The 70,656-nt window shown below is 32.1% G+C and overlaps 6 protein-coding genes and 1 pseudogene across 15 annotated transcripts; 4 read left to right on the top strand and 3 right to left on the bottom strand.

Annotated features, from left to right (window-relative positions):
- Nucleotides 1-6,155: 6,155 nt before the first annotated feature.
- On the top strand, nt 6,156-21,088 carry LOC123227574 (protein ROOT HAIR DEFECTIVE 3-like). Of its 5 annotated transcripts, none has more exons than XM_044652620.1 (14): nt 6,156-6,467; nt 6,701-6,767; nt 6,864-6,966; nt 8,294-8,364; nt 8,783-8,846; nt 8,940-9,005; nt 9,112-9,159; nt 9,237-9,299; nt 9,406-9,462; nt 9,699-9,857; nt 9,945-10,013; nt 10,101-10,192; nt 10,744-10,822; nt 20,703-21,088. In XM_044652620.1, the coding sequence occupies exons 1-14, from the start codon at nt 6,317-6,319 to the stop codon at nt 20,865-20,867; spliced, it is 1,254 nt and encodes a 417-aa protein (XP_044508555.1). In that variant the 5' UTR covers nt 6,156-6,316; the 3' UTR covers nt 20,868-21,088. The 5 variants fall into 5 exon arrangements, with proteins under 5 accessions (XP_044508555.1, XP_044508558.1, XP_044508557.1 ...); XM_044652623.1 differs by lacking the exons at nt 10,101-10,192; nt 10,744-10,822 and adding exons at nt 19,745-19,836; nt 20,439-20,517 and having other exon boundaries at nt 6,158-6,467; nt 20,698-21,088; XM_044652622.1 differs by lacking the exon at nt 20,703-21,088 and adding an exon at nt 11,002-11,426 and having other exon boundaries at nt 6,162-6,467.
- A 2,988-nt stretch (nt 21,089-24,076) lies between these two features.
- LOC123227573 (protein ROOT HAIR DEFECTIVE 3 homolog 2-like) lies at nt 24,077-32,061 on the top strand. The gene is made up of 20 exons (XM_044652619.1): nt 24,077-24,351; nt 24,824-24,890; nt 24,983-25,085; nt 25,941-26,011; nt 26,817-26,880; nt 27,002-27,067; nt 27,172-27,219; nt 27,307-27,369; nt 27,461-27,517; nt 27,762-27,920; nt 28,015-28,083; nt 28,171-28,262; nt 29,405-29,483; nt 30,176-30,341; nt 30,642-30,766; nt 30,892-31,154; nt 31,238-31,331; nt 31,415-31,543; nt 31,619-31,723; nt 31,815-32,061. The coding sequence occupies exons 1-20, from the start codon at nt 24,201-24,203 to the stop codon at nt 31,923-31,925; spliced, it is 2,082 nt and encodes a 693-aa protein (XP_044508554.1). The 5' UTR covers nt 24,077-24,200; the 3' UTR covers nt 31,926-32,061.
- Nucleotides 32,062-33,484: 1,423 nt separating this feature from the next.
- Nucleotides 33,485-37,853, top strand: LOC123226970 (actin-related protein 2/3 complex subunit 2A). The gene is made up of 10 exons (XM_044651561.1): nt 33,485-33,690; nt 33,806-33,872; nt 34,297-34,504; nt 35,113-35,282; nt 35,540-35,617; nt 35,877-36,009; nt 36,093-36,184; nt 37,147-37,203; nt 37,346-37,417; nt 37,509-37,853. The coding sequence occupies exons 1-10, from the start codon at nt 33,629-33,631 to the stop codon at nt 37,551-37,553; spliced, it is 984 nt and encodes a 327-aa protein (XP_044507496.1). The 5' UTR covers nt 33,485-33,628; the 3' UTR covers nt 37,554-37,853.
- Nucleotides 37,854-42,114: 4,261 nt separating this feature from the next.
- On the bottom strand, nt 42,115-45,741 carry LOC123227785. 3 transcript variants are annotated; one of them, XM_044652912.1, is made up of 5 exons: nt 45,187-45,741; nt 44,531-45,082; nt 43,354-43,873; nt 43,162-43,239; nt 42,115-42,603 (listed from the first exon to the last, which is right to left on the bottom strand). In XM_044652912.1, the coding sequence occupies exons 1-5, from the start codon at nt 45,231-45,233 to the stop codon at nt 42,550-42,552; spliced, it is 1,251 nt and encodes a 416-aa protein (XP_044508847.1). In that variant the 5' UTR covers nt 45,234-45,741; the 3' UTR covers nt 42,115-42,549. The 3 variants fall into 3 exon arrangements, with proteins under 3 accessions (XP_044508847.1, XP_044508848.1, XP_044508849.1); XM_044652913.1 differs by having other exon boundaries at nt 45,511-45,739; XM_044652914.1 differs by having other exon boundaries at nt 43,354-43,768; nt 45,187-45,738.
- A 1,229-nt stretch (nt 45,742-46,970) lies between these two features.
- On the bottom strand, nt 46,971-50,989 carry LOC123227784 (transcription initiation factor TFIID subunit 11). 4 transcript variants are annotated; one of them, XM_044652910.1, is made up of 7 exons: nt 50,878-50,925; nt 50,581-50,589; nt 50,394-50,445; nt 49,306-49,612; nt 48,286-48,373; nt 47,502-47,601; nt 46,971-47,253 (listed from the first exon to the last, which is right to left on the bottom strand). In XM_044652910.1, the coding sequence occupies exons 4-7, from the start codon at nt 49,602-49,604 to the stop codon at nt 47,126-47,128; spliced, it is 615 nt and encodes a 204-aa protein (XP_044508845.1). In that variant the 5' UTR covers nt 49,605-49,612; nt 50,394-50,445; nt 50,581-50,589; nt 50,878-50,925; the 3' UTR covers nt 46,971-47,125. The 4 variants fall into 4 exon arrangements, with proteins under 4 accessions (XP_044508845.1, XP_044508844.1, XP_044508842.1 ...); XM_044652909.1 differs by lacking the exon at nt 50,581-50,589 and having other exon boundaries at nt 50,390-50,445; nt 50,878-50,989; XM_044652907.1 differs by lacking the exon at nt 50,581-50,589 and having other exon boundaries at nt 50,878-50,989.
- Nucleotides 50,990-55,893: 4,904 nt separating this feature from the next.
- On the bottom strand, nt 55,894-57,702 carry LOC123227782 (annotated as a pseudogene).
- Nucleotides 57,703-59,713: 2,011 nt separating this feature from the next.
- Nucleotides 59,714-61,619, top strand: LOC123227783 (protein ASYMMETRIC LEAVES 2-like). The gene is made up of 2 exons (XM_044652906.1): nt 59,714-60,152; nt 60,828-61,619. The coding sequence occupies exon 2, from the start codon at nt 60,843-60,845 to the stop codon at nt 61,515-61,517; it is 675 nt and encodes a 224-aa protein (XP_044508841.1). The 5' UTR covers nt 59,714-60,152; nt 60,828-60,842; the 3' UTR covers nt 61,518-61,619.
- The last annotated feature ends 9,037 nt before the right edge of the window (nt 61,620-70,656 follow it).

Here is a 70,656-nt window from a genome sequence, read left to right as displayed (position 1 = left end):
TTTATTAATTTAACAAAATAAGAAGATAAATTTGTACCGAAAACTATAAAATTTAGTTCCATTTCTTTCATGCCAAGCCTAATGAAAATCAGAAGAGTAGTATTACATACGCAATCAAATTTTACTATTCCATACAACTGGGGGGGCGTTTGGTTTCTGTATTTAAAGATTACCTTGGTAATCTATCTTTTATTCTCTTGTTTGGTTTATCAGTAATAAAATATTACAGTAATCTTTTATTACCAATACTGATGTGATAGGTAATATAGGTGGTAATCTGATTATCACTTTCACCTTAGGTATTTAAGGATTGTGAAGGTAATCTTGAGTTTATTATAATTATGTTATTATTTATTAATTTTTTGAGACAAAAATAAATTTATTTTTAATTAATATGACAAATAATATAAACAATATTTAAAAATAAATTATATTCAAGGGCATTTAAGTAAAATAATTTACTAGTAATATTTTATTATTTTTAACCAAACATAATAATTATTTATACCTATCAAATTTTATCAAATATAGTAATTATTTATACCTAGTAATCTTCTAAGTACTCTATCTTCGAGATAATCTTTCTATTTTGGTAATAAAATATTACTCAAACCAAACGTACCAGTGTAACAATATATAATTGAATGATTTTGGAGTGAAAAAAGAAATTATAACATTTGTTCACGTTGTTTCATCATGTTGTATCGATAAGTCAGTATATTCTAATAACAATTAAAAGAGTAATATTATGCATATTTATTTTGAATTTATAAATAGTTATATATTTATTTACTTAATCACATGATTGAATGTTATTTTATCTGTAATTTAAAATAATCTAATCATATGATGACATATATTAAATATGTACTAATTTATATAGTCAAAATATAAAATAATAAATTATATTATTGTGACTATCCTCTTTAGAGAATTCAAGGTTCCGCACGGGCAGTTTTGCCATACCTCCGACGGTTTACTTAAGGTAAAAATGGTGTCGTGTGAGAGATGATTAGCCCACCCAAAGAATTTGATTGGCCCACGTAGGCAAATTAAGATCTTTAATCAAAATTTATTAGAAATATTTGATTTTGTCACAAGTTAATGAGCACCCTTGCTTTTTCACTTGAAAAAAAATATATATATAAATTTATTTCAACTTGGTCAATTGGGTCACAGTAGGGTTCCATTGGATTATGAATATATATATATATAGACAATATTGTTATAAGTACCCAGTGTCAAATATTAAATCGGATATTCAAATGATGTATTATTATATAATTAAATATTTTATAATAATATCATATTAATCGGATATTCAAAACTGGGTAAACAAAGTTTTATTATTTTACAAATGTTTTGTATCAACGTGGACAAATAAATTGGTACATCATCTCAACTTTAAAATTAATCAATCACATGATGATAAATCAATTGGTTTGTTTTTATTAAATACACAATCGACAAATATGAAATTCAGATTAAATCATCATGTGGTTGAAAGTTCTCGTAAGTGTTGATGAAATTTTGAATGGATAGCCAACAATATAAAAAAGTTGGGCATGTAGTTAAGATTAGATAGGTTATTCCTTTCCGCCTTAGAATATTCTTAGGTGCACATCCAAAGTGTGATTATTTTTTATGTTAAGTTCGAGTTGAGCTTGCCCAAATCGAGTAAGTTGTCAAAAAGCTACTACCAAATTAATCTTTTTTAATAACTTTTCATTTTCTAATATATTTTATCTTCTTTTCAATCTTCGATGACTTTATTAACAACTCAAATTGAATTTTTCAGATTCAAATTATGTTTGAGTTAATATTTATTTAAGTTTTACTTAAATCCACTTCTGAGTTTAGTCGTGCGTTTAATTAGTATAGGTCACATCAACATTATAATATGTACAAAAATTACGATCATGTATTGATGGGAATGGGATCAAAAACTTAAATACAGAGCCTTTGGTATGAGGGGTAAAATATATAGAAATAGATATACTTTAACACAATGTTTTTTATAAGCAATGACCCCAAAAATAAAACTTAGAAAAGTCAATGTTAAATAAAACTAAAATATAAGAGGTCCAAAAAGAGATTAAAAAAAATTAGGGGGACAATGAAAATTTTAAAGGTTAAATTGATATTTTATATATACTAAACCAAAAAATATTCTCGAGTTTAAGATTTTTATATTATCAAACTCCAACTTAAGTTCAAACTCGAGCTTCAAAGGATGTCCTGCTCACCAAATTGTGAGCATAAAAAATTAGATTTAAATGAGTTAAAATGATATTGTTTATATTGTTTTAATTAATATGTATAGAAACAATATTGTATTAGTTGATTTTAACTCAATTATAAAATATTGAGTCGAGTCCAATTTTGAGTTTATCTCAATGCTTTAGCTGACTTCGAACTCAACTCTTCTTAAGTTGTGTTGTTCTTGAACTGGTTTAAGGAGATTTCATGGAGCTTGAGCTTAGGCTCAAACTGGTCGAACTCAAGCTCAACTTGCCAAACTCGGGCAGATTCAAACTTGAACTTGACTTAATTCAAACTTATGTATATATTCCATTTTGTTAGGGTTTTAATATATTATTTTAGAGCATTTGCTTGCAGTTTTGATTTTATAATATTTTCTCCTATACCTATACCTGTGGTTTTTTCCCAATTTAAGAGTTTCTCATACAATAATATATTTTTTAAAACACAAATAAATATATATATATATATGAGATATTAATATATAATTAAATAATGATTTTAAATTAATAATTATATATATAAAGAGAGAGAGAGAGAGAGAGAGAGAGGGGTCCTACATGTGCGGCTAGACCAATTTATAATCAATCCATCTTTGACTTCAAAATTGCAACGGCAGATGACCAGGGATGTCAAAAATCCTGGCTTTTCTTGGTCTCGGGCTGATTATTTAGAGAAAAAAAAAAAATTGGCGCAAGCCTAGCCCGAACCCATGGTGTTGATGAGGCCTTGAAGATGCTTCAACCATGGCAGCCCATTAGAATATTCAGCAACAAACATTATGAACCCTTGGATTGAGAGTTGATATAGTGAATTTGAAGTGCAAAAAAAAAAAAAAAAAACCAATCACATAATCTAATTACAAATTATTATTTATATTTGTATATATAAGTTGACAAGATTTATTTGTACGTATAATTTTTATGGCTATAGGACTATTTCCCACCCAAGTTTTATTGTATTCTCAAAGTTACACCTATCGAATTTGAAAAACCTAAAGTTCTATCTATTTGTTTAAAATCTCAATTAGAGTTAAGGGTAAAACCGTTATTTAATTAAAAAAAATTTAAAAACTAAAGTTTTATAATATTTACCTCTTTCAATTTAAAAATTTCACAATTTTTTCTACCCAAAGTTTGAAAAATAAATATTTCCCCCCAGACTTTGCAAACTGTCATCGAAGAAGGTCGTCTCTGGTCACGTTGGCTCTCCCGCCCTACTTTTCTCTCTTTGTCCATCAAATCCTAACCACTAGCGAAACCAATTTTCTTTGATGAAGACGAAATTATCTTAATTGGAGTGTCTTTGTTTCAAGCGAAGACGATTTCATCTGAGACCTCCAATGGTTGTCTTCATTTCGAACAAAGATTAAATCATCTTCACTCGAGACAAATTCATTGGAGGAAAGTTGTTTCGTCAATGGTTGGGATTTGATCGACAAAAAGAGATAAGCCAAGTAGGAGAGCCAATGTGGTCAGAGATGGTGGTCTCCAACTACGGTTTGCAAACCTTACGGGGAAAATATTAATTTTTTAAATTTTGGATGGAGGAGAATTGTGAGATTTTCAAACAAAAAGGGGCAAATGTACTAAAACTTTAGTTTTTTTAAATTTTTTGTTAAATAATAATTTTACCATTTACTCTAACTGAGATTTTAAACAGACTGATGAGATTTTGAGTTTTTCGAACCCCGTAAATATGACTTTAAGAACTGATCAAAACTTAGGTAGAAAATAGTCGTTCGGCCTTTTAGTATTCAATTTAAGATGAATAGTTGTAAAGTCAATATATGTAATGAAGTTTAAATGCGACGTTTCCAAATTTGTATCAGAGAATTTCTATAAACAAATTTGTTATAGTGAAAAAGCTTTTTACCAAATCTAGTAACTAATTCTATCGATAAACACAATTTCTAGCTAGGAAAGTTTGTTTTTGATTATTTGCTTGTACATAGTTCATTTAATTAATGTTTTAATAAATAATTACAATATTGGTTCGAACCCACTCAACTATTCTTAAGCTATGCTAAGCTCAAATTGGTTTAAAGGGAGCTTATTAAACTCGAGCTCGACTTCTTCAAATTTAGTCAAACTCAAACCAACCCAGCTCTAATCCAACCCTAAGTGTATAATCCATTTTGTTGTAGTTCTAATAAATTACTTTAGAGCATTTGTATGCAGCTAGAGATGACTAGGGATGTTAAAAATCCTGGCTTTTTTTTGGTCTCGGCAGATATTAATAATAATAATAATAATAATAACACCTGGGTCTAACTTGGGCAAGCCTGGCCCGAACCCGAGGTGCTGATGAGGCCTTGAAGATGCTTCAAACATGACAATTTATGGAACGAAGAGTTACCAAATCTACTAGCTAACACACTTTCACAATAGGGAGTTTGTTTTTTTGTTCTTTACTTATTTGTACATAGTTTGTTTAATTATTGCTTTAATATATATTTGGGTTTATGAGATAGTTGGATTTGAGTCAAATCAAACTCGAATATAAATTGGTTTAAACTCCTTTTAAATTTTAAATGTTTAGTTTAAATTGATTGGAGCTGTCATTAGAGAGTCATCGACAATATAAATAGTATGTTTACGAGATAAACAGTGTCATTAAAAGAGGATTTGAGACAAACTAAAGAACCAAAATTTTAGTTTGAATTTAATTCGAATCAAACTGAACAATGAACTAAACGGACTTTATTTAAATTCAACCATAATTTTGCTAACATCAAATTAAATCTCAAACATTAAATTACAAGGTGGATTCAAGCCAAATGAAGCTTAAATAAAGACTAACTCAAGTTCAGACAGAACGTAAGCAATAACGTTGAATAAGATGACAAATCTTTAGAAAATGATAGGAAGAGGAAAAAAAAGCTTGATGAAAAATTGTTAATGAATCCTTAAACTTGAGTTAAACTATCAAACTAAAACTTTAACTCAAATTTAATTTGTTCAATTTAAATATAAATTTTTAAACACGAATTAGCTTAACTCGAAATTCACCCCTACTTACTGAAGGTTCGCATGGCTGATGTATATATGTGGGTACAACTAATTCTAGTTGCCCATTTTGGACATTTCCTTTTAACGAATATACTTCCAATCCGAACTATAAGTTTCCATAAAAATAAAGGCCAAATTATGGTTCCACCCAAGGTTTGTTGAACCAATTTCCTACCCTTTAAGTTTCAAAAAGTGAAATTCCCACCCATTATTCAAATCCATTAGTAAATTATATTTAGTTTTTTGGAAATTATTGTTTTACATTATAAATGAAGTTACAAAAATACTATTAATATTTAATATAAATATCAAATAATTAATATATTCTTATTAGTTTAGAAATTTATCAATTAAACTTTTAAAAATATCAAAACTCAAACCAATAATAAAATATTATATTTTGTTCAATTCTTTAAAAGTGTATTTATCATTTCAAAAACTATTGAAATACATATTAAAATTTTAAATTATTCAAAAATATCACAAATTTTATTTAAAACTCTATAAACCTCCTAAAAATCTTATTAATATTCTTAATATTTTTAAAAATAATAATTCATCCCACCAATATATGTCGTTTTAAAACATATATATGTATGGAAAAATCTATATAGAATGAGTTTTTTTTGTCTTTTTCATTTAACAAAATTAAACAATAAAGGAAGATAACAAATTGAAATCTGGTTTTCGAACCTTGATATGCGAGAATGTCATTTTAACAAACTCAGGGTGGGAATGTACTTTGGCCTAAAATAAAACACAGATTCACTTGTCATAACTCATGTCCCACTTTCTGTCTGCAAGACAATTGTGGAGTCTTATCTCCTTCTTCGCGTATTCAATTACATTTAAGTCCCCAAGGTTCTGGCTCAGAATAAAAAATGTTATGGCAACATTCAGGTCTTTTAGTAAATGCACAAATATTTTTCTTCGCGTTCTACTCCATTTCTCCACTCTTGTTGATCCTCGCAAGCTCGCGTTGCTCTTCTCATTCTGCAGTATCCATTTCACTCTCGCGAAAACCTAGAAACATTCTTTCTTCTATGGCCGAAGTCTCGCTTCCTGCCGTTCAACTCGTCGACGGTGACGGCTGCTTCAATGTCGAGGGTCTCGGCCAATTCGTCCGCTCCACCAAGCTCCCCGATTATGGTGTCTCTTACGGCGTTGTCGCCGTCATAGGCCCACAAAGCAGCGGTATGTTTGTAAAGTTCATTACCTTATTAGATTTTTCGTATATCACTTCAAAATTATGCAGACATGAATTAGTTTTTGGTTGCAGTTTTTTATATGTTTGTTTTTAATTCAATTTAAGGCCTTCAGTAATAGTTAAAAGTTCTGTTCCTTTCTGGGTTTTGGAACCGGGTTTCGCGTGCTTTAAGATGGGGAATTAGTGTTCTAGTTTGTTTTTTTATTGTTAATGGTGACAGGGAAAAGTACTCTTTTGAATCATCTCTTCGGTACAAAGTTTAAAGAGATGGATGCATCAGAAGGAAGGTTGGTGTTTTTTTTTTTGTTGCTGAAGTTATGTTATTTTGCAATTTAATGTAAGACGGGGAAATGTGAGTATTTTTTTTCTTATTTTGGGTGCAGGTGTCAGACAACTCAGGGAATTTGGATAGAGAAGTATGCTGGCAGTGTGCCATTCATCATTGTCATGGATTTAGAGGGCACTGATGGGAGTGAAAGAGGCGAGGTATGAGCTTTGTCCCAATATCCTTACTTTGTCAAAATTCGATTTGTAATGGAAATGGGGTTATGTTTTTGCTGTGAAGGAGGCTTGTGTAGCATGCATATCTTAATTTTTCTCAAGCTCTATTTGGTAGTACATATGAATCCGTAAAGGTGTCAATTATGTGTTCAGACATCTATTGACTCACAAATATGTTATAACTGTGTCCTCTCAATTTTAGTTTATTTTGTGTATTAGCTCTGAAACCAAAGGAAACACAATGTTTGTGATTTAAGTGAGTTGCTGTTATGGAAACCTCAGCAATTTTTAGTAACTGAGTTATGTGATATTTTCTTGTTCTAAATTAGGGGCAGAAGTGGGTTAACAATTTATAAGAGTGTGATATATAAGTTTCTATTTTTAATTGAAAATCCAAAGAGAATTCCTTGCTAACTTCAAGCGGCAGTATTTCATTCATCGTTTTCTAAGTTTGAATTCTGGTAATCCTTTATGACCATGTTATCAATGTGATTTTGTGAAGCTTAAAGTTATTCTTAAGGGTTTCTAGAGATGCCTAATGGCAGATTTTGCCCCTTCATTTGGGTGGCAATGTATGAGTTAGTGTTGATAGTTTTTGTAACAGATGTAAAATACTGCTGTCTATATAAACACATCTAGATAATGTTGTGGCCTAAGAATGTTTAATGATTCATTCAGTAGGTAAGACAATTTTTTTAATCAAAAATAGGTTAACGTTTATCGCATCGATGTAGTGTGTGTGTTATCATTTATTTATCTGTTGAAATTGTACTTAATTTTTGGTAAATATGTTTCTCACTCATAAAGTGTCTGTTAGAATCATATTTAGGTGAGAAGTGGCCAATTATGAAATGGGGAAATGGGCAGGGGCAATTATGAAAGGGAGAGAAATAGGAGATGGATTGGGGAAGGACAGGGAGAAAATTGGGTTTTTTTTGGGTGGCCTTAGGCTAATTGAGGGAGAAAGTTGGTCTCTCAAAAGCTAGTGGAAGCGGAAGACAGTCTAGCCTCTCAAATAGGTAGACAAATTAGGGAGAGATTCTAACCTCTCCAAAGCCAGACCAAGGAGGGGAAATTGTTGATTATAAATCCTCCTTTCTGTTTATGTTTTGTGTGTAAAGGAATAGCCACTCTCATCCATTGTAAAGCTGGTTGAATTAAAGCAGATTAATTGTTGATTCTCACCTGTTTCTGTTGTTAATCTTTTCTTCTAAACATCTGTTTGTTTATTATTTGGTTTATTCCTAACAATTTGGTATTAGTTGTTTGAAGAGTTTGCCAGGTTCCTAACAGTCTGCAAATTTTTTTTCAGGATGACACTGTGTTTGAGAAACAAAGTGCCTTGTTTGCTTTGGCAATTGCAGATGTTGTACTGGTAAACATGTGAGTTGTATAATGTTGCATGCAGAGGTGCAAATAAGTTGGCATTGCAGAAACAAACATGTAATTGGTATCATTGTGTTTAATCCTGGAAGGAGTTTTATATCAACTGTGATTTTATTTTTGAAAACCACCGGGTCAGGATAATTTTTGGCAATTTATATCTTAACTTATTTGTTCCAAGGAAACAAAAAGATCAGAAATTTCACTTTTCATATTTTCTGTTGCCTGTACCTAAGTTTATTTCTCTTTACCAAATTTCATTTTACATGTATGCCTACTCAAAATTTGACACCATCTAAATCTATATCTGTATCCTGGAGTTTATTAAATGTGTCCACCGGAAGCACAGAAAACTTGTGGAAACACTAAAAGTTTAGGCATCAGTTTCAAGTGTTAATAAGATGTCTAATGTCATTAGGTGGTGCCATGATATCGGTCGGGAGCATGCTGCCAATAAGCCTCTTCTGAAAATGGTTTTCCAGGTACTCTAGCCAGTTGATGGTCAATGCCTAATTGTCTGTTTATTGTATACATGTCTATTTTACATAAATTTGTGTTTTTCTGTGCTTATGTAGGTCATGATGCATTTGTTTGGCCCACGTAAAACTACCCTTCTGTTTGTTATACGTGATCAAACCAAGGTATGAACTTGCATATATATTTTTACTTTACGCTTCATTCTTTTTTGTGGAAGGCACTTTCTCTTCTCTTTTGAATCAATATCTTGTCCATGTACTCTCCATGCAGACCCCGCCTGAAAAACTAGATACCATTTTAAGACAGGATATTCAGAAGGTATATTATATTTATGTTTGTTCATTCTTTTGCTCATTTCATATCTTCAGCATTTTGATATGTGGTGATTTCTACAGACATGGGATGCAGTTTCTAAACCTGAGGCCTATAAAGACACTCCTCTTAGTGAGTTTTTTAATGTAAGTAAATGTTCTTCAGTTCTCGCTGTGTAGCTGGTTAATTTTTCTGCAATTACTTTATAGTATACTTAACATACGATTCTTTTAATTTCTTTCGTGCATGTAGGTGAAGGTTACTACTTTATCTAGCTATGAAGAGAAGGAGGAGCAGTTTAAAGAGCAGGTAGGCATTAATAAGACTAAGAAGTTTATCAAAACTCTATTTAAATGGATTACAACCTTTACCAGTTCAACTGATTTGGGGGTTTGTTGTAACATTTTCAGTCTACCAACATTTCAATATATAATCAGTGATTGAAATCTTTGGCATCATAGCATCTCGGCCGATTTAAGTTTTATCACATTTTGTGAAATACACTGTTGGTATCTGAAGGCTTATGATTTTGACATGATATATAGGTTCCTGAACTGAGGGACCAGATTGTCAATTTGATATCTCCAGGAGGAGTAGCTGGAGATAGACAACGTGTTGTTCCTGCCTCAGGATTTTCTTTTAGTGCACAGCAGATATGGAAACTTATAAAAGAAAACAAGGACCTGGATCTTCCTGCTCATAAGGTTTTGTTCTTTTGTTTCTGCATATGTTCTGCTACTTTTCAATTTCATTGATATCTATATATGCACTTTTTTGTTAACCTTTATCAGGTTATGGTCGCAACTGTTCGCTGCGAAGAAATTGCCAATGAGAAGCTTGATCGTTTCTTTGCTGATGAGGTTCTTTTAGCATTTATCTCCCTTGCAGGAATTACCAGTCTGATTAGAATATTCTTTGTTAACCAGTACTTCGTTGATGTGTTGCAGAATTGGTTGTCATTGGAGGCAGCTATTCAAGAGGGTCCCGTGCAGGGATTTAGGGAAGGGCTTAATGCCATTCTTGATACTTATCTTTTCGAGTAAGTCCACATCTCTATCTGATATATTTTCAGCTCTAAATAGTGCTTCATTTGAGCATAGTTGAGCCATATATTGCTAGGCTCAAGTTCGGAACTCAAAATTCAAATAAAAATTACAACTAACTTTGGTAGTATGTGCAACTTTTCTAGTTACAGGGGGTCACATAAAGATTTTATACTATGATATAAAAATTTTGGGGGATGTAAGTGTAAGATTTTAAATTTTTTAAGAGTTTATTGATATTATATTCAAACTGAACTGCTAACTTGCTAGCTTACCAAACCAAGAAATACCGAACTCGAGGTTGGCTCAACAATAACCAAGTCGAGGCCGAATCAACTTGTTTGCAGCCATAGGTCCAATTATATGATGATACTTGTTTTGTGAAAACATATGTAAAGTATCTAAATGCATCTGCAGTATGTCAGCTACATCTAAAAATGATTATCTTGAATAATTGTGGATATTGTACACTGATAGTCTCAGAGTGCTTTCATTGATGCAACTCTTTTTGCACGTTCTTATCTTTATGATGTTTTATTTTTCATAGGTATGACAAGGAAACGATCTACTTTGATGAAGATGTGAGAATTGCAAAACGTCGATATTTGCAATCAAAAGCATTGGATGTAAGTTTAACTCAGTCATTATCAAATATATAATTGCATATTGATGGTGAATAACTTATCTATCTTTCGTAAATTTTCAGTTTTAATGTCTAAAAGACTATTATACTAGATGCTACATTTTTTCTATTAATTGATATCATCGAAAGCATTTTCACATATGATTTGTTTGTTTACCGTAGGAGGCTTACAAACGTGTTCCCAACTGGCCCACACCTGCTGTAGCTCCACCGCCCGCTCCCGCTCCTGCCCCAGCTCGTGCAACCTTCTGGTCAGTGGTACCTGTGGCTGTATCAGCAGCTGTATCAGTGACTGAATTGCTTGTTAATCTCTTCGGTTAAAGTGTGCAGTTATGTGATCTTAATAGCCTGGTTTAATACACGGGTCTTGACAGGACAGGACAGGACAGGACAAATCTTCTCTTCTTGTGCATTCGGTAGTTCGAATATTAAACATATAATAGTTTTATACTTGTACAAACTCACAAACAGACTATTTAAAGATGACTGTGTATGTAAAGTCTGTATATCAACTAGTAAAATTGTAAAATATTATGTGTACATATGTTTTTAGAAAATACCGACAACCAGAAAAAAGATTTTTATTAGAAAGTTTTTAGTTTTTTTTTAAAATATATTTATTAAATAGAGATTTTACTTTTATCACTTACTATAAACCGTAATAGATGCGTGAATGTTTGAATTTAAAAAGTAAAAATTAATAAATAATAAATATTTGGATTTTTTAAAATTAATAAATTAAAAATTAAAAAAAAAAACTAATCTCCAGTGGGAATAGGTCCCTTGGCTTAAGCTAAATAAGTAATGACAAAAAAACGGTTAGATTTAAATCGAGTCTGTTCGAGTTTGAATTTGGTTTGAATAAGTTCGAAATGAGTCAATCTTAGCTGAGCTCGAGTTTTACTTGTCAAATTTTTTAATTAAAAATTTTGATATAAAATGATGTCATTTTGATCAATATATATTAAAACGATATCGTTTTAATAACGAATAATGAATCGAATCGAGTTTGAGTTTAATTTTCACGAGTTTGAACTTAAATTTAACTATATATAAATTAAGTTAAACTCAAATTCAAACAAGTTTGAGTTAGACTCAGTTCAAATCCAACTGTAGGCAAAAATACAAGAGAAATCAGATTGATAATAAAAGATTTACCAAATCAACCTCTCTTTTGTAACTAGTCACTGTTCACGAGGGAGCTGATGGTTTACGCCATAAAAATCCGCGTTGGCGAATAAGGGTAAAAAATAAATAAATAAATAAAAACAATAACTGGATCTGGGACCGTTGATTCTCAGCACACTCGTGAATCCACGTACAAGAACGAAAAGAGGTTTCCATAAAACAAACAGAAATGCACCTGTCACGTCAACTTCCATAAAGTCGGTTCTTCTGCAAGAAAATGTTCATTTTGCCCTCTTACTTCTCCTTTATTTTTTATAGTCCTTCTTTTTCAGCTTGTCGCCTCTAAACCCCCAGAATTTCAGTATAGTAAAAAAGTTTGTTACCTCATCATGTCAATTTATGGAACGAAGTGTTAATGCAAAATTTCCAAAATTGTAATAGTGAATTTCTTGCTACAAATTCATTATAGTGAAAAAGTTTGTTACCAAATCTAGTAGTGAATACACTTTCACAATAGGAAGTTTGTTTTTTTTAATTTTTTACTTATTTGTACATATTTTGCTAAATTATTATTATAATATATATTTGGGTTTAAGATATAGTTTGATTCGAGTTAAATCAAGTTTAAATATAAATTAGTTTAAACTTCGTTCGAATCTTAAATGTTAAAAAATATTATGTCTAATTTTAGAAATTGAAAACTAGAAAAATTGGCATACCCAAGTTTTGATTCGTTTGTCAAATGGTCCTTATTAGCCTTGAGGATTTGACGTGAGTCATTTCCATGACACCATTTGCGTCCACGTACTACCATTTTGGATTGCTTAACCTTGCGAGACATGGTTTTTGTGCATTCTATGTTTACTGTTACAGAGAGGAGAAACAAAATAATAAAATGGCGTGGCTCTTTTGGGATGACAATTTTTGAACATATATATAATAGTCTAATTACCATCCAACTCCTTTATTTGCCTTTTGACAATTTAATGTAATTAGATTAGGTTGACTAGTCATGGGTAGACCTAAAATCACTGCTAAATATTCAATTTAAGTTAGTCAAAGATGTCATTAGAGAGTCATCAAGAAAATAAATAGTATCGTTAACATGATGACCAATGTCATTGAATTTGACTTAAATCAAACTGAACATTAAACCGAGATGATTCGATTTGAATCCAATTATAATTTTGCTAACATCGAATTAAATCTCAAACATTAAATTACAAGGTGGATTCAAGTCAAGCCAAGCTTGAATAAGAGTTAATATGAACTCAGTTCAAATGGTAAACAGTGATGTCGAATAAAAAAACAAATCTTTAAAAAAGGAGAAGAAGAGCTTTATGTTGTCAAGGAGAATAAGAGTTCAAATGAGTTTTGTTTAGACAAGTTCAAACTCAAGATCAAGTCTAAGAGCTTTATGTTGTCAAGTTCGAGATCAAGTTTGAGGAGTGTTTTGTTTGTCAAACTCGTGAGTCTGAAACTCGATTCAAATTGCCTAAAATAATGTTGATTTGATTAATATATATCAAAATGACGTTGTTTTAATTGATTTTGGTTCAATTATAATATCAAGTTGAGGTTAGTTTATTATTATAATTGAATTCAAGTTTAATTCTCCTTAAACAGAATCAAACTCAAATTGGTTTATAAATAGCTCATCGAGCTTGAGTTTAAAGTGAAGAAACCAAACTTTAAAATTTTACTATTGAATATGTTGAACTTTTAAAAGTTTCTATGTAAGTGATTGAAATTTCAAAATTTTCTATTACAATGGATCAAATTTTCAATACTTTCCATTAAAAATATAAAACAAACACAATTGAGATTATTATTTTGTTTCCGAAAATAAAGTGATTAAATTAGTAATTTTAATAGAAAATAATGACATAAAGTAAAAAATAATATTATATGTATCCAGTTTAAGTATACAAATAAGTATACACTCATATTTGTTATCATATGATTGAGTATTATTTTATCTTTAATTTAGAATCACTTAATCAGTTGAGAACATACATCAAGCTTGTACTCATTTATATGTGCAAAGTGGATAAACATAGTTTTATTGTTAACTTAAGTTGTATAGGCAGGTTTTATAGTTGTTGGGGGTCAATTAAACTTTTCATACTAAGATGTAAATTTTACAGGGATAATTATAAGTTTTGGGGGGTGTAAATGTAAGTTTTAAACTTCTGAGAGTTTATTGTAGCATACTCAAGCTAAGTTGCGAGCTCACCAAACCAAGAAACAATGAGCTCAAGCTTAACTCAATAGTAATTGAGTCATGCTTGAATCAACTCATTTGTGATTGTAGGTCTAATTATTTAATGTTGTTTTATGAAACATATATAAACTATCCAAATGCATCTGTAGTTTACAATTTATACCAAAAAATGATTATCCTGAGTAATTGTAGAAATTCTCGGAATATTTTCATTGATATAACTCTTTGCGAATGCTGTGATTTTTATTATATTTTATTTTTCCTAGGTATGATAAAGAGACAATCTATTTCGATGAAGTTGTGAGAACTGAAAAATGTTAATATTTACAATCAAAAGCATTTGAAGTTTAATCTAGTCTTTATTAGATACATTGTTGAATATTAATGGTGAATAAATTAGTTATTTTTCGTAAATTTTTCAACTTCTATGTCTAAAAAACTATTAGACTAAAATGTTACATTTTTTCTATTGATCGATATCATGAAAAGCATCCTCACATGTCTTCTCTTAAGTTTAAAAAATAACAATCCACCCCCCCCCCCCCCCCCCCCCCCCCCCCCCACAACAAACACCCCTATCCCCAGTTTAAAAAATCACCATTTTCTCTTTGGGTTTCAATGACAATTTTTTCTTTGGTCATGATGTTTTCTCTCCATCTCAACTGTCTTTCTGCTATTTTTGTATATGATGAAGACGATTTTGTCTTCGTCTACAATGAAAAAAGCAAGGAAACAACGATGAGAGATTGGAAAGGAAAAAAAATATTGATAATCAAATAAAAGATTGTCATTAGAGAGTTGTCATCTAAACCCTAGGGGAGAGATAGTGAATTTTCAAATCTTGGGTTGGGGGGGGGGGGGGGGGGGGTTGAAAGGGGAGAATTGTGATTTTTTAAATTTAGAGAAGAAATGTGATTAATTTTTTAATATATTTATTAAATAATGATTTTACTTGTATAACTAATTATAACAAATAATAAATAAATAGATATTTAAATTTTTTAAAAATAATAAATAAAAATTTTAAAAAACACTAATATTTGAGTGCGAATAAATCATTAAGCCTAAACTAAATTGCTATTGCAGAAAATAAAAAATAAATTAGATAGATAATAAAAGATTGACCTAATCAAGCCCTTTTCCCTTTCGTCTTTTACTAGTAAGACCAGTTACTTTCACGAGAAAGCTTACGGTTTACGCCAAAAAAATCCACGTTGGAGAATAAGGAAAAATAATAATAATAAATAAAAACAATAACTGGATCAGGGACCGTTGATGAATCCATGTACAATAACGAAAAGAAGTTTCCATAAAAAGAGAATTCCACGTGTCCAGGCATCTCTTCCGCAAGCAAATGTCAGACTTTGCACTCTTTCTTATTCTCCTCTACTTCAGTTTCTAGTCCTTTCTTTTTCAGCTTGATTTCTCCAAACCCTAGAATTTCGCGTCCTTATGGCCCAACTCTCTCCTCTTTCCGTCCAACTCATCTCCGGTAACGGCGACTTCAATGTCGACGGTCTCGAAAACTTCATCCGCGCCACCAACCTTCCCGATCGCGGCCTCTACTACTCTGTCGTAGCCATCATGGGCCCACAAAGCAGTGGTATATATGCTCCTCAAGTTCATTCCCCTTAGTTTTGTTGCGCCATGGTTATTAGGATTCTATGATGCGATTGATACATGTAGAAAAACTATACATATCTTTGTATCCAAAATTGGTACTATACTGTATATTTTTATACTTGTACGGATCGATTTACGTTTTTTGAAGTAGTAATGGCGTGCCAGGGTGTATCTAATAAATCTGAGAGATTCGAAGTGTTTGTGAATTTTTTCAATGTGATCACGTGGTAATTAGTTTTTTTCATTTTAAGGAAACCAGGCGTTTTGCTTTTTTTTTCATTAATAAATTATCACGTGTATCTAATAAATTATGCAGACTTGACTTGGTTTTTTGTTGCAGTTTTTATATATTTGTTTTTTATTTAATTTAAGGCCTTCAGTGAAGGCTCTGTTTCTTTCTGGGTTTCGTGTGCTTTAATATGTGGGATTAGTGCTTTTTTTGTTTTTTTAATTGTAAACGGTGAACAGGGAAAAGTACTCTGTTGAATCATCTTTTTGGTACAGAGTTTAAAGAGATGGATGCATCAGACGGAAGGTTGTTTTTTTTTTTTTTTTAATTTTTTGGGTTGCTGAAGTTATGTTATTTTGCAATTTAAGGTGAGACAGAAAATGTGAGTATCTTTTTGCCTTTTTTGGGTGCAGGAGTCAGACAACTCGGGGAATTTGGATGCAGAAGTGTTCTGGCATGGTGCCTTTCACCATTGTCATGGATTCAGAGGGCACTGATGGGAGTGAAAGAGGGGAGGTATGAGCTTTGTCCCGATATCCTTACTTTGTTGAAATTCGATTTGTAATGGAAATGGGTATGTTTTTGCAGTGAAGGAGGCTTGTGTAGCATGCATATCTTAATTTTTCTCAAGTTCTATTTGGTAGTACATATGAATCTGTAAAGGTGTCAATTATGTGTTCAAACATCTATTGACTCACTAATGTGTCCCCTGAATTCTAGTTTATTTTGTGTATTAGCTGTGAAACCAAAGGGAACATAATTTTTGTGATTTAAGGAAGTTGATGTCATGAAAACCTCAGCAATTTTTAGTAACTGAGTTGTGTGATATTTCCTTGCTCTAAATTAGGGGCGGAAGTGGGTTAACAATTTGAGCAATATTGTATACACACTCATTTATGTCATCATATTAGGTATTATTTTATCATAATTTAAAATCACTTGATCATGTAATGACAAATATAAGTATGTACACATTTGTGTACTTAAAGTGGGTACACGTAGTTTTATTGTAACAATTTATAAGAGTGTGATAGATAAGTTTCTACTTTTAATGGAAGATCCAAAGAGAATTCTTTGCTAACTTCAAGCAGTGATATTTCATTCATCATTTTCTAAGTTTGAATTCTGGGAATCCTTTATGACCATGTTATCAATGTGATTTTTGTGAGGCTTACAGCTATTCTTAAGGGTTTCTAGAGATGCCTATTGGCAGATTTTTCCCCTTCGTTGGGGTGGCAATGTATGAGTTAGTGTTGATAATTTTTTAACAGATGTAAAATACTGCTGTCTATATAAACACATCTAGAAAATGTTATGGCCTAAGAATGTTTAATGATTCATTTGGTATGTAAGACAATTTTTTTAATTAAAAGTAGGTTGATGCTTCTTGCACAGATGTAGTGTGTGTATTATCATTTCTTTATCTGTTGAAATTGTAATTAATTTTTGGTAAATATGTTTCTCACTCATAAAGTGTGTGTGTTAGAACTCATATTTAGGTGAGAAGTAGGCAATTATGAAATGGGGAAATGGGCAGTTACGATGTTTGGGTAGCCTTGGGTTGATTGAGGGAGAGAATTGGTCTCTCAAAAGCAAGTGGAAGGGGAAGAGAGTCTAGCCTCTTGAATAGCTAGACAAATTAGGGAGATTCTGACCTCCCCGAAGCCAGAGCAGGGAGGGGAAATTGTTGATTATGAATTCTCCTCTTTGTTTATGTTTTGTGTGTAAAGGAATAGCCACTCTGATCCATTGTAAAGCTGGTTGAATTAAAGCAGATTAATTGTCGATTCTCACCCATTTCTGCTGTTAATCTTTTCTTCTAAAAATCTGTCTGTTTATTATTTGCATAATTCCTAATGATTTGGTATTAATTGTTTGAAGAGTTTGCCGGGATCCTAACAGTCTGCAAATTTTTTTTTCAGGATGACACTGTGTTTGAGAAACAAAGTGCCTTGTTTGCTTTGGCAATTGCAAATGTTGTACTGATAAACATGTGAGTTTGTTTAATGTTGCATTTAGAGCTGAAAATAAGTTGGCATTGCAGAAACAAACATGTAATTGGTATCACTGTGTTTAATCCTGGAAAGAGTTATATATCAACTGTGATTTGATGTTTGAAAACCACCGTGTCAGTATAATTTTTGGCAATTTATATCTTAACTTATTTGTTCCAAGGAAATAAAAAAGATGAGAAATTTTTCTTTTCATATTTTCTGTTACCAAATTTCATTCTACATGGATGCCTACCTAAAATTTGACACTGTCTAAATTTAGATCTGTATCCTGGAGTTTATTAAATGTGTTGACTGGAAGCACAGAAAACTTGTGGAAACACAAAAACTATAGGCATCAGTTTGAAGTGTTAATAAGATGTTTAATGTAATATATAGGTGGTGTCATGATATCGGTCGGGAGCACGCTGCCAATAAGCCTCTTCTGAAAATGGTTTTCCAGGTACTCTTGCTAGTTGATGGTCAATGCCTGATTGTCTGTTTATGGTGTATATGTCTACTTTACATAATTTTGTGTTTTTCTGTGGTTATCATGTAGGTCATGATGCGTTTGTTTGGCCAGCGTAAAACTACCCTTCTGTTTGTTATACGTGATAAAAGCAAGGTAGGAAATTGCACTTTATAATTTTCCTTTATGTTTCATTCTGTTTTGTTGAAGAGACTTTCTCTTCCCTTTTGAATCAATATCTTGTCCATGAACTCTCCATGCAGACCCCACTTGAAAAACTGGATGCTAAGTTAAGACAGGAGATTCAGAAGGTATATATACTTATGTTTGTTCATTCATTTGTTTATTTCATTTCTTCAGCATTTTGATTGGTGGTGAATTCTACAGATATGGGATGCAGTTCCTAAACCTGAGGCCCATAAAAACACTCCTCTGAGTGAGTTTTTTCATGTAAGTACACGTTCTCCACTTCTTCCTCTGTGACTGATTATTTTTTCTGTAATAACTTTATATCACGATTCTGTTAATTTCTTAATTGCATGTAGTTGGAGGTCACTGCTTTATGTAGCTACGAAGAGAAGGAGGAGCTGTTTGAAAAACAGGTAGCCATTAATAAGATTAAGAAGATTATCAAAACTCTATTTAAATGGATTTCAACTTTTGCCGGTTCAACTGAGTTTGGGGTTTGTTGTGTCATTTTAAGTCTACCAACATTTATGTATATAATCTGTGACTGAAATCTTTGGCATCATGGCATCTTAGCTGAATTAAGTTTTATCACTTTTTGTGAAATACACACTGTTGGTATCTGCAGGCTTATGATTTTTACATGATATATAGGTTGGTGAACTGAGAGAGCACATTGTCAGTTTGATATCTCCAGGAGGACTAGCTGGAGATGGACGAGGTGTTGTTCCTGCCTCAGGATTTTCTTTTAGTGTACAGCAGATATGGAAACGTATAAAAGATAGCAAGGACCTGGATCTTCCTAGTCATAAGGTTTTATTATTTTGTTTCTGTATATGTTCTGCTACTTTTCAATTTCATTGATATTTATATATATACTTTTTTGTTAACCCTTATCAGGTAATGGTTGCGATTGTTCGCTGCGAAGAAATTGCTAATGAGAAGCTCCATCGTTTGTTTGCTGATGAGGTTCTTTTAGCATTTATTTCCCTTGCAGGAATTACCAGTCTGATTAGAATATTCTTTGTTAACCAGTACTAGATGATTTGTTGCAGAATTGGTTGGCATTGGAGGCGGCTATTCAAGAGGGTCCCGTGGAGGGATTTAGAAAAAGGCTTAATGTCATTCTCGATACTTATCTTTTTGAGTAAGTCCACATCTCTATCCAATATATTTTTAGCTCTAAATAAGGCTACAATTGAGCAGAGTCGAGCCATGTATTGCCAAGCTCAAGTTCAATTCGATTGAGTTTATGGAAGGCTCGATCACAAGCTCAAGATAGGAGTGCTTGACTCGAATTCGGATAAAGAATTACAATTTACTTGGGATGTATGTGCAACTTTTATAATTATTGGGGGTCACAAAAATTTTTTATATTAAGATATAAAAGTTCTGGGGGGGTGTAAGTTTAATATTTTAAATTTTTAAGAAGTTCATTAATATTATACTCAAATTGAGTTGCGAACTTACAAGCTCACCGAACTAAGAAACAACAAACTTGGGATTGACTTTACAATAACCTTGTCGAGGTCAATTGACTTGTGTGTAGCCTTAGGTCTAGTTATATGATAGTATTTGTTTTGTGAAAACATGTGTAGATTATTTAAATGCATATGCAGTATTTAATTTACATCTAAAAAAGATTGTCCTGAGTAATTGTGGATATTGTATACTGATAGTCTCGAAGTACTTTCATTGATATAACTCTTTTCAGAAGCTCTGATCTTTATGATGTTTTATTTTCTATAGATATGATAAGGAGACGATTTACTTTGATGAAGATGTGAGAACTGCAAAACGTCGATATTTGCAATCGAAGGCATTTGATGTAAGTTAAGTCTAGTCATCATCAAATACATAATTGCATATCAATGGTGAATAGCTTATCTATTTTTCGTAAATTGTTTGGTTTTAATGTCCAAAAGACTGTTAGATTAAGATGATACATTTTTTTTTTTTATTGATCGATATCATCAAAAGCATTTTCATATTTGACTTGTTTGTTTAGCATAGGAGGCTTACAAACGGGTTCCCAACTGGCCCACACCTGCTGTAGCTCCACCGCCCGCTCCCGCACCTGCTCCTGCCCCTGCTCGTGCAACCTTCCGGTCAGCCATACCTGTGGCTTTATCAGTAGCTGTATCAGTGGCTGGGTTGCTTGTTAATCTCCTCGGTTAAAATATGCAGTTATGTGATCTTAATGAGTTGGTTTGATACCCGGGTCTGGACTCGACAAATTTTCTCTTGTTGTGTATTCGGCAGTTCTTCGAATATTAAACATGGAGTAATATTTTATACCTGTGCAAGCTCACAAACAGACTATTTTAAAGATTTTGTGTGATCTAAAACTTACTCGTGGAATAGTAAATGTATAATAATAAATGCAAAGTGTCATTTTACTTTTCTAGTAAGTAAACCATTCAATCAAGGTAACTCAACGGGGGATAGAGTTGGATTATAGTCACATTAGTTCAGGTTTGTTTGTCAATTTAATTCGAATGAGTTTCAAATAAGTTCAAACTCAAATTTAAAGATTTTATATTGTCATTTTTAAACTTGAACTTAGGAATGTTCAGTCTATTAAACTCGTTAGTATGGAAAAACTTAATTTAAATCGGTTAAAATGATATTATTTTAATTAATATGTATCAAAATGATATCATTTTGATCTATTTTGATTTAATTATAGTTTAGAATCAAGCTCAGTTTGAGATTGACTTAGTATTATAGTTGAATTTGAGTTTGAGTTTTCTTAAGTCAAACTTGAACTGACTCAAATTTGAATTTAATTCAGCATAAATATGCTCTTAAATAGGGTCACATGTTATTATTAGAGCATTATTTTCAAGTTGTCATTTTCTTGCTAATATTTAATTTTCTAAAATTAAGATATAACCTTATTTTACTTATTATTAAAAAATGTAAGTATTTTTCTCTTAAAAATATAATAAATATAAAATTTATATTATCTTGGTAATTTTTATATACTTAATGTGAATGTGATAATTAGATTATTTTTATATTATTTGTCATATCACTTTAGTTACGGGTAATCTCGAATTAAGCTAACTGGACTCAAATTAATGTATGGTTTGATTCGAGTTACAATTTTAGTTTAGTTACTCGACTTGAGTTTGGCTTGAATCTTCTTTTGACAATGTCGTTCATCCCATCAATAATACTATTTATCCCACCAACGAACTATACATTTCGTTGATTATGTTATTTATACTATTCTGGCTAGCACGAATTCAATATAAAGTATTTAAGTTTGACTTTTCTTAAACCGTATCAAACTTAAATTGACTTAAATTTGAACTTAATCCAACGTAAATATACTCCAAAACAGGGTCACATGTTATTATTAGATCATTATTTTCAAGTTGGCATTTTCTTGCTAATATTTAATTTTCTAAAATTAAGATATAACCTTATTTTACTTATTATTAAAAAATGTAAGTATTTTTCTTTTAAAAATATAATAAATATAAAATTATAATAAAATTAATATTATTTTGATAATCTTTATATATTTAATGTGAATGTGATAATTAAATTACTTTTATATTATTTGTCATGTCACTTTGGTTATGGGTAATCTTGAATTGCGCTAACTGGACTCAAATTATTGTATGGTTTGATTCAAGTTACGATTTTAGTTTAGTTACTCAACTTGAGTTTGAATTGAGTATTCTTTTGAAAATATCGTTCATCCCACTAATAATACTATTTATCCCACAAATGAATTATATATTTCATCACAAATGAATTATATATTTCATCGATTATGTTATTTATACTATTCTGGCTAGCACAAATTCAATATAATGGATTTGAGTTGACCTAAGTTTTTCTTTCTATGTTTGGGCTCAACTTAACCTTAACATTGGTAATAGAATATTATCAAAATTTTTTATTTATTATCTAACAAACCAAGTAAAATAATATCTTTTTTTTTTTTCGTTTGATAACTAGTCACTTTTATGAAAACATAGGGTTTTATGCTTTTAAATATGAGTTGAGGGGTAAAAAAGATTTAAAGGAATACGGTTCATAAAAGAATAAAATTGCAACAAAATCAATATTACCAAGTAATTTTTTAATATTAAAAATGAACGTGAAATTTGATTACTCTTATAAATTGATCATGTCACCTTGGTCAGGGGTGGACACGAACTAAGTTAATTTAACTTAAATTGATGTTCAATTTGATTTAAATTGAATTTAAATTAATGTTTCAGTTCAATAACTTGATTCAATTTTAACTTGAATTCTCTTATAATAAGATTATTTATTCTACCAATGATACCATTTATTCTATTAATGATCTTGTAACAATATATTTGATTAACTTGAATTCAATATGATAAATTTAAGTCAAATTTGAGTAAATTAATATTTGGGTTTAACTTAACTCGAATCCAACTTAATCTTGAAAATAAAAAATGGTCAAATTTTTTTATTAACTACTAAACTAAAGGCCAAAGGGTTATTCTCACCCAAATATTAGTGTTTTTTTAATTTAAATTTTCACCAATTAATTTTGAAAAATTTTCATCAATTTGAGTAAAATTGTTATTTAGAAAAAATATTTAAAAAACTAAAAATTTAATCATATTTCCCCTTTTGGTTTAAAAAATTGCAATTCCCCTCACCCTAGTTTGAAAAATCATTATTTCCCTTCTAAGGTTTCGATGACAACTCTCTACGATAATCTCTTCTTTGGTTGTCGACGTTTTTCTCTCTCTCAGTCTCTCCCAATCGTTTCCTTATAGTCTTCATCAGAGACGATCGTTTTTATTTCAGACGAAGATGATTGTGTCTTTGTCTCTAACGAAGACAATAAGGAAACAACTGGGAGAGATTGAGAGAGAGAGAAAACATTGACAATTGACGAAGAGATTGTCATTGGAAGAGTTTTCATTGAAACCCTAACAAAAAAGTAGTGATTTTTCAAATTTTAGGTAAGAAAAAGTGGAGAGGAATTTTTTTTTTTTAAACTTAAAAGGGAAGTGTGAGTAAATTTTTAATTATTCTAAATATTTTTGTTATATAATAATTTTATCTCTGATACTAATAATAAAAATTAATAAATGAACAAGTGTTTTGAGTTTCTTAAAGTAGTTTTTAGGTGAAAACTAAAAAATAAGTCCTTTGGCCTTAGCTAAATAAGTAATGGTGAAAATAAAAGATAAATTAGATTGATAGTAAAAGATTTACCTAATCAAACTCTCGTTTTCTCTCTTTCTTGTAACTAGTCACTGTTCACGAGAAAGCTTGCGGTTTACGCCATCAAAGTCCACGTTGGAGAAAAGAAAAAAAAAAGTAAATAAAAAGAATAACTGGATCTGGGACCGCTGATGAATCCATGTACAATAACGAAAAGAAGTTTCGACAAAGTAGAGAATTCCACGTGTCAGACTTTGTACTCTTTCTTGTTCTCCTCTACTTCAATTTCTAGTCCTTTCTTTTTCAGCTTGATTTCTTCAAACCCTAGAATTTCGCGTCCTTATGGCCCAACTCTCTCCTCTTTCCGTCCAACTCATCTCCAGTAACGGCGACTTGAATGTCGACGGTCTCGAAAACTTCGTCCGCGCTACCAACCTTCCCGATCGCGGCCTCTCCTACTCTGTCGTAGCCATCATGGGCCCACAAAGCAGTGGTACATATGCTCCTCAAGTTCATTCCCCTTAGTTTTGTTGTGACATGGTTATTAGGATTCTATGATGCGATTGATACATGTAGAAAAACTATACATATCTTTGTATCCAAAATTGGTACTATACTGTATATTTTTATACTTGTATGGATCGATTTACGTTTTTTTGAAGTAGTAATGGCGTGCCAGGGTGTATCTAATAAATTTGAGAGATTCGAAGTGTTTGTGAATTTTTTCAATGTGATCACGTGGTAATTAGTTTTTTTCTTTTTAAGGAAACCATGCGTTTTGCTATTTTTTACATTAATATCAAAAGTTGAGGCTTTGGTTTGACGTAATAGTAGATATCTTGATCCATTTTTTATTAAAAATAATTTGAATTCAATTTTAACGTTTTTAATGTTTTCGTAGTGATTTAATGCTCTGTGGGCTCAGTATTTTTTTTGTTTTGTTTTTTTATTCTTAATGGGAACAGGCAAGAGTACTTTAATGAATCATCTTTTTTATACAAATTTTAAAGAGATGGATGCTTCTGACGGAAGGTTGGTTGTTTGCGTTTCTAAAGTTATATTATTTTAAGCTTAATGAAAGATATTCGAATTTTTTTTTTTTATTTACATAATTTTTTGGGCAGGAGCCAGACAACTAAGGGAATTTGGATAGATAAATGTGTTGACATTGAACCCTTCACCATTGTCATGGATTTAGAGGGAACTGATGGCACTGAAAGAGGCGAGGTAATGTGCTTCAACGTGTTGGAGTTCAATTTGTGACGGAAATGGGGTTATGTTTGTCTGTGAAGAAGGCTTGTGTAATGAATAGATCTTGGTTAATTTTTCTGCTGTTCTATTTAGCAGTACATATGAGTATAATATGCCTTGTGGTTGCAAGCAGGAATGTTCATATGTGTTCAAACACCTATTGATTCACAGATATATCAGAACTATGTCCCCTGAATTTTAGTTTGATTTGTATTAGCACTGAAACAAAATAATACATGGTGCTTTGTAGGGAAGGCGCTGTTATGAGAACTTAAGCAGTTGCTAGTTACTGAGTTGTGTGATATTTTGTTGCTCTAAGTCGGGGGCTGAAGTGGGTTAACAATTCATAAGAGAATCATGATATGTTTTCTATTGATAGTGGCAAATCCAAAGTGAAATCTTTGCCATATTCAAGTAGTGATATTTTACTCATCTTTTTTAAAGTTTGAATTCTGGAGAACATTTTCAGATCAAATATACAATTTTATCTTTGTGAGGCTTAAAGTTATTCATAGTGCTTTATGGATTTCAAGGGATGCCTCTAGACAGACTTTGTCCCTTTATTTGGGTGGAAATGTATGAGTTTGTGTTGATAGCTTTTGTAACAAATGTCAGATACTGAAGTCTATATGAACACATCCACACAATGATGTGGAGTAAGAATGTTTTTATGGTTTCATTATGTTGGTATAATTTTTTTTATTTTAAATCAGAAGGAGGTTAAAGTTGATCGCATATATGTACCTTGTGTATACTCATGTCTTGATATTATACTTAGTTTTGTGGAAGATATTTTCATACTATTAAAGTGTGCCTGAAATTTTTTTTCAGGATGACACTGCATTCGAGAAACAGAGTGCCCTGTTTGCTGTGGCAATTGCAGATGTTGTACTGATAAACATGTAAGTCTCTTTGATATTGTGTTTGGAGCTGCAAATATCTTGTCATTACTGACAAACTTTTTTTGGGAATTATTACATGGAGAAGTACAGGCTTTCCTACAAAAAGGAGGGTGGCCTTGGACCAAAATAGGCTTTGCGATTAAAGAAATTATAGATAATATAGAAAGTTGTACAACGAGAAATCTTGTATGATATGTGCAAAATATTATATATTCTTGGCGTGATCTTTATAATCTACTCTGGTATGTAGCTTCAGTTATGCATGTGACTAATCTAGGCTGGTCTGGACCTGGCCATTCTCTGAGGTTGCCTAATTTTTTTAATATCTGGATTTCTCTGGTCCATCAACCTATATGGCGTGCATTATTCCTCTCTTTGCTGTAACTTTGGCCTGCCAATACTTAGCCCTTGTTTTCTTTTAGAATTTTATGTACATATAGTATCTGAACAGGCAATGGTACTATTGCGCTAATTCTAGGAAGCAGCATATTATTAATTGTGATTCGATGTTTAAAAAGTACTATATCAGGATAAGTTTTGGCAATTTATATCTTAATTTTTTTGTTTCCGTAAAAAAAAGTTGGTGAATTCTTTGTTTTCATCTTTGCTGTTGTCTATACTAAAGTTTATTTTTCTTAACAAAATTTGATTTTGAATGGAAGCCTTTGATCAGAAATGGACACTGTTTAACTTTCAGATCTATATCATAGAGAAAAGTGTGAACTGTAGACACAGAAAATTTATGATAACACAAAAGTTTAGATGTCAGTTCAAGTGTTAATAAGGTGTTTATTGTCATATGTAGTTGGTGCCATGATATCGGTCGGGAGCAGGCTGGCAGTAGACCTCTTCTAAAAACAGTTTTTCAGGTACTCTAGCCAGTTGTACAGTGTCAGTTGTACAGGGTCAATGATTTATTGTCTTATTATTGTATATAATAATATTGTTTGCTTATTTCACTAATGATCTGGTTTTCTGTGCTGTATGCAGGTCATGATGCGTTTATTTAGCTCACGTAAAACAACTCTTTTGTTTGTTATACGGGATAAAACCAAGGTTTGTACTAGCACTCCATATTTTTCTTTTATGCATCATTCCTTTTGTGGAAGGAGCCCTCTCTTCCCTTTTGAATCAATAACTATTTATGACTCTCCTTGCAGACGCCGGTTGAAAAATTAGGGTCTAATTTAAGAGAAGATATTCAGAAGGTATATTTATTTATGTTTGCTCACATTTGATTTGTCTATTCCTTGTTTTTATTTCCTCGGCGTGTTGATAGTTGGTGATTTCTACAGATTTGGGAAGCATTTCCTAAACCCCAAGACCATGACAGTACTCCTCTCAGTGAGTTTTTTAATGTAAGTAAATGTTCCAATTTTCTCTTTATGACTGATTCTTTTTTTATGGCTACTTTATATTTTACTGTTTAATTTATGACTTGACATGTAGGTGGAGGTCATTGCTTTATCTAGCTATGAAGAGAAGGAGCAAGAGTTTAAAGAGCAGGTAGCCATTAATAACATTAGGATGTTTATCAAGCATTAATTAATACAGGTTACAACCTTTACTAGTTCAACTGAATTTGGAGTGTGTTGTTGCATTCCTTCAGTCATTGTATGCTGACCTAAATAATCAATGTTCAAGACCTTTGGCATTGTGGCATCTTGGCCTAACTAAAGTATCATCACATTTTGTGAAATAAATAGGTTACAGTTGGTATCTAGGGCTTATGATTTTGGCATTTATACAGGTTGCTCAATTGAGGCAGCGATTTTTCCATTCCATCTCTCCAGGAGGACTAGCTGGAGATAGACAAGAAGTTGTTCCTGCCTCAGTGTTCTCCTTCAGTGTACAACAGATTTGGAAACTTATAAAAGAAAACAAGGACCTGAATCTTCCTGCTCATAAGGTTTTTGATTTTCCTCGTGCATACGTTTTGTTGGTTTTTCAATTTCATTTATATATTCACTTTTTAATAAGAAATATTTGTTAACGATAATCAGGTAATGGTTGCCACTTTTCGGTGTGAGGAAATTGCCAATGTGAAGCTGTGTCTATTGTCAGATGATAAGGTTCTTTTAACATACATCTCCCTTGCAGGAATTACTTATTTGATTTGAACAAAATCTATTAGTTAGTACTTATATGATTTGTTGCAGGGTCGGTTGGCTTTGGAGGAAGCTATTCAAGTGGGTCCGATCCCTGGATTTGGTAAAGAGGCTCACACCATTATAGATACCTATCTTTCAGAGTAAGTTCACATTTGTGTTTGATATATTATCAGATCTAATGATATGATTTGACTCGTTTAACAGTGATGTAAATCTATCAAAATACATCTGCAATTTGTAGTTAAGATATTTTATGGAGCTATCATTGTCAGACTTAGCAGCAACCAAGACCATGGCATATGTGATGAAAATTTTGTGTACATTTTATCCTTTCTAAAACATCTGTGAATTGCGTAGAAGTCAATGATAACTGATGTTTAACTGAAAGTGAAGGATCTAAATTTTACATCTAAACTCCTCAAGTTATATAATTCATAATGATTGTCTCAACCTCTATGTGTGATGTTTTACCTGGAGAGTGTTATGTACTTGATGATTTCGGGACCATAAATCTGAGGTCGTACTCCTCTTTAGTCATTCTTACCTGGAAGGTTGCCGTATTTCACCAATAGACAATCCCAGTCAAGGCCAAAACTCACAGCATATAAGTCGTAGCACTAATGTAATGTGGGATTGAACGAAATGTAATAGAACTGATCAAGAAAATAGATATTGTATTGATTTTCTGGAAATGATTATACATATTTTTCAGTTCTTCCTCTCTTGATATTGGAACAGCAAAAGTCAATACAACAAAAGTTAATACAGCCAAAGTCAATACAATCTGAGTCACAAAACCACAAAAACAAATAACTTTCCAGCCCTCTGGTGTTGGCCCTCCCTCTGAATCTTCTTACAGTTCTCTTTCCCCCTTCTCCATTCCCCTTGCTCATATCTTTTCTTTTGTCTTCATAATTGCTTCTCCAATCCTGCACTGCCATCTCAGCTCTTAGTGTGTTGTTGGTCCCCTCTATCAGTTGTTCCTGCACTGTACCTATTCTGGGCGAATGATAGTCTATTGTCTCCTCTTTTTCTTGTTGTCTTCCATTTGTCCCTTTCAGCATGTTGCCAAGTGTCTTCCTATGAGATCCTTTTGTGCTTTTCTTCGTTCTTACATATACTTTAACTCTAACAGAGAGGAAGCCTTGATTTGCTGCTCTTGTTATCTTGAGTATTTGTGGATATTGTGCATTGACAGTCTTTTGAGTATTTTCTTTGATCCAACTGTTTGTAGGCTCTGAATCTGATATTGGTTTTTTATGCTAAATTCTTATTTTTATAGTTATGACAAGGAGACAATCTACTTTGATGAAGCTGTGAGAACTAGAAAACGACAAGATTTGGAGTCAAAAGCAATTCATGTAAGGTTCAACCTACTTTTTAAGTATTCATTTTTGCTATTAGCCAAAAGAACATTTGTGAAGTTGTAATGATGGATGTTTTACTTACAGGCAAACTTTATGGTTTCATGTAAGGGCACCTTAAAGTATCTTAACACCAATAGATGCACTTTTTACTTTTTATGCTGTCAGTTATGATTTCCAAATTTTGTTTGATGGTAAATAGATTAACTATTTTCCATGAATCATCAAAATGGAAGAATTTAACCCAATGTTGGGTGGTCTTAACATGTGCCTGAAAACACATGTTAGGTACACCAAGGAGCAACAATTCTCTGTTCTATTCATTTATGAGATGGATAAGCTTCTTTGAAATGCTGTGATATCATCAAAATTTTCTATTTGCTGACTTACCCTACTGCAATGTTTCAGTTGCCTCTTCATTTCTTTTAATTTTGTTTAATTTATCATTATTTTTCACTTGTCTAATAAGATCATGCCACATTATTTTGTTATGTTAGTTCTAATGAAGAGTTTGTACATGTAGTATTGTTTGTTTATACTGACTAGGGAGTGGGAAAATTAATAGAGCTGCCTGTGGATTACATTAAGGTTTTTTTTGTTTTTTTAAATAAAGGCTACATTTTTGTTCCTGACAGTTTTATTATTTTTATGTTTTCTCATTTATTCACATTATCTCTTGAATTACACAGATTTTCTACCGTGCATATACTGTCATATTGGATCATCTACAGTCTAAAGGGTTTGATAGCTTTAAGATCAGCTTGGAACAATTACTTAAAGATGGGGAAGGTTTTGCTTCTGCAGTTCGCACTTGTCTTCAATCTTGCATGCTGGAGTTTGACCAAGGATGTGCTGGTAAGAAAACTTTATATAGCTTGCACTTTGTACATACTTGCATCCTTTTGAGTTATCTGCATGTTCTTTTATTCATAAATATTTGATTGAGAATCAATGTTTGTATTTATTCCCTGTATCGGACTACTAATTTTTTCTGAAAAGGATCTGGAACTCTCAACTCTTTCTATGATCTGGGCCAAATGCTTCTCTTCTTTCATTGTTATTAATTTGCATCTTCTTGATTACTAGCTTTTCCCTTATGATTGGAGCTACTAATTTGTTCTCTTGCAATTCAATGACTCTGTTTGCCTTTCTCAGATGCTGCTATAAGACTGGCTAACTGGGATGCTTCAAAAGTTCAGGAAGAACTTCTCCATGATATTCATGAACATGCATCATCCCTTCTCCATGCGAAGCTGTCTGAAATCAAAGCCAAGTTTGAGGTTATTTTCTTGGCTAATGCACAATTGATTACTGTTATCACATTTAATGTTTTTTTTCTCTTTTTTAAAACCTTGCATTAATGTTTAATTGAATGATGGAGTGCTGATGCCTCATTGATGTGCAGGAAAAACTCACTGCAGGACTTACTGAACCTGCAAAATATCTGTTTGCAGCTGGTTCTGAGGACACTTGGGCTTCATTAAGAAAACTTCTTGGCTCTGTAACTGAAGCTGCTGTACTGGAGTACTTAAATGCAATTTCTGGTTTTGAGTTGGACCAAGCTACAAGTGACACAATGGTTCAAAATTTAGAGAGCTCTACAAGAAACTTGATAAAGAAAGTAGCTAGAGAAGAAGCTGGCAAAGTTCTGAACCGCATGAAAGAAAGGTAGGGAGCTTGATTGTGATATTAAAGATTTTTAAATCTTGATTTTCATCCTTGTTGCTTAATGCCATGGAATTTTATTTCAGATTCTCAACAGTCTTCAATCATGACAGTGATTCAATGCGAAGGGTTTGGCCTGAAGTTGACATTAAAACCGCTGTGAAGGATGCCCAGACTGCGGTAATTTCAATGATTTTAATGCAAGGGAGTTAATTAGTCTTACACTGACAACACCTTTTTGTTTTGCCGTTACTATCTTGCAGTCACTGAGTGTACTTTCAGATAGGGCTGTTATACGCTTGGATGAGAAACCCGATATGGTTAAAAATTTACTGTTTTCCTCACTTATGGGTGGAACTGTTGATGCTCTAGCCTCAAACACGTGGGAGGAGGTAGTATTGTGTTTGCTCTTATTGTATTATCATTTTCTTGATCATATTTCTCAGTCATAATGAACCATGTGCTAGGTTTCTCCAATCAATGTGTTGAAATCACCCATGGAATGTATGTCTTTGTGGGATCAGTTCAAGAAAGAGACCCAATATATGGTCGATCAAGCGATTTCGGCACAGGTACTTTACTGTACAAGCTCATGCAACAAATTTTACATATACCAATTTCGAAAATTTATGTTGACATGTATATATGGCTGTTTGTTTACAGCTGGAGGCTCAGAAAGGACGTAAAAGCTGGTTGTCCTCTCTATGGGTTGTGGCACCCCTAGTTTCTGCATTTTTCGGCTTGGCTGTTGACGAGGTGAAGCAAAATATGTAATATTTGGCATATTTGTTTTACAGTACCATTGAACGGCACCTAAATCTGCACTGTATTTAATGGTTTTTGTCCTGTTGTATGATGCACTGGCGATTGTTTTTTTATGGGATAATGAGTGAATGCAAATATTAGAACATATATCTCTTGCAGTTAGTATTAGACTCAATCTGAGTTGGTTTGGTCTCGTAACCTAGCTTGATTTGATTAGTTTGGTTTATATTTATTTAGTTTAATTTCGAATTGAGTTTAAGTCAAGGGGGTCAGTTGTTTTTGAAATATAATTGAACTCGAATTAGAGAGAATTTAATTTGAGTTAATGATTTAAACTGTGGTTTAAATTTATAATTTAAATTTATAATTTATTAATAAAATGATATTATTTTGTCTAATATTTCACAAACTCGAGTTAGAAATTTAAACTATTAATTTAAATTAAATTATTTTTTATTTAAATCAAACTTGTGTTATCTTTAATTTTGTTTCGTAGAATTTGAGTCAAAAGTAATTTTCATTTAAATTGAATTCAAGATAGGGGATGTTTGGATTTGGTTCAGTTCGGCCTGTATCTCCCATTATTTGTTGGGGGGCAGAAGTCGCGACTGAGAAGAATGAGAAAGTGATAACGCAGATGGTAAAAGAGCAGGGAATGGTACTGTGGTAATTTCACAATGATTAATTATATAGGGATAGTTCAGTAAGTTTACTTGTCTAGAATTACAACAATAAATTTTCTGTTAATGGGGCTAATCTTGGATTAGAAAGTATAATTTATTCATTCCATTGTCAGGATAGGGCTGGACGCAGGACATACTGGCATTCGAACTTGTTCTTCAATTCAGTTCGAAAAGAGTTTTGTTTAGGCAAGTTTTAGGTTAAGAGTTTTACGTTGTTGAGTTCAAGTTTGAAGAATGCTTTATTTGTCAAACTTACAAATTTAAAAGAATTTGATTCAAATTAATTAAAATGATATTGGATTGATTAATATGCATCAAATTGGTATTTTTTCGATTTTTCGGTTCAATTATAGTATTAAGTTTACTTTATTTCTATCGTTGAATTCGAATTCAATTCTCTTTAAATAAAATTGAACTCAAATTGGCTTATAAAAAACTTGTCAAGCTTGAGTCTAAAAGAAGGGATCAAACTTTACAATTTTGTTATTAAATAAATTTGAATTTTTAAACTTTTTTATTAAAGTTATTAAATTTTTTAAATTTCTTACTAAATAGGTTTAATTTTTAATATTTTTTATTAAAAATATTAAATTAACGTAAGTAAAATTATTATTTTGTTTTTGAAAACAGAGTGATTAAATTAATACTTTTAATTAAAAAAGGGTAAAATTTAGGTATCTTTACAAATAAAATTTTTAAAATTTAGTCACATTAAAAAAAAAAAAAACAGTTTTCAACGTTATAAAGAAATTCACTGTCCCATTAATTTATTCATTTTAAATCCAATATTATCAAATGACACCCTAAAAAGTTTATATAATAAGAAAAAGCCCATACATTTGGAAATGTTAACGGAAAGCACACGAAGAATAAATAAAGAGGAATCTCTCACTTTCCAACTTCAACACGTCTCCTGTCCTCTCTATCTGTCAAAATCAGTCCTCTCTTTCTATTTCAAATCCAGCCATCAATGTAAACCAAGCTATTGTTGCAGACCAGAGCTGAAATTGAACGTGAATCCATACCCAGATGTTGCTTTTACAGTCTCACTCGAGGTTCCTTCTTCAAACCTTGTTGAATCGGGTTCAAAAGTAAGATTTTTTTTTTTAATTCATTGGTGAATTTTGATAAATACTGTTCACTTTTTTATGTAAATAAACTTAATTTCATGACCCAGAAAGAGAAATGGTTGTCTACATTTTGCAGTTTGGATAAAGCAGTTGAGCTGGATTATCACTGGGTTGAGTTTGACGATGTTCGTTACCACGTTCAGGTCAATTTCACCAGCTTTTTTCATATTTGTTATTGACCTACTTCAAATTTGGAAATTTTCATAAAACCCCCCTTTCAATTCTTAAGTTTTGTTACTTACAGCTACAGGAGAGTTTATTGAAAATTTTGAAGCTTGTGTTTAGTTTATACTATGGCTTTCATTTTGTTGGTTATCTTAAGTTAGGTTAATGTTTTAATACATTTATGCTGGTAAACATGGTATGGGATATAGTAGTGGTTAGTTGGTACTAGTTTGTGTGGCTGGTTGGATCTTTTTGGGGTCAAATAAGAGATTTTAAAATTGAATTTCACTCAGTCTAGGGTGAAGAGGGGTTTCGTTTGCATTTGCAAGTTCGAAGAAGTAAAATATTTCAAAAAGAAATGATATAGATTGTGTCTAATTAGGAGACGTTGTTGTTTTGCAGGTAACTATGAAGAATCCGCATCTTGTGCTGTTATCAGTGTCATTGCCCACTCCACCTCCTGAAGCCATTTTCCTTCGGGGACTTCCATCTGGAGCTATAGAAGCTATAAAAGCTGCATATGGTTTGGTTGTACAGATACTTGATCCTCCTCGAGATGGCTTTAATCTCACATTGAAACTCAATTTGTCAAAACTTTCTCCAGATGAAGGTTCAACGAGTTCCTTTTCTAAGGTCATTATGAGCTTGCTACGAATATGCCACAAAAACTTAGGATTAGCTTGTTAAAAAATTCCAACTTCGTTTTGCTTCTCAAGATTGTGATTTTTTAAGAATTCTTCTTTCCAGAATACGAATGGATTTCCATGTTTTCTTTATATTTAGATGCAAATTGGACTTATTGCCTTCGAATGTAAGTCAGTGTAAAGTACCTTTTAGATAAGAGTATAGACCTATTAAGCTTTGATCTTTAACATTAGCATCCAAATAGTGGTTGCAATGCCTGGGAACTATGTCAGAGCTATAAAAGTATCCTTAAAGCGAGCATTATTTTTTCTAATCAAAGTTTTATAAGAAGGACATGCAGACATAAATGAAAAATATCCATAATGGCGTATCATCTGGAAAAAATTAACTATATGATCCAAGGTCACTTTTAATTCCAAATTCACCAACTGAACTTGCTAGCCCTGGAGTTAGGTTTACTAGGGTTATATTGTTATAAAACATTGGATTCTATAAATATTTAAATTTGAGGTTGATTTCCTCCTTGTTTGTTGATAATACTTGTGACAGTTTTCTATTGTTGGTGCTCTGCAGAGATCAGACAATCTCTGTTGGTGAAGATTGCATCTGTAAGAGAAGTGGTATTAGGTGCTCCATTAAGAGTAGTACTAAAACATCTTGCTACAAGGACTGTTGCTACAGCTATGGATCAGCTTCTTGCCCTCGTGCATCGACCAAAGGAGTCCTTTTTCATCATTCCTGAGGTATTCTCATAAATGTTCTTCCTGTTTTAGTTTATGGAATTTATGCATGGGTGCGTGCGTGCGTGTGCAAGATATAGTTTTTACCTACCCCTTTCATTTTATGTTTGTTGAGCTTAGAGCTTTCTACTATTTAGTCCATCTTAAAATTTAATTTTATTATTTTTGAATCCAAATTCCAAGGTGGCAGATTTTATAGCATGTGCCATCAGGATAATTTTGTGATTAAGCTGAGTGAATTGACTTAATTGTCAATGCAGGCAGAAAGGGTGACTGTGGTGTTTCCCATGAGATTCAGCGACTCCATTGATACTGTTCTTGCAACTTCCTTCCTACAGGTACATTTAAAATAATTTTCCTTTTCTATTTCAAGTCTCATAAGTTTCCAACACTAGTTCAGTATAGTATATATAATAATCAATTTTTACTTCTTTGAAATCAAGCCATAAAGGATTTTGGAAGCTAAAATTAGTCAAATTTTCAGTGTCTAGGGCAGTTCTGATTTGAAGCTTTGAAGGTTATTTTTTTTAGAATATTCTATGCTTTTCGTTTTTAGCTGATTTTGTGTTTTCACTTTCCATGTTTAATTTTATTCAGGAATTTGTTGAAGCAAGGCGTACAGCTGGACTTAATAATGCACCTCTTTGTTTGTGGTCTCCTTCTCCTCCTCTAGAGCTGAAGGAAGCTCCTTCTGAAGCATTATCCGCTAACGCAGGATTTGTTACTTTTGGTAATATCAGAAAAAGAATGAATAGGCTTATTTATTTCTCTTTCATTGTTGTTTTAAAATTTTAATGTTTTCTTCCAATGCAGTCATTTTTCCTCGACATGTAGAAGGAAAAAAATTGGATCGTACGGTTTGGAATTTATCGACTTTCCATGCATATGTTAGCTATCATGTTAAGGTGGGTTTCCTTTGCTTAACATGGTTCAGTACTTAAGCATTCTGTCTCAAACTCTTACATCTAAACTGCTTAAGCTACTTAAAAGGGAAAAAAAAAAGGGAACTAGTAGCTACTAGCTAGTGCCTTGATTTGCTTGCAACTTTGTTTTTGGTGAAGTGTCGAACTACATTAACTTGTGAAACAGAAATAACATTCAAGTGTAAAGAACAAGTTTACTTATATCAGTCTGTGTCGCCGTCTTCATCAACTGAGAGGAGAGAGACCAACATTGACTAGCTTCGATGAACAGTTACACTAGCCAACCCTAAACTTGGATTTAAAATTTTTGGAAAATACTAAATCACTCTAAATATAAGCTACATCATAAGAGACAGTAATGACCTGAGTATCTGAATTAGATCTGTGATGTGTTGCAGTATATGTAGTATAGGTTTCAAAGGTTTGAATAGCTGTAATTGGTATCACAATAAAAATTTCCTTATGTGAAGTTATGGTTAATTGATATTTTGAACAATTTTATTTTATTTTTTCTGTTCTATTCTCAAATGTGTGCTTCATATCATCCATAAGTCATGTGGTAAATGTTTCTCAGTATGAATTACTTGTTTAAAATTTGGCAGAAGAAATATGGAAAAACTGTTGGTTGGGTTTCAAATAACTTAGCAATTTCTTCTGGTTTCTATAACATGATATGTGTTTTGAAATTGTGAAGATATATGAAGTTATTGTTCATGCTGATTCTTCGAATTTGGACCTGGATTTTTTTTTTTTATTATCCATTTTAATAAAATACCCTTTGTTTTTCAATGAATAAGATAATTTTCTGTGGATTTCTTGTGGAGCTGCTTCACCTTCAAGTTGTGACTACTATTTTATTAGCGTTTTGAGTCTTACATCATGATTTGTATTCAGTTTCTTGAATAATTTGTTTGATCTCAATGTGTTCCTTTAATATTCCTCAGTGCTCAGAGGGTTTCATGCACACACGAATGCGGCGTCGTGTGGAATCTATGATTCAGGTAGTGTTTCCAATATCTTGAGCTACTGGCTTTGTATCTTGAGCTACCTTGTTATATTTTTTCTGTTCAAGGGCATCATTTTACCTGCAAAGTTTCTTTTTTATTTAAGGCTCTTAAGAAATATATATTTTCTGTTCGACAGACCTTGGATCGTGCCAAACCGGATTTGGATAAGGCAAAAAAGTCAATAAACAACAGATCATTCAAACGGCTGGTATGTCGTGAGAATTCCAATCACAGTGGTTTGAATATTTAAGTTCATGATTTTTGGCCAATAATTTTTTTAAAAACATCCTTGCTTGTAGACACTCAAGGAGCTCAGGGAGGGCCGGTCAAATTCAATGCACTGAAGGCAGGGTGAGTATGTTTTCTTCCGTGGGAAACCCAGAAAAGTGTTGGTTGGTTGATTAATTCTCTTGCATATATCTGGAAAAAGCTTTCGCCCAGCTCCAGTATTATTCATTATTGAAAGCAGGGAAGAAAGGTTGGGAAGGATGATTACTTTTAGCTGCAAATGTGAACATTTATGTTTCTAGATGGTGTTGTTATAACTAGAAGTTCCATTTAGTTTGGTAAATTTTGGAGTTTTAACCGTGTAAAACCATTTGTTTCAAAATTCAGAAACATTGATTTTGTTGGTCTTTTGCCAAGTAAGATTGCACCTGCTGCATCCTGCATCACATCATGTCATTCGGCTCATGGTTATTAGTATCATAGAATACATATTATTCGATACAATATAAATAGAAAATAATATGTATCTTAAAATGTATCGAAAATTGGTACGATACGGTTGGTATATTGTACAATACGATATATATCGGTTTGTATCAGTGATTTTATCGATCAGCACAACTTTTTTAGTAGTGATAATGTGGCAGGATATGTATTTGATAAATTGTAAAACTTTGAGATGTTTGTAATATATTTTAAGGTGATGATGTGACAATTAGAAATTTTTATTATTGGTGTATCCTAAGAGACTCTCACTCAATATCTTCTTATGACAGAATCATTTAGGGGACACTTGTTCTAAAACAAAAGGAAAAGAATACAAATTTCATTTCTATCACACTTCCAATTACTGAAAACACTTCACATGGTTTCCAAAGAAAAGTGTTTGTATTTGATAGAGAAGTGATAAATCGGAATTAGAAATAAAATAATATCTAATTACATAATAATACGTTAGCGTTTGTATAAACTGTTATTGTGTGTAGTATTATTGCCTTATCTTATTATTGTATCATTAGAGTTGGATTCAATTTGAGCTATGTAAACATTAATTGAATGAGTTAAGTTTAAATCAAAGATTAAACTTGTTTTCATAAATGAGTTAAATTAAAGTTGATTCAGATCGAATTTAAAATTAAATTATATTTTAGTTTAGTTTCAAGTTTTAATTCGTCAATCTTAAATTGCTTTCGAGTTTAACTTTTTGAATTCAAATCAATTCCCTATCATCTCTGTATGAGAGATGAGACGGGGTTATTCCTACAAGGACGATGATTAATGTATTTGATCTTCATTTATCTCATTGTTATCTCTAGTTGTATATGTGTTTTCACGTTTATGGGTCAAACTATATGATGACTCTTATTCAAATTGTTTATTGTTAAGCCTCTGTCTAGATGGAATCTAGCCCAGGCTACCTTGTGCAACATATTAAAGAGAGCCAGCAGTGGTGGTTGCAGCCATGTTTGTCATAGTTTTCAAATTTTCTTGTCTGACGATTATCATTGTGTGCAGGATTCTGAAGTCTTCACCTAATTACATGACTGCAACTTCAACACGTCTCCTGTCGTCTCTTTATCTTTCAACTTAAAGACGGAAGGGATCAATAAACATATGATCGAAATCACAGTTAAGTCCTTCATGTCTGTCTTTGATTTATGACAAATGTTTCTATATATCCAAAAATTGTTGTATCTGAGTTTCTTTAATTGGTGATTTTTCTTTTTTTCCGATGATAATTCCTTTTCGTTTTTTATGTAATTGAATAAGTAGTTCAAAAAAATCATTCAAGATGATCGATTTCAATTCAAATTGAATTATAATTGATTCTTATTCAGACTTAATTTAAACTCACTTTTAAAATTCATCAAAAAAAAAATTTTTTGTAATAGTGGGTTTTCATCCTCAAGTTCATATGCCAAAGAGTGACCGTAAAGGTTGATTACAAGTCCCGTTGTTAAAGGGTAAAATAGTAATTTTATATTAAGGGTTATAAAATTATTGGAAGGATTTCAAATATGATAAAAATGTGTTAGTTGACAGATTTAAAGGAGTCTTTAATGAGGTCAAAAACATGTTGATGACCACAAAGACCTGGACATCTTTAAGCCCAGTGCAGGGGTGACCCATAAATATTTTTAAACTACCATGTACCGACTCTAAATTTACTTCATTCTCCTTTTGTCTCATTTATAATACATTGACCCTAAATCGTAGGACCTTGCTATACGCTAAAGGGGTGAATTTGATCTGAGATGATGTAAAGTTAGTTTGATATTTGGATTGAACGAGACAAACTCGAATTGAAAAAAGATCAACTCATCAAGTTTGAGCTTAACTCAGGATTAATATCTTATTGACCTCGTCATATTAAAGTTTATCTCATCAGTGATTCTTTTTCTTTTAACTCTTTTTCCTTATCTGGTGTTACTATTTACCGATTTGAATTTAAATTGATTTTTCTAAATTTGAATTGAACTTCTGTTGGCCACTTGACTCAAATTTATCTTCACTTTTAACTCTATGGTCACTCTTTGATTATTCTAAAACTAGTGTCAAATTTGGTTCGAGATATGACTAGCATTTGTTTTTATTCACTAAACTCCATTGATTCAAGGTTGAATTGAATGAATAATTTCAAACCACAAGTTAGTTATCCAATCAAACCGATTTAACTATTATACTAACATTATGTTGACATTATATAATAAAATTTATTTTAAATTTTTATTTATATTATATTAACATTAAATCCAACTACTCTAATTGATCAACTTGTATAAAAAGGATAGGCCCATGACACGACCTTATACATATATATATATATATATATATATATATATATATAGTCGTGCCATGTCAAGGCCTAAACACCCGTAGGCTGACAGTCAAAACTATTTTTTTATTTTTTTACTTTTTAATTAAAAAATTAAACAAAAATTATTTTCTAATTACTAATACAAATATTTTATTGATAATCTCACACTTGTAACGAAGAAATATTGTGATTAGATGATAATAAATATTACAATATATTACAAATCAATTTATTCACATAATATATAATTACAAATATAAATATGATATATTTGCCATTATCTACTTATCCTCAAAATCTAGATTCTTAAATTTTTCGAAGATATCTTTTACAATTCGATTTTGTAATTTAAAATCAGTTTTCACTTAATTCTTCATACACATACTCATCTTGATTATATGTATGTATAAATTAGATTATTTATTTTCTAGCATACATCTATCTGTACTAAATATAGATTTCGAAACTACAATAAAAACAGGAGAGGTTAATAGATCTACGTATAGGATTTTTAAGGTATCGGTTTCGATAGTGTAGTAAAATTAAAAAATTTAAAAACTTCATAAATTTTAACCAGCTAGGTTCAAGCCCCCCATTCTACCCAAAGTCTACATCAGTAAGGTATTGAAGTTACAACTTACAAATGCCAAATAAACAAAGGACTAAATTTCTTGATTCAGAAATGAATGCAATTGGCTTGACTTCAACACAATGATTGAGAAAGGATTATTATGAGTCTTTTTGCCTTTTTTCACCAAATCAATTATGACAAGTCTATTATTAGTCATTACCTGAAATGTGACACATCCTAAACATACATTACATGTTTATTTTAAAATATATAAAATAATAAAATATTGATTTGATAGGATAACATTATATAATAAATATTGCTATATATTAATAAAATTATGTATTTTGAGTGATATTGTCTTTTAAAAAAATAATGGTTGTGATAAAAATATATCTAAAATTTTTCTAGACTTAAAAACTAAGGTCAAAGGACTTAATCCCACTCAGAGTTTATTATATTCTCAAATTAGTAGTTATTAATTATTAAAAATTTAAATATTTATTTTTGAATGATTAAAATTAATGAATTTAACTAACTTTTAAGGATAAAATTATTATTTAATTAGTAATATATTAAAAATAATAAAATATTATTTATTTTATCTTTAAGTTTAAAAAATTAATAATTTTTTTCATGATAAAATTTTAAAATGTTATATTTTACCCTTTAGAGTTTCTTTCTTTTCTATCCCTCCCTTTTTTAACACTGTCACTTGTTAGCTTTTCTCTGCCTCCCCTTTTATGGCGGCAAAAATTGGATGAAGAATATTTTCATCATTAAACGAAGACATATTTGTATAGTTTCCAATGTTAGAAAAAGGGCAGGAGAGAGAGGCCGACCGGCGACGATATTGGAAAAGGGAGGGAGAAAAAAAAAATCTTAAAGTGGATGTTAAACTAATTTTGTTAATTTTAATTACTCACAGGTAAATGTTTAAGTTTTTAATAATTAATAGGTATCAATTTAAAATTTTAATGAACTTTGAATGGGAATAAATCCATTGGCCCAAAACCAATTGTGATATTAATCAAAATAATAATGTAGTAAGTCAAACTTATAATTATCTAAAAAAGAATTAAGTTTTCTATTCACATATGACCCCAATTTGACTAGCATAATTTGAACAAGAAATAAAGTAGACAATTTTGTACATGCAGTATTTTGTCAAAATCTTTATTATCAAATTAGAGACAATCATATCTTGATATATATTCTTTCCATGGAAGGGCAAAGTTCCTGGTAAATGTTAGAAAATTGAAGGGTGACAGGAAATGCAGAGAAACACTTGGGAAAAGAGCAGCTTTTGCCATTGATGAGTAAATTAAAAAAAAAAATTTGCAGAAGCTGAAGCTTTTGTACAGAAGAAGAGCTGCATGATTGATTAAGAAGCAAAGAATTCAACTCAAAAAAAAAAAAAAAAAACCCAGCCCTGCTGCTTTGTTGTTTCCCTGTTAATATAAGAGGAGGAGTTTGATGATTTGGTGGTGATGGCAGTTCAAGGCAATTCACGTCTGCAGAATTTCACCAAAACAAACAACATGGTTGACATGGCATGGCAGAGGCCTGACTCATCATCATCAATATCATAACTCAATCATTCATTCATGAATACATGCATGCATGGCATGACTTTTGGTTGTTGTTGCAGCTAAATTTCAACCTTCAGCAAATGCCATCAAAGTTGTAGATGAAGAAAATCTTTTTACTTTTTCTGTATATTCTACTCCGAATCACTTTCCAAGCCCTCCATTCCTTTCAACCCTCTTCTCTTTTGCTGTTTATACACAATCCAATTCATCCAACCAAAACAACAAAAAGAAAAAACAAGAAAAACACTTTCAGTTTCTTTGTTGTGAGTAAAACTATGTGCAAGATCCAATTTATACACTACCGATGACGTGTCACCATATGATTGAATATTATTTTATTTTTTATTCAAAACCACTCTATCACAGAATGCCACGTCATTGTTGGTGTACATAATTACAGTAATAATAAAATACAAAATATTAATTAGGTAAAAGTAGGGCCCATCCAGAAGGTGAAATGTTCAGTCAGGCAAGAAATTAGGTGTTTTTCTTGCAATGAAGTCAAGTAAATTTGTGTGCCATTTACTACTAACTTAAGGGGAAGAAACTTTCCTACATGTGTCCACTCTGCCAATCACAGCTTGCCATATCAGCACACATGTCCTTTACATGCACATTGATTGGCTGGACACATATGCATCAGTCGCAGGAAAGTTCAAATGAAAATCAACCAAGTTCCATCCTGTAATTCTACAGTATAGCCAAAAGATAATGGCAATGAAGGCTGGATTAGAAATCATTACCTTCTTAACACTTTTCTTTTCTCGAACCTCATAGCGACTCTTAGTCAAATCCGCAAGCCACATCCCTGGAAAACAAAACTGCAAAAAATACCGAAACCAAAAATATAAATTTGTATTAAGAATAGGAATGTAGAAAAGTAAAGCCACCTAAAAAATTGGCAGATTCTTTTAATTTCTTTTTCTTTCAGGCACCTGAAGAGCCCTATCGATATTCTTGGGCCTTTTCTTTGGTCTATGAGGTAGCTTTGTGCCTTTCATTGCTAGAAAATCATCTTCTTTCTCCTTCCTAGACAAGGCAACAAAAATCCTTGGCCACTCAATCACTTCAACATTCACCTTTTCTACTACTGCTCCACCAACCTCTTGGTCCGACTGAACTGGCCGGGAATCAAGATGATTGTGATGACCATGTCGTGTGGACGATCCATTCAGCTTCTCATATTTTTGTGACTCTGAAGATGCGATCTTCTTATCAATTTTATCTGGAGAAGGGGGAGACCTTTTCCCTGCTGTTGCTGTAGATCTAGAAACCGCCCTGGTAGAATTACCACTTGTACGGTTTCTAGAAGGTGATCCAGTTACCACACTAGATCGCTCTTCGAGATTCCTGGTCATGGCCAACAAAAGAAGACAGCGGTGATGATGATGTTGATAATGCTTGGTGTGGTTAAGATTAAGTAAACGTGGGCTGCTTTTGTTAAGGGTTTCAAGCCTAGAAGAAGTTGTATGCACACAATAAGAAAATAAATTAAGGGAAGAAAATTGAAAAGACAGAATTTAAGACCCACCTAAAAGAAGAAAAAAACATATGTACAAGTATCAAAACAATGTTCAACAATTGAAATTAAAAAAATTTTAACAAAATTTACTTGTTTTTTAATTTTATTTTTGAGATGACACTATGCAAATTCCAAAACAAAAAAAGGAAAAAGTTAGGATAATGAAATATCAAAGATATGGTATAACTTTCAAGATCTGCACAAAAGCATCAACTAAAACCAAAAAAAAAAAAAATCTGTAGTCAACAACAAGAGGCTCAAACTGAACCAGAAAAAGAAATTACAATCCCATCAACATAACACAACCCACAATAAAATGAAGAAGATGGAAGTAGTTGACAAATGGCAATAGGATTTTTCCTCATCCTTTAAAGAGAAACAATGAAACTTACTAAGAAAAGTTGGTCTTCAACTAGGCTGCAATCCAAAAGAGGCTAACAGTAGCATAGGATTTACAATTTTAGATTCACCCCCGAGAAAAATAAGCCAAAAAAATTCAATCTTTATGCATGGAGAAGAAAAAAGGAAAATAACCCAGAATACATAATCACAAGGTTAAATAATAATAATAATAATTTTTCTTTTGGTACCTGCTGGGAATGAACCCAGAATTCTTCTTAGAAGTAGAAGAACCATTAGAAGGAATTGAAGATGGAGGAGGAGGAGGCGGCGGCATGGGAAGACTAGAGAGTTTATCCATCAACCCAGATCCTCTTCTTTGAACTTTGTTAATGGGGTGTCTGCCACGAGCTGCTGATGAGGAAGAAGATGAATCATCAGTAAGTGAACGGATCTCAGTTCTGGAGAGTCTGGCCCTCTTTTTTTGACCCCATTGCAGCAGCATATCACCGGAACTAGGACTACTCATATCAAGTCTTTGACTTTGATTGTTGTTTTCTGAGAGTGGAGAAGGAGAATTTGCATTCACGTTATCTTGAAATTTACATGGGGATTTGAATCTAAAAGCCTTTGTAGTTGTTGATGTTGTTGTTTCAGAATTAGTATGATCAAAACCAGTTGTTGTGTTTGTGATTGTGATTGCTTTCCCATTTTCACGATCTTCTTTACAAGTTGTTGCTGGTCTCAAGTTCGATTTTTTTTCATTGCCGAAAGGAAGATAATCTGGACTCACTCTCTGAAATCTGAGAAAAAAATAAACAATATTCGCCATCACCATCATTATCATCATAAAGTCAAAACACCATTAACAAATAAAAGTTTCAAACTTTCAAGCTTAAAACACTACAATGAAGAATCCCAGATGAGAAAAAAGCAAAGTGAACTTTTTTCCATGGCGAATCATAGATAAATCAGGAAAACAAGACAACCCAGAAGAGAAAAACCAAAGAGAAAGAGATGAATGCATAAACAAATTCCAAAAGCACAAGTGAAAGAAATAAAAAAAGCTTAAACTTATTTTTTCTTTTTCCATCTCAGATGAATCCGCTGAAGGAACACAACAAGGGTTTGAAAGTAGAAACAAAAGGGAAAGCGGATCTCAATGAATCTAGTGGGAAAACGAAGAGTGGTACGAATTGAAAGCGTGAAAGTGAGAGAGTCAGATTCAGACCTCATCATTATATTGGTTTTAATCCAAGGAACAAGAAGAAGAAGAGCAATGAAATGGAAAAATATTTGTAGTTGTTGGCGTTGTTCTTTGTTGTTATTATGTGCTTGGATAATGGGAAACGCCGTTGGAGGTTGTGATGGTGTTCATTCCTCTGGATGGAAACAAACAATGGAGGAAACCAGGGATGAGTATAGTGGGAGAGACGAAACAGTTATAATATATATATATATATATATATATAATATTTATTTATTTATTGATAAAAATATATATTTATGATTTGTTGGAAATAATTAGGGTTTGGAGTTGAATAAAATGGCTAGATAAAGCTAGTCCCTTGGTGATGCCCAGAAGAACAAGAAGAAGAGCTAGTGAAGAAGATTCATTGTCAGCTACCCGGAAAAGGAATGGAATAATAAATGAAAAATTATTCGTGGGAAAATTTTAAAAAAAATTATTGGAGAAGCAAAAAATCAATTAAAAAAATTGTTTATAAAAAAAAGAATAATTATCATCAGGGAAGTAGAAAAAAATCAGATAAAGAAGAATTGTTCGATCAAAAAAAGGAAAAACTATAAAAAAAATTATTAGAGAAGAAAAAATATTGAATAATAAAAAAATAGTTAATTAGAGTAGCTCTAGTGTAACGAAGTTAATAATATACTGATCTCAACCTAAACTTCAAATTTATTATCTAAAACTTCTGCTTAAATTTGATTTATTTGAACTAAATTATACTTTAAACCCTAATTGGCTAGAATAGAGTGCACACTTCACATGTGGTTTATTTTAATAAAATTTGTTAATATAGAATTGGTCAAAAGACTTTCTCCCACCGATGGTTTCGTTTATTCTTAAACTCTCTCGTTCGTAAAATTTTTAAATATAAAATTGATGATAATTTATTAATTGTTTAACACATACAATATAGTAAAGTTTTTTAGTATAACTAATATGATACGTTTTATTATCTTTATTTTTTTTAAATTATTCAAAATTATGTAATTCTATTGATATTGAAATGAAGAGTAAAATCTCAAAATTAATTTATTTATCAAACAGAAAGTGTTAATTTTCAATAAAAAAACTTGTAATATTTTAAGAATAATATTAAATACACCAACGTTTTTTTTCATTAAAGTATATAAATATATAAATTATTATGTGATTAAATGGTCAATTAAAGTTAATAATGAGTTCATATCGCCCAAGGCTAAAAATGCTTCGACTAAGAGGCACAACGCGCAATTTGCCTAGCAATGAGTCATGTATATTGAGACTGAAAAACCCAATCCAAAAGGGACACCACCCACAAAATTATGAGGCTATTGGCCGTGATTGGGCCATGATGTTGAGGTGGCCTGCATAGCCGGCCAAGACCCAATTGGGTAGACCATGCAATCTTAGAATTTTGAAAATAAATTTTAGATTGCAAATGAAATAGACCTTTGCAAATTGTCGATTCACTCCCACATTCGAAGAGACTCTTCATTTAAGTCCTCAAAATCCAACAACTGGCTGTTGGCTTCCAAGTTATACTACTCAAGATATGACAACATCAAGATCTGGTAAGAACCTGAGTTGTCAACAGCATAAATTTTGCAATTCTGGCCATCTACCGAAACAGCCTTTGAATTGATCTCCTTGGTACTTTGCCTTCAAGCTTTAATCTTCTATAAGCTTCTCTGATGTGGCACGGCCTGATCGGTCCGGATTCCTTCCGCTCTGCCATGACCATTCTAGCTGCAAAACAATATAGTGAGGAAACAAACTGTTAGAAACACTCAAAATCAGGTAGTCAAACTTCTATATTCAAACTTTTGTGTGGACTCAAACATACACTAGGGCATAGCTTTCTGGAAAATGTCACTGGAAAGCATTGGAGCAATGTAGTTACAAGAGAAGTCATAAAAATGTTGTTTTCTCTTAAGCTATTCAATTCGAAAATGGAATTAGCATAAATTTTGTAATCTGAAAAGTTGCAAGCATACCTGTTTCAACTAGTTCACCGACAAACATTTTTGCTATGCCACACACTACAATTGTCATCGGTAACGAAATTTTCTGGCTTCCAGTGATGCTCACTAACAACTGCATTCATACAAGAAAACATGACACAATATTGGGTATACTCAATACATGAGTGAATCAAAATCTTTGAGCGTTGAACACAAGAACAATGCTCTCAACAAGGGAGCGTGGAAAGAAACAAGCAAGCTTCGTAAAAATAATATCAACCTAGAGGAATCTTTCACCAAATAGTCCAAACAGGCTGACAGCATGACAGTACAGCCAAACAAACACCTTCCCTGTGGCTTAAGGACCCGGTAAATATAAAAAAATTATGGTACATCATTTTCGTGTCCCTCTAGCATAAAACAAACAGATCTTACTGAACCTAGCTACATGCAAACAAAGGATAGAAAATAATGTAACAATGCACCTAACAGTCCATCTCAGATGAGACAATGTGGGAAACAAAAGTTTTGCAAGAAAAAGAGAAAAACAGAGGACAAAAGAATATTTCTGGTCATTATACTCAAATGGACAACCACCATTTGACGAATGCATTAAGGAGGAAAGAAATATGGGAAAATATTTCTAGGTATCATTGTCTTCAACTCACTCAATCAGCTACAACTTCTTGAACTACTACAACTGCAACAAATAAATTAATAAAAGTGACCACAAAACAAAAAAAAAAAAAATACAAAACCCTTATTGTTTTGTTATTTAGAAAGTTGTCTTATTTATGAAACTAACAAGGAAGCATACCCTTCTCATGTTAGCCTTCTGAAGTGCAGATCTTCGAAAGGATTCATACCTATCCATCTGGCCCTCTGTGAATTGAGATAGAATAGCCCTGAAAAGAACAACAATGATATCAGAAGGGCAATTTTTTAAAAGATCAACCATGTTGCTTGGACATGAGAAAGTAATAAGTCGATAAACTTTTGATGGAGAAAAGACTGTCTGCTGCTTTTGACACAACACTTAAAAAAAGTTATTCTATAAAGAATTTCCTAGTAGTCAACAAATCAAGTCCATTTCATGTTATGATGTGATTCTTAAATCCCCACACTCTACTTACACCATATAGTAATGCCAACTTTCCCCTCTGATATAGCTATCAGCATCAAGGACCCTAAACCTGAGGTGAACTGATTGGAGGCTTCACTTGTGCAATAAATTTATAACCCCACTTCACCTTGTACAGCCTACAGCCAAAGGAAGTCTCTTCCTACCATGGCCCAGCTTTTTATCATTTGAATTCTTGAAATGAAGATATATTAGTCGTAAAAGATGATTCAGGATATAAAACTAAAGTGGAATAGCCAAGCTCCTAGAGTCAATACAACTGAGTGATGCCTTGAGGAAAGACACTTGCGAAACAAAAGACCATATAAATATTTACCAACTAAAGTGAAAACAAATTCCTCATAATAATGAAATCACATTTAGTCATGCTTGCAATAAGCATACACCAATTGGCTCAAATTGAGATGGAGCAATAAAAATCAACAAATTTATTGTTAAAAAACATGTTAAGCAAAATCAAAACTGATCAGTAAGTTCAACCTCTGTTGATAAAGGCAAATTATATTAAGCATGCCATCCTAATCTACACCATTATCAAACCAGCATGAAAGTTAACAAAGTGCAACCTATAAATTAGTCAATTAGAATGTAATATGGACTTCAGAAACAAAAGAATACATTTAAATTCACCGTATGGCCAACCACTGACAGGAGACCACAAAGGAAGCAAACTAAAAAGAATGAGGTTAAACTCACTGCATCTTGGCCATTTTAGAAGGGTCAGCACTAGATGGGAACTTAGCAAGTTCAACATCCACATTCTCCTCCTCTTCTTCCTCATCATCATCTTTGTTCTTGGTGACAGCAGCATTTATATTGGTCCCGCCTGACACCGGCATGGGTGCAGATAAACTTTCAAAGTCATCATCTAATCCACCAGGAGCAGGGGCACTCTGAGTTTGACCATCTAACTCATCCGGGCCAATGGGGGAATCGGGTGGTGATTCCTCCTGCTCCTCCAGTGCAGCCTCAAATGGATCCTTAGATTGCTTCATTAGCTTCTCTGATTTCAAATCCCATTCCCAAAAATTCAGTAACAATTCAAGAAAAAACCAAATCAAAATTCATTATCCAAACTTGACAAGTGCCTATTAGCACAGAAACGAAAATGTAGAAACACATTTTCTCAAAAATGTAGGAAATGGGAACGTGGGGAAACATATAAATATTAAAAATATGGGTTATTTTTATAAATATCAATTTTTTATAAAAATATACAATAAACTGTATTTTTATATTAAAAAAAAAAAAAAAACCAACAATTGCATTACATTACAATTGAAAAAGCAAAATCTACAATGTTAAGCTATATAATGAACTATTAAACTCTAAACTCAAATTTGTGTATATGTAAACATCAGTACATCATCACCAGAAAACTGTATTGGAAATTATCAAGCTATTAACACTATCCAACTTCCAGAAAGTCAAATAAGTAAAGCTGAGACAAAAACCAAGTTCTGTAATTTTCAAACTGTAAAAATTTGGCCTGCATAAACCTAGGATTCAAACTGGAAAAATCATTCAACCCACTTGATCTCAAAGAAGCTTTCATCTTAAAACAACATTCAAATCAAACCAGAAGCTCTAAATTGAAGAAAAAAACTAGTCATACATGAGACATCAAATCCTCAAAGTCACAAAATGCAGAATAAATAGAGACTTCTAAAACACAACACAAATTCACAACTTTAAAAGCCAAATCTCATAAACAAGCCAAGAGTCAAACAATCTAAAAAACAACTCATCAGATCACAAAGATATAAGTTTTGAAGCATACCCACCAAGCAATTGAGGTCTGTCACTCACACTACACTTGAGCTGCTCAGCAAGATTCTGAAACAAAAAGAATTACAGGATTACATAATAAGAAGATGGCTAAAGAATTACAGGTTTACATAAGCCATGTAATATGTAGGTAAAAATTTATTCATGGGAAAAGAATTACAGATTACATAATTAATAATTTACATGTGTGCACTGCAGAGATGAATATTGATGGCCAAGGAATCAGTTGCAGCAGTGTGGATTCTCATCATACATGGGATAAAGTAGAATAAGCCACGTCGATTTTCATAAATTGTGTAGAATAAGCAGAAAGAAATTGATTAAGTAACTTGAAACTAAATAGATTTTAATTCAAAAAAAAAAAGAACTAGGGTTCTAATTTTAAAGTTTTTTTTTTTTTTTGCTAAATTACAAATTAAAACATACAATTGGAACCAAATTATGGTGGCATGAGTAATTAGAACAGCACAGAGAACTTACCAAGACGATGGAGAATCGAAAGTTTGGAAAGAGTTTGTAAGGGAAAGCTTAAAAGGGTCTTCGCTTTTGGATTGTTAGAACAAATTCGAGCTAGAGTGTTTTCAATAAATAGTTCTTGGCTTATGTCACTTGGCCCCCTAATATTTTTAATAATGTTTTAACAACCTTAACACTCTGAAGACCGAAGAGTAAAGAGAGACATTATGGAGGGAAGGTGAGGGGCAACAATGTCAATTCAATTCTCTTGTGTTACTACAACTTGAAATGTGGAACAAATTGTGTACAAACTAAGGATTGAACTTCTTTTAGGGCTAATTAGAATGTTTGAATTTAAACTAGTTTGATCAAATCTACTAAAGTTAAAATATTTCTTAACTAAGTTTGAGCTTCAACTCATCATCTTAAACTGATTTTTAATGAACTCTTTTACATACAAACTGATTTCAAACGAAACTTTATTTGGACTAAACATAGATTGAATCCAACTTACTCATTAAGCATATGAAATAAACCCTATCGTCAATAATATTATACCATAAAATAAATTATTATCAAAATTATAATAGGTCAGTTTAATCCAAACGGGTTTGGCTTGAACGAATTGGTTTCAAATTAAAACTCCAAGTTTATAGTTCAGTTTGAAATTAACTTATATATTCATGTGATGATATTATACAACATTGTTTAATCTGTCAGTAATCCTTTAATAACACTATTAACTAACTTAGACAAACTCCAATTCAACTCGATTTGAATTGAATCCACCTCTAATTCCATTTAAAAGACTCTTCTTTGACAACATTTCTGATACTGAAATGTGGACATGATAACATTATCAAACTAAATCAACCTTTAGATATATTTTTGGCCAAACGACTATTTTTCACCCAAAGTATGCGTTTTTGTCAAGTTTCCCTTCATTAACTTTGATAATATCATTTACCCACTTGTGGCCAGTTAGAATTAACGATTTCAAGGGTAAAATCGTCATTTTATCTGTATTATTAAAAATAAACTTAAATTTGATTTTATTTTCTCCCCTAAACCCTGAAAACTAACAATTTCCCCCAACCTAAGTTTTAAAAAACTGCATTTTCCTCCCTAGGGTTTTCAATTTTATGAGTTAGTTTTCTGGCGTTGTTTCTTCCTCTCCGACGACCTTCAGGCCACTCCTCTTCCTCTCCGACGCGGCCTCCTTCCAACGGTTGTCTTGAAAACTGTCATCGACGAAAACGACTTGTCTTCGTCGAGACGAAGACGAGTCGTCTTCGTCTTCTTCCAAAGACGAAGACGTCGTCGTCTTCATCTTCGTCTCGATGAAGACAACTCGACGACCATGCCTAGCATAATCACCGGAAGGAAGCCGCATCGGAGAGGAAGAGGAGTCGCCTGGAGGTCGCCAGAGAGAAAGAAACGATCCAAAAAATTAACTCTAAAAAATTGAAAACCCTAAGGGGGAAAACGCTATTTTTTAAAACTTGAGTTAGAGAAAATTGTTAGTTTTTAAAATTTTAGGGGAGAAAATGAGATAAATTTTTCAGGGGTTAGGGTTCCATTAAATTTAACAGTCTATAGGTGGGTAAATGGTATTATCAAAGTTAATGAGGGAAAACTTGACAAAAGCGCATCCTTTGGGTGGAAAATAGTCGTTTGGCCTATATTTTTTTATGTAGGCTTCCTTGCACCTTTTTTGGGCAAAATTTGTCATATTATATATACGATATAAAATGTTTATACACATGATTGCTTTTCATATTAAAGGACATTATATACCATAACAGTAAGAAAGAATTTCTGTGTCATGTACTGCTACAAAGAATCCCTATCCCATTGTATGAACCAGGTGAAAAAGTGCATATCTATATATTGAAACATCGCGCACATCTCTATGATCTTCCGGCTTCAGCTGTATCGCTCTCTGCAGCTTCTGTTTCACCACTTAACTTCACGATATCTTCTATGAGTATTTTGCCTTCTGTTGCAGGAAAATGGAAAATATAAACAATCGTACCATATATATACCTCAGCTATGACATCTTTGAATTGAACAAGTTCTCAAGGAAATGCAGAAGAAAAAAGAATGTTTTCGTTATCTGATATTTAACTGCCCCATAGTTGCATCACTAAATAATATGCTTTCTTCTAGTTTGAAAAAAAAGTTAGGACAATCCCAGGAGCTTAATGATCAGAAGTTATATAGTGAAGATGGTAAAATAAATTGCAAGGGAAATTTTGCTACTAACCTTATCTTTGGAAAGATTGGATGCCCTCCTTGTGAAGGCTATCTTTAAGGTAAATTGCGGCCGATGCTACCTCCTCAGGAGTCACTTTCCCGTCGTAGTCTCTGACAATAAAGAACACAAGATTCACTTATTTGGCTATGCTATTCAGGGAACAAATTATAAATGAGTCGTTTTGGAAGGTGAGGGTTTTGAGATCAAGGTTAACCAATCATGTGACTTTCAATATACCAACAAATTTGTCTAAAGATTTGCCAGTAAAGGTGTCCATAAGACCACCTGTTTTTGTGAATAATAATTTGAATACTAAACAAGAGAACGTGTTGTTTGCTTAGGATTTCAAATAACAAATAATAAATTAGCAACATTTCACATAATCAATTGAGTCTTTTATACCTTCACAAGTCTGAGGTACTCTTCTCATTCCCGGCTGACTGGCTGAAACAAGCAACACAAAGGGCAAGTCAAGCATCTATTTAGATGCCACCATGCAGAAAAGAATGATGCAGTAAAAGCAATATCATAATTGTTTGGTTCTTACTGAAGCAGAAGCTAAAACAGCCAGTGCACGATAAGCTCACAAAGCTGCTCATGCTTTTGCTCTTGCTTGTTCTCAAGCTTCTTTAGCTGTTAGATCAGTCGTCTCTTCCAGAGCAACATCCTTTTGACTGCTGACAGATTTCTTCAGCTTCACCTGCTCTTCTTCCTCTTCTTCTTCTTCTTCCTCCTCCCATAAAGCAATTACATTACAATGGATTTTTAAAAAATAAATATAGTAATTCAAAATTAAAAAAGAAACTAAGATATGTGAAAAAACTACAAAAATATTATAGACACAATTTAATCAAAGAGATTAAAAGAACTTATCTACATATAGTCTTCAAATCCTATAATAGGTCTTTAAGGCAACATAAAGTACAAAACACTAAAATTTGCTACCTAATTCCGGTAGACCAACCCCTCTGACATGAATTCCGGTAGACCCATTACCAATATCATCTTATTCAATAAAGGTTCCCATCAAAGAGATCCAATGATTTAGCTGGACCCATTCAAATTAATCTATTTCATCATAACTCACTTGAAGCAACCATAATTTCACCATACCTAGATGCAGCAAATAAAAGAAAGAATTTAAACTAAAAGTATCAACTACAGTTTAAAATAGTTCGATTAATTTTGAAGATTTAGGATGACAGAAAAAAATGGAGCATCATTTGCGGGTAGACAAAAGCAATATTTGTAGAACCAGACATTTTTAGGTTGGATAATGGGTGTTATGTTTTCCTCAAATGGGAAAGAAAAGGACTGCAAGATTTAGTATTAAGTTCGATTTACCTCAAAGTTGTTTGAGTTCGGCTCACTTGAGGGGAGACATGCTTGAACCAAGCTTTGAACTCAATTCAGGACTAAAATAATGTTATTTTGAAATATATTAGTCAAATCGATATTGCCTCAAAATAACGTCATTTTAGTTGATTCATATTGAAATTTTCCAGACTTGCGAACTTAATAAGGTAAACACTCATAAAGTTCAAGCTGGAGCTCGAAAATATTTAACTCTTTGGCTCGAACTGAGATCATTTTTGACTTATTTAAGCCAAGCTCATTTTCGAGCTCAAACAAACTCAGTTCAGATCTAACCCTATACAATGTGAGGCACGAGATAAGCTAGAGAGACCTAAGAAGAATGAGATATATGATTTTGAAAGCAACACAGATGATATGAGACAATTAATATAGCTATTGTATGGGCAAAAAGAACCTCGCCTCAACAATCTTAACTAAAAGAACACGTCTAAAGCATGCACTGCTTCTCTCTGATAACAAACAAATTTAAACTAAATTCAATACCGATTAATCATCAAACACAGTAGCAGAAAAATAACATACTGTTAACAAAATACGTGTAATAGAACCACTGAAAACTAAAGTCAATGAAACAACATTTCTGAAACTCCAAAAAAGAGTCCCTTAAACATGGCAGAAATGACTTATCTTTTTGCCTGAGAAATAGCAAAAGTAGCTATAACATCATGTACCTTACCTTGATCAGTTCTTCCTGCATTTCTAGGATCTCCAACTTCCTTCTCCTTTCTGAAAAAAAATCTTGCAGTGGCAAAGCTGTAACCCCAACGGTATCCACAACCTCATCTGGAGAGGAGAGTATAGCTTGAACAGCTTCCTCTGGCTTAACTTTTCCAGACACAGAGAAGGCCCTGCACAGATTACAGAAAGAAGTAAATTATAAATATGGTCATGTGCATTGGAAAAAACACTTACAGGTTAAGCATTAAGTTATCGAAAAAGAATCAAAAGCATAGTACAGAGTGATTGAGAGGCAGATCCAGCCGATCATGCAATTGCAAGGAGAATTATTGAATTAGTGAGCAGGATGGATGAAGCTTTTCTCCTACCTTGTGTGCAGAGAAAACTAAACTAAAACCTTGGAACTAGAAAAATAAAATTCTGAAAAGTTGTTGTTATTAGTAAATACTCCATATAAACAAATGGGGAAATCATTCTAAACTCTTGTAAATGTCAGTTACAAACAATTTCAAGACACATCTTCCTTCTTGGTCTTGAGAGATAAGATATAGTTTGGTTTTATTTTTTTAATTCTCGGCAGTAGTGTGCGGATTTTAAGAGTAGAAAGCTGCTTGACATACTTAGTAGTTTCTGTTTCTTATTAAATAAATCTGTCTTTCTTGTTTCCTATCCAAATAATAATAATGTGAAGACACTTGAAGAAAGGTCATTACTGCACTACAGGCTTAGTGCTGAGTATGTGAAAAGGCAGATTGGGCCTGTTGATGCAACCACCATTATGTGGGTGAATGTTGATCTACATGGACTTGTATCAGAATGAGTTTAAGCAACAAGAATGACAAAAGAAAATACATAAGAAGTATGTAGGAGATACAACTGCCACGATTCCAAACCAATAAGGCTTATGCAACAGTGCAAAAGCAATCACACACTTATCTGCCAGTCATTCCAACCATTACCTCTTCTTCCATCTTGTCCTGGAACGTTGATGGCAACATGTTAGGAAATGATTACAGGAATACTGGTAGCAAGAACTCCTTGAAAGGAACAATAATGAAAACTGCAAATGGAACTAGCCTAAATATATCAGCTGTGGTCCTTGTGAGTTGTTGCCTCTCCCTTCTAGAAAGATCTGTCCCGTTAGCAAGTTTCACCAGTAACCTTAACTTATCCTCACATTGGCCCAAAGTATATTTGTACCCAACCCATAGTGTTGCATAGTAGACTTAAATTCATCCTTCCAGTGGCTGAGTTTCTTAGCCCAGTCTTCCCTGAAACAAGCATATAAAAGTAAAAAAAAAAGATTCAGCAGGCTTATAACAGCTCCGATTCAACATACTTATGACATAATATGCAAAGTTACTTACCTGCTCATAGAAGCAACAGCTCTCAAAGCAGGACCAATGCCCAGTAGCATAGCCCACATTTTCTGCACCATAGATTTTGCACTTTTCTGTGAGTTTTTCTTCTGCTTAGCTTTTGCTTTGGCTTTCACTGTACTCAAACCTTCAACTGCTTGGTCACCACTGGTAATGCTTCCTTTACATGTTTAGCAGCCTGCCGTTCATTTTCATTGTTTTCATGCTGACCAGCAGTGGCTGTGGATGAATAACGCATAGACTGTGACATCCATGTGGATCCCAATGGAGAGACAAGATTAACCCGTCCAATCCTATAACCCAAATTTGAAACCAGTAAAGAGTTACCCCTAAGAAATTCTCTAGCCAAATATTTTAATATTTCATCCTTGGTTACTGAAGATAAACCTCCTTCATGTCCATGATCGGTATCTTCAGATGAATGACTTGAAATTCCAACCCAGCTTGAATGCCGCAATTCATTAGATGCAATTTCTTGACCATTCTCAAAACTAGGAACTCCCTTAATCAGCCAAGTAGGCCGATCAAGGGAATTGAAGAGGTAACTTCTTCCTCCGCAAGAAGTTAAAACCTCTTTGCAAAGAAAATAGTTAATGTATCTCATGCAGCCACCTGACGACCTGACTTCACCAGCCTGTAAACAACGCCATAACCCATCACAACCACAATACCATATAAAAAATAAAAGTAGCCAAAGCTTTGACAAGTTCGATAGAGCACAAACTTCCTCATTCATTGCTTTCATGCAGAATCTAATACTTTGTATCACCAATAATATCAACCGAAGAAGCTAGCAAATACATATACAAATGAAAAGAACAAACATCCAGTGGCGTCTCTAACTTCACCCTAACATGTCAAGCCTTATTTCAAATGAAAATTTATGATTCAGCAGAGAATTCTACCATACAGAGATCACATTAAAATTAACAATAAAAATCACAACACTCACTCAATAGTCAACTCTGAGTAACCAAAAAACAAATTAATACAAAAACAGAATAAACAAACTAAAGAAAGTCATTCCATGATTAAATTTTCGATCTTTACCTTCAACTTCAATAGAGATAAAGTTAAACTTATGAAACGAATACATTTTAACATACCCTTTGGAGCTTTGAATGAGAAAAAGGAATAAAAAAGTGTTCTTGAGAGAGTTTAGACAGTGAGTAGAGAAAAGACATAAAAGAGAGACAGAATAGACCGCTGGACGTCTCTGGGTTTTGACTAATGGGACCCCCGTGCGCTCAAAAGGCCAGGACCCTGGTCTGAATTAACACAAAAAATTCATATCTTTGATTGTGCAATCTCAGTCGTCTGATTGGTGGACTTTTCTGAATTGCAATAGATCTATTTTTGGGAAATTAGCCGCGTGCACAGTGACAATTTTTAAAAGTAATATTAAAAAAATTTATATAATTTATAATTAAATATATAATTTAACTTATTTTAGGTCAAATGCACATGATCGTGGAGAGTTGTATATGTATCCAAACAAGTTATCAATTTATATTATAAAATTTTGATGATATACATACATATATTCTTAGGTGTATATTATATTATAATTTTTTCTATGATTAAATTTTTTCTTTCTATCGAAGAAATTTAACTCTTCATCTTTTATATTAAACTAAACTTTAAGAATTGACAAATTTAATTTAGTTTCTTTTAACAAAAAAATTTATTTAAGTTTTAAAGTTGAATTAATTAAATTGATAAAACTTTGGATTCAATCATACCATTCAAACTGTTCTTTGGAAACAAATCGATGTGTTCTTTATTCCATGTGAATTCAGACTAAGAGACAAAGGGGTTGAGTTCAGTTGGCGACATATAAAGAGGGTGGGGCAAGGGGACAGGTAGAAAACCTGAAAGCCTAATAAAACTCTCAAAAGGAAAGAAGGGAACAAAGTAAATAGTCATGCACAGAGAAAAAGGAGGAAAGGTCTTGTCACAACCACCTCAACATCCTCTATATCCCTTCGTCAGTCTCTGTGACTGTCATAAATAACAACAAACAAACAAACAATCCCCCCATACAAAATTGTTTTTTTTTTTCCCATTAGGTCTTCTGCCTGTCGAAGTGTTGCTCCGAAAGCTGGCTAATCCCATTAATTATGCAAATCAATAATGTCTTAAAATGGGCTTACGCCTGGTTGGCATCAATATATCGATCGAAGCATGAATTAACAAGATGTATGTATCCAATTCAATCTTATATCAATTGGGTAGGTTTAAAATAGGTTTAGTTAGCCATAACCAATAACAAATTTTTCATCGGTTTCTGATTGAGCTGGTCGATTTGGATTTTAAAACATTATATGAAAGTCATAATCTTTGTTAACAAAATGGCCTTAGAAATTAATTTCATAATCGTTAGTATAAATATTGACATAACATCTCTTCATGTAGTTGGAAGATAATATAGTGTCAAAATATTTACTAAATTTTTGATGGGAACGGAGATTAATTATCTGATGTAATTGTAATATTGTTAGAAAAAAAAAAGGATAAGTTTGACTCATTTGATTGTTAAAAAGAAGAAAAAGAATTATCTAAAAAGATTAAGAATGAATGAACGGAATAAAATAAAAAAGAATTACCAAAGAAATATAAACTGATCAGACAAAAAGGTTTGAGCCAAGTTAAACAATAATTCGAGTTCAAACTAACTAGTTCAAATCAAATTTAGGCATAGTCAGAAACCCTTATTCTAAGGCTAACAAAGCATCTCTTAACACTTTCGGATTTGATAATTGGTAATACTCAGTGTCAAAGTTTTGAGTCATAGTATAGATTATTAAGAGTATTTATGTTGCCAAATATATGAACAGTATCACAAGATGGATACTATTTGAGTTTAGATCGAATCATAATACCTGATTTAAGTTTGAGTTCATTCAAATTGATATACAATATTATCAAAAAACTACTAAAGAGATAAATAATATCAATGAAAGAGTGAATAATATTGCCAATCGGATAAATAGTATCAAAAGATGGACAAATGAGTTGAGTTGTTGAATTAGAGCTCTAGTTTGAGATCGAATCATTCAAACTAACTATAAATTCAAAAAGAACCAATTTGTATTGGATCCACCCCAATGAGTGTCCCTAAGCCTCCTTCCTAAACTCATCAGTATATCTATCACTCTTATCACTCTATTATTCACTCATTCTATTTTGCAGCAGCTTCACTCTCTCTCTTTCTCTCTGTGTCTTTGTTTTTGCTTTTCTCTCCGCCTCCTTAGCCTCTGCTTCTGGGCGACTTTCCCTTTCTCCGCCGCTTTTACCTCCCTCTCCCTCTCAATATTCATATTCAAAAACAAAAACAAAAAAATCCCCCTAAACCTAAACATCAGCTCTTTTCTCTCCCTCTCTTCAACACCATCTTTATATGCATGTTCCATGCCTTTTGTTTTCCGGCGATCAAATCGACCTCCTCTCAAGAACCCAACATTTTAATTGCATGACCTTTTCATTCTCCTTAACCTGAAAAAAATAATACAACAATTAACCCTTCTTCATCTTCAAAAGTCGTCTGAAAGTTAAGGGGAAACTCCAAGAAACCAAAAAAAGGTTTGACTTGCTTGTTTACTACAAGGTAAGGTACTTTTCATTTTCAAGGCTACAAAAAGAATAAGAATAGACAGATCGAAAAAATTCTTCTTCCCAAGATCTTATTATAAACAGTCAAGAGTCAGTCAGACAACTTAACCCTTTTGTTATTATTTTTTTGTTTATTTTGCTTGTTCTTCACATTATCGTATATTATTAGTTTAATTTAATACAGTTCTTGTGTTAATCCCAAGATTAATTTCTGTATGAAATTTAGGCAAGATCTGCTCTCAAAAATGAACCTTTTTTATCCATTGAAATAATCAAACTCTCACGAGATCCAATCCTCCATTATCAACCTTTCTTCCTTGCTCCCTTTTATATATATATACACACGCGCGCACACACTTCACCTTCAAGTTTATGGATTTGAAAATTTTCAAATTCAGACTCAGAATGATAAGAGAATGATTTGATCAATATATGGCAGCTCCTGTAGTCGGTGATCTTTTCAATTTTATGTCTCCTTCACAAAGAAATTTTAAGAGTTTTCATTATGAACCCTAAAAGCCCTAGCTAACCCCATCAACATCTTCATCTTCATTTTCATGTCCAAGAACAACATCATCATCAAGATCTGTCAACCTCATGGTATAAAATTTATGTGATCATTTTTTTGTTAAATGGTGTTTTTTTATTATTTTTTTGGATTGGGTTGCAGAGAAGAAGATATAACATGGCATCATCATCGAATTCACCATGCGCGGCTTGTAAATTTTTGCGGCGAAAGTGTCAACCGGAGTGTGTATTCGCGCCGTATTTTCCACCGGACCAGCCTCAGAAATTCGCAAACGTTCACAAAGTTTTCGGGGCGAGTAACGTGACCAAGCTTCTCAACGAGTTGCAGCCTTCGCAGCGCGAAGACGCAGTCAATTCCCTCGCTTATGAGGCCGACATGCGTCTTCGCGACCCCGTCTACGGCTGCGTCGGAGTTATTTCCTTCTTGCAGCACCGTCTCCGCCAGCTGCAGACGGATCTCAGCTGCGCCAAGTCGGAACTATCCAAATATCAAAGCCTAGGCATCACTGGCCATGCTGGACTCATCGCCGCCGCGGCTGCAGCTGCCACCAACACCCACCACCAGCACCATCCTAACATAGGAATCAATCTGATTGGCAGCGGAGTCGGAGGAGTTGGAGGAGTTGCTGCTGGACGTGAGCATCACTTTCATCACCACCAGTTCTTCCCTAGAGAGCATCAGCAACAGATGATAAGGAGCTTCGATGCCAGCAGCAATTATGACGCCAGCCTCCTTGCCATGAATGTATCCGCCAGTATCGGCCAGCTCAGCCCGTTCCAGCAACCCCGGGCTGCCGCCGGTGACGACCGCCGCACTATTGATCCATCTTAGGGTTAGGGTTTTTCTGTTCCCTTTCTCCCATAATTATCATAATAGGAACATCTTATTATTATTATTGTTATTATTATTATGAATGTTCATCATTTTGTCTTATGCAATTAGGGTTTTCAAATGAATTTAACATTTTAAAAGAAAAAAAATATTGTATAAAAAAAGAAAAAAAATTAAATTATCTTATAATGATAAATTTTTTATAGTTTTCACTACAGAATTAACTCTTGAAAATGTGTTAATTAATTAACTAATTAATTTATGTTTTTCATATTATCGATAAATGAATATATTCCCACAATACCCATTTATATAGAGATTGATTTGATTCAAACTGATTTAAGTAGAATTCTAATTAAACAGTTCGATTTGAATTGAACTCATTTATCTTTTTAATGATATTATTTAATTACAATATTATTCTTATCAAATAAGTTCACGCTTAAGTTGGATATTAAGAATTTGAGTTATGCTCAAATTGATCGTTATTTAGATTCAACTTAGTTCAAATTCATGTTTGATTTAAATAATCTGAATTTGAATTAGGGTTTTAATTTGATAGTTTAACTGTAACCTGAATTCAGTTTGTTTATCTTTCTGAAACTATTCTGTTGAAAACCCTGTAACGAAATTGTGTATTAACTCAAATAAATTCGAAATCAAATTAGACATTAAAGATTTGAGTGAAATCCGAACCATTTTTTATGGGGATTTAACATGGGTGGTATTCATTTTATGATTCTGATTGTTCCTATTATTAATGAAAAGAGTATTAAGAATATCCCATGTGATGACAGGTCTAATTATTATGGCAAATTGGAGACACAATTCCCAGTGTTGACCAAAACGACTACAAAATATTCTGCACAAATAAGATAAGCTGAATGGATTAATTTTGAAAAGGAAAATGGAAAGAAAGAAATTTACAAAGAGCAAAGCAACTTATTGTTCACTGTTGAAACTGTGTCGTTCAGTGTCCTAAATCCAGACTTTTTCTTATGATTCAGTCTGCCACACGGTTGGTTGCGTGACTCACCTCTCTCTCTTTCTCAATCTAAGTCTCGATCTCATTTCTTAATAAAATAGGCTCTCATTCGAAATTCTCCGCTGTGGGTTGGACCAAATAGGGGTGGTTTAATTTCAAAAATTAGGTTGATTTGAATTTATTTGATTAAATTTAAATAAAAAAATTAACTTATTTTAAAATAAAATCGAGTTTAAATTAAAAAAAAGTTTAACTTAATTCAATATATGAGTTTAATAGATAATTCGATTTAGTTTGAGTTTAAATCATGACCCGATTTAAGTCATGTTTAGAGTTGGATGTGAACAGAGTTGACTCAGTTTCAAAAGCTAATTCGATTTGATTTAACTTAATTTGAATTTATTTAAATCAATTCGAGTCAAATTCAAATTGAGAGGATTGGGTCTTTTTTAAAGTGAATTGAGCTCAAGTTAGAAAAAGTTTAGCTCGATTTGCTTACGATAAGGACAGATAATTTGATTTGGTTTGAGTTTAACTTACAATTCGATTCATGTCATGTTAAGTAATTTTCAAAATAATATCGTTTTGTTAATAAACCATAAATTTGAATTATAAACTTGAATCGAATTTTAAATTTATAAATTGAGTCAAACTCAATTAACCCTTAATTTTGACTTATCGAATTCAAATAGTTCTTAATTTTGGCTAGTTAAATTTAAACTTAACTAAAATTATTTTATTTTTTACTTAAATTAAATAGGAATAAAAAAGTATTTAAATTCAATTTAATTTATATTTCTTTTTTATTTTTTATTATTATTATTATTATAATACTATTTGCCTCTTAAAATGTGCCATGGCAGACAAGGGGCTCTAGTTTTGTTTCCATTCCTTTGAACTTTTCTCTTTAAACAGTTGTCCAGATTGTTTGCAATTTCAAGCACTGCACTACCTTTTTGTATTTAACTAGCTTATTATATATTAAAAGCAAAATTTCATTTTAGGAATTAATATCTTAACTGGCAGGGTGTTCAAATTTGGTTTGACAATTTTACCCTATTCGATCGGAAAAAACATTAAACCAAAATCAAACTAGTTAAAAGATTATTCGGTTTAAACCTAATAAAAAATACGAGATGACTAAACTGATTATTTCATTGAGTGCTTTTGATTTGAATTTTCGAAGATGCATGTATATGTTAATTAGGGTTGTTTGTCTAAGCTAGGGTTTATTGAAGCATATTGATGCATATATATGTTGTATAAAGACTGTATAATGATTGAACATACGTGTAGTATATACGTTCATTCTACGGATAATTTTTTCGTGTCATGACAATATTTAAGTGAATGATTTAGATAAGAGGTAACATATGATAACATTATTCAGTGTATGAACTATTAATCAATCATGGTTTAAGGTTGATAAACCCTAATTCGATAGTTCAGCTCATAAGAAGTATTGTGAAATGGTTAAGGAAACATTACACTAAATATTGGGGCAGATTAGATCTAAGTTGTAGAAGTTCAGATCGTTGTTTGGCTTGAATCTTCTCACCAATAATTCTTCTTCTTTTATTCTAGTGATTCTTCTTTCTTCTTCTATGGTGATTATTTTTCTTATTCTCCGAAGATTCTTATGGATTTAAATGAGTCTTCTTTTATTTTTGGTGATTCTTCTACTTCTATTTAACAGTTTGAATAAGTTAAGCTCAATCTCAAACTGCTCATTAAGGATTTGAGTCAAACATGAGTTGACTTTTGTGCGAACTTGACTCAAATCTAATCCACCCCTATCAAGAGAACACATTAAAATTATTAGATATCAAAAAATTTAAATTATAGTTAAAAATAGAAAGTTTGATCAACAAGAACACCGTGATTAAGTGACTTAAATTAACTACTAAATACCACTTAAAAGGTTTCAATTAGCATAAAAGATAACATTATCCATAATCAACTTGAATCATTCAATCATCATCTAAAGACTAAAGGTTAACAAAATTCATATATAACAACATCCAACATTTTGATCTAAATCACTCGATCATAAAGTAGTAAATATTGATGTAAATCATATTTACAAAGTTATATTAGATAACGAAATAACAATATTCCAATTAAGGATGGATTCGAATTGAGTTAGTTTGATTTGAACAAGCTAAACTTGAGTTGGAGCTCCAATTATCAAGTTTGGATCGCTTCTCTTTGATGACAATGTTCACCAATCAACAATATTGTTCATCATGTTGACAACCTTTCAGTGACATCATACACCAGTTTAGATGCTCGAACTTGATACTATTGAATCAACTGAGCTTAAGCCAACTCTCTATAGGCTTGATTTAAATATATTGTTTAGCTTGAACGAGGTAAAGTAGAGCTAGAGCTTTAACCAAGACTGAGTTAAGCTCTTTTGTCTTTAAAAAGATACTATTCACCCTTCCGGTGACAATTGATTCCCATAACTATTATTCATTTTGTTGGCAACTTTAGTAACATTGTGCACTAGTTCAAAAAGTTCAATCTCAATCTCAAATTAAATATTATCTACTTGAGCCAAACTCAAACCAATCTTAGGCTCACCTTGGTTCGGCTCGTATTAAACTAGTTATTCATTCAACTATTCTCTTATGACAATTCTGATTTTTCATTGACCGCATTTGACTATAGTATATACATTCATTCTATGGATAATTTTTTCGTGTCATGACGTATATTTAAATGAACAATTTAGATAAGAGGTAACGTATGATAACATTATTCAACAAATGAACTATTAATCAATCATGGTTTAAGGTTGACAAAATGCTAATTGAATAGTTCAACTCATTAGAAGTATTGTGAAATGGTTAAGGAAACATTACCCTAGATATAGGGGCACGTTCGATCCAAGGGCTTGATTTGAATCGAATCACCCCCTACCTAAAGAACATATCAAAATCATTCGATATCAGAATCTTTAAATTATAGTTTAAAAAAAAAAAAGTTTGATCAACAAGAACACCATGATTAAATGACTTAAATTAGCTGCTAAATATCATTTAAAGGTTTCGATTAGCACACATGAGAACATTATCCGCAATCAACCTGAATCATTCAATTATGATTAAAGATTAACGAAATTCATATATAACAACATCCAACATTTTGATCTAAATCACTTAATCATAAAGTAATATATATTAATGTAAGTAATATTTAAAAAGTTGTATTAAATAATGAAATAACATTATTCCAATCAGAACTAGATTCAAGTTTAGTCTGTCTGATTCAAATAAACTAAATTTGAGTTAGAGCTTCAATTATTAAGTTTGAATCGTTTCTCTCTAATGACACTGTTCACTAACCAACAATATTGTTCATCATGTTGACAACCTTCTCATGATATTGTCCACAAGCTCGAATGAGCTCAAGCTGGGTTCTATCGATTTGATCTATCTTGCGCTAGTCTAAGGCTTGACCTAAATCTATTATTTGACTTAAACAAGTTAAACTAAAGCTAAAACTCCAACTAGAACCAAATTCAACTCGTTTGTCACTATTTACCCCTCCAATGATACAATTCATTTTTAAAAATATTATTCATTTTATTAAAAATCTTTTAGTGAGATTGTATACCAATTTAGATAAGTTTACGTTTAACCTCAAACTAAATATTATTTATTAAAATTGATTTTAAGTTTGATTCGATTCGATTTGTATTAAAACTACTCTAATCCCAATATCATATAATTAGGCAATAGGGGGTTGGTCGCAATTAGAATGGGAGGAGACCTTCCATATAATGACAATACATGAATAGGAGAAAGAATTGTTTCAAATGCGCCATAATCGGTGGAAAGGAAATGAAGGAGGAGAAAAACAAAAGGGAATATGATATTGAATTGATTGATTATGGATGCACAGAATGGAGAAGACAACTGAATAAGACAAAAAGGACAGCAGGAAAGAGGTGGGTGGTGAGAATTTAATTAAGAGAGGGAGGCAAAAGAGAAAGAGAAATATTGAAAAGACTTTCCCTCTCTTTCTCAGGGCCGTAGCAGAGGAAATGTCAATAGAGAGGCCACTGCATTTAAGACTCCAAGGCAGAAAAAATGCACAAAAATTGAAGGATGACGTCCTGTTGCAATGATGGCTTTGCCTTTAAATGCAAACTCAGTCTTCTTCTTTCTCTCTCTGTGTCTCCTGTAACGATTACTCACCATCATTAATGCCCTGGTCTTTCCTCCAATGGATGCGTCAATTTATGTTCTTGTTTATTTATTTATAAAGAGAGAATACACAAATAGAGTTACATTAGAAACCATAATTAATCAATGTTTAAGAATTATTGATTCTTGTTGTTAGAGGGTCAAAACTCTTATTCGTGTCATTTCGAATTCCATGCATATGGGTTATAAGAGATGGTGATAATAACTTTGATTTTAAAAATAAGATTTTCGTATAGATATATACTCAGGTTAGACTCGAATCGAATCTATTCAAGCTTGAATTTGAGTTCAGTTCAAATGAATTCAAAAGAAGTGTTCGAACTCGAGCTACTCATCAAATTTTTCAATTGAAATTTTTGATACAAAACAACGTCATTTTGATCAATATATATTAAAACGATATTGTTTTAATAACGAAAAACAAGTCGAGCTGAATTTAAACTGAGTTCGAGTTTGACTTTTACGAGTTTGAGTTCGAACTCAAGCTCAGCTATATGTAAATCGAGTTGAGTTTGAGCTTGATTCGGCTCGAATCTAACCATACTCATTCGTCACATACTCTCTAGTTTGTATCTATTTCTAAAGTATAATTTATGAAATAGGTACAAGGTCATCAGTGGTCAACCTGAATTCCCTCTAACGATATGATTCATCGGCGATATTATTAATGATATTATTTATCTCATTAACTCTTTGATGACAGTTTTGATCAAGTTGAATGAGATCAAACTCAAGTTAACTATTATAAATTCAAATCAAACTCAAGATAATCCATATTCCAGCGTAAACTGAATCTAACTCTACTTGCTATAAAGAAGAATATAAATTCCCACAATTGGATATAGAAAAGGTAAGTCATTTACCAGATGTGATAACTCAAAATTATAGTTAATCCTAACTCTAATTTAATTGAAATTATATTAAAAGGGTGTTTGGCTCCATTACCAATTCAAATTCAACTTTAAAATTTAAAGCTCTTTGCATTTAATGGAGAAATATGGAATTATTATTACTTCTCTCATTATATTAATTAAAATAGGCAAAACAATTTATGTCTAAATATTTTTAGACAAACTTTTAATAAAGTTACTTTTCTAAATAAATTTATTGTTTATTCCAATAATATCTCTTTTCCTTTAGTGTCTCTTCCCTTCAGTTGTATTTTTTCTCAACATAGATGATAGCGGTATACTCCAATAGTATATCATCATATTGAATATAAGATAGTTTGATAACTTATATCATCATAAATCGAAAACATTCATTGAAAACTTGTTGTGAAAACTTCCACAGATAAAAGTTTAAAATTTTGAATGTTGATTTCTGAGAGAGGTTTGATTTTGTTTATTTGTTTAATTATCGATTATATTAGTTGTGTAGATAATGAATATCTGTTGTACTGGTCACAATACAATAAGTTTTGATATCAGATTGAAACAAAAACAAAAAAGGTGATTTCTTGAAAACTGAGTGTAAGTGCGAGTGCGAATATGAATGCGAAGTGTAAGTGTGTGTGTGCTTGCATTTCTTTCATTTTATATAAAAACATGTGAGAATGCGCGTGAAAGAAATGCTTGCATTCTCACATTCATGTTTTTTATATAAAATGAAATAAATGAACGCATTTTCGCATGCATGCATGCATGCACGCACTTACATTTCACATTTGCACTCATACTCTACACTCGTATTTCATACTCGTACTTGCACTTATACTTTGCATTCGCACTGACACTAGTACTAACACTCTGTTCCAAAGAAATCGTGTTTCTAATTTCAGTTCTGATCTGACATCAGAATTTATTCTACTTTGACTAATACAACAGATATTCACTGTCTACACACCTAATATAATTGGTAAATAAATAAAGTCAAACCTCTTTCAGAAATCAGCATTCAAAGTTTTAAATTTTTTTCTATAAAAGTTTTCACAACAAGTTTTCAATGAACGTTTCAATTTATTATGATATAAGTTATCAAACTATCTTATATTCAATAAGATAATGTACTACTGAAGTGTACTGCTATTGACTGTATTGATAAAATACACAATTGAAGGGACTGTATACTAAAAGAAAAAGGTATTATTGAAACAATAAAACTATGTGTACTCATTTTTAGTACACAATTTGTATACATAGATGAGGTATTATCATGTTATTAGATATTTATTTATCATATGATGACACATGTTTTAAAATTACCTAATTACATGATGACACATCATTGTATACATGAATTGTGTACCAAAAATAGATACACATAGTATTACTCTTATTGAAATAAATAATAAATTTACTTAAAAAAAATAATTACATAAAAAATTTGCTTAAAAACATTTAAATGACTATCTTTTTTATCTATTTTAATTAATATTCCGTTCTCATGTCTCTTGAAGAACTCGATAATTTATTTTATTCTATTCTTCCCCAATCACTGACATTCTTCAAATTTTCACTAAAACATTTCTATTTCCTATTTTGTATTTCACAAAATTTAATCCTAACCTTGAATTCTTATCAAATTTATCTTACATATAATAACTATTCTTTTTTTTTTTTGGATAGAGAGGAAAAAAATTAAAAATTTCTTTCATAGGAAGGAGACAAATACTCCCTATTATCTTTGTATCAAGATGAGATAAGGACAGAGATTAGACAAGGACCAAATTGTCACTTCTAAATTCTAATAGACCCACCATTATGAGACTAAAACTTGAGATACAAAGATGTATTATTTGACTCCTAATGAGGAAAGGCCCCACTCTTCTCTTCAGTCCAGATCTCCATGCATTGCCATCAATTTGGCCAGCTTACTACTTCTATTTCCACAACAACTACTGGTAAATGCTCTGTTTCTCAATACCTCAATGGCTTTAATTAGACAGTGCCAACACCATGCAATGCAGCACATTCAACAACATGAGCGCTTTTTATGCCTCCAAGGAACCGCTTGAATGACAATGGAGTGAGTTTCTATGCATTAGGTGACATGGGTTAATATCTTTTTTAATATTTTAAAATTAAAATTTTTGATTTATTTAATATAATAAATATGAAATTGATCATTATATCTAGTGTTCAACCTATTCGATGTGATTGACTCAGTTTCAAAAGAGTAATCCGATCAAATAAGATTCATCTTTATAAAAAAAAAATAAACATGAAATATTTTCAATTTCAGTCTGACCCCATTTCTAATTTTTTTTATTAATGAAAAACTTTTATTTGAGCGGGTCAATTTTTTAAAATTGAACTGATCATATCAAATAGATGAAAACCTATAATTATTTATTGATCTTATAATTATTATACTAAATAAATTAAAATTTTAATTTATATCTGCCACCGATATGTTTCAAATCTATACTCTGTATTGTTTGAGTGTCTCCACTTATTTATTTTCTTTTTTTATTAAAATCATATTCTTCACTGAAGATTGAATTAACTATGATCACACTGATGAAACTTAAGTCCAATGACAATTCCCATGATTCCCCTTCTTTTGCCTCTCAATCATCTCTCACACTTTATATTCATTTAAATATTGTACACATTTCCAAACAAAAGCATGTGCATGAGTATGACTTTGACTGATCCTGGCTAGCTCTATAAATTGCCTTTTCATTTATTCTTTCTTCTGATTTGACTTGGATTGACCATTCCATTCCTCCCTTTCTTCTATTCTGTTTCTTTTCTTGGAGATTGGCAATTTACACACTTTCCCAGTTTGATTTAAAGTTTGGCCAAAGAACTATATTCCGCCTAAGGATTGCTGTTTTTTTAAATATTATTGGTTAACTTTAAAAATCCTAAATATATACATATGAGTAATTAAAATAAATGAAACTCTAACCTCTTAAAATTTTATTTTTTTTCTTTAAACTTTAAAAACTAAACCTAAGTTTTAAAAAATAATAGTTTTCTTATAGGGTTTGGTT

The sequence above is a fragment of the Mangifera indica genome, chromosome 10 (genome assembly GCF_011075055.1).
Source record: "Mangifera indica cultivar Alphonso chromosome 10, CATAS_Mindica_2.1, whole genome shotgun sequence".
NCBI classification, from domain to species: domain Eukaryota; kingdom Viridiplantae; phylum Streptophyta; class Magnoliopsida; order Sapindales; family Anacardiaceae; genus Mangifera; species Mangifera indica.
Note: the sequence above shows the minus strand (reverse complement) of the source record. Positions and strands in the feature narration are given on the sequence as shown.

Excerpts from the sequence above, each read along its gene's own strand:
- LOC123226970 (XM_044651561.1), top strand. The coding sequence starts at position 33,629 with ATGTTGCTTTTACAGTCTCACTCGAGGTTCCTTCTTCAAACCTTGTTG. Across the intron at positions 35,283-35,539 it reads CCTTTTTCATCATTCCTGAG|GCAGAAAGGGTGACTGTGGT; the intron begins GTATTCTCATAA and ends TTGTCAATGCAG. Across the intron at positions 37,204-37,345 it reads GTGTGGAATCTATGATTCAG|ACCTTGGATCGTGCCAAACC; the intron begins GTAGTGTTTCCA and ends TCTGTTCGACAG.
- LOC123227784 (XM_044652909.1), bottom strand. The coding sequence starts at position 49,604 with ATGAAGCAATCTAAGGATCCATTTGAGGCTGCACTGGAGGAGCAGGAG. Across the intron at positions 48,374-49,305 it reads TCTAAAATGGCCAAGATGCA|GGCTATTCTATCTCAATTCA; the intron begins GTGAGTTTAACC and ends TGTTCTTTTCAG. Across the intron at positions 47,254-47,501 it reads CGGTGAACTAGTTGAAACAG|CTAGAATGGTCATGGCAGAG; the intron begins GTATGCTTGCAA and ends ATTGTTTTGCAG.
- LOC123227574 (XM_044652620.1), top strand. The coding sequence starts at position 6,317 with ATGGCCGAAGTCTCGCTTCCTGCCGTTCAACTCGTCGACGGTGACGGC. Across the intron at positions 6,967-8,293 it reads ATGGGAGTGAAAGAGGCGAG|GATGACACTGTGTTTGAGAA; the intron begins GTATGAGCTTTG and ends ATTTTTTTTCAG. Across the intron at positions 9,006-9,111 it reads TTATACGTGATCAAACCAAG|ACCCCGCCTGAAAAACTAGA; the intron begins GTATGAACTTGC and ends CTCTCCATGCAG.
- LOC123227573 (XM_044652619.1), top strand. The coding sequence starts at position 24,201 with ATGGCCCAACTCTCTCCTCTTTCCGTCCAACTCATCTCCAGTAACGGC. Across the intron at positions 31,332-31,414 it reads TGAAGGATGCCCAGACTGCG|TCACTGAGTGTACTTTCAGA; the intron begins GTAATTTCAATG and ends ACTATCTTGCAG. Across the intron at positions 31,724-31,814 it reads ATCAAGCGATTTCGGCACAG|CTGGAGGCTCAGAAAGGACG; the intron begins GTACTTTACTGT and ends GTTTGTTTACAG.
- LOC123227783 (XM_044652906.1), top strand. The coding sequence starts at position 60,843 with ATGGCATCATCATCGAATTCACCATGCGCGGCTTGTAAATTTTTGCGG.
- LOC123227785 (XM_044652912.1), bottom strand. The coding sequence starts at position 45,233 with ATGGAAAAAAGTTCACTTTGCTTTTTTCTCATCTGGGATTCTTCATT. Across the intron at positions 45,083-45,186 it reads CTCATCTGGGATTCTTCATT|ATTTCAGAGAGTGAGTCCAG; the intron begins GTAGTGTTTTAA and ends TTTTTTTCTCAG. Across the intron at positions 42,604-43,161 it reads AAAAGAAAAGTGTTAAGAAG|CAAAAGAGAAGAGGGTTGAA; the intron begins GTAATGATTTCT and ends GTGTATAAACAG.